General features: G+C 47.1%; 1 protein-coding gene across 3 annotated transcripts; it reads left to right on the forward strand.

The window, feature by feature from the left end:
- Positions 1–31,500: 31,500 nt before the first annotated feature.
- Pnoc (prepronociceptin) lies at positions 31,501–59,040 on the forward strand. 3 transcript variants are annotated; one of them, XM_028890017.2, is made up of 4 exons: positions 31,501–31,653; positions 44,629–44,778; positions 55,591–55,981; positions 58,678–59,040. In XM_028890017.2, the coding sequence occupies exons 2-4, from the start codon at positions 44,653–44,655 to the stop codon at positions 58,761–58,763; spliced, it is 603 nt and encodes a 200-aa protein (XP_028745850.1). In that variant the 5' UTR covers positions 31,501–31,653; positions 44,629–44,652; the 3' UTR covers positions 58,764–59,040. The 3 variants fall into 3 exon arrangements, with proteins under 3 accessions (XP_028745850.1, XP_028745849.1, XP_028745852.1); XM_028890016.2 differs by lacking the exon at positions 31,501–31,653 and adding an exon at positions 31,826–31,911; XM_028890019.2 differs by lacking the exon at positions 31,501–31,653 and adding an exon at positions 31,826–31,911 and having other exon boundaries at positions 55,591–56,037; positions 58,678–58,760.
- The last annotated feature ends 1,908 nt before the right edge of the window (positions 59,041–60,948 follow it).

Raw genomic sequence — 60,948 nt, forward strand, 5'->3', positions numbered from 1 at the left:
CTAGTCTAAGGGAGTCCTTCCATGACACTATAGTGTTCTTTCCTCTTCACAATATAAGGACTCAGTTGGGAATTCTCTATTGTTACTTGACTGTGGGAGAATTGATTAGAAGCCTCCTGTGGTGGTTTGGAAGAAAATGGCCCCCATAGGCTTGTAGGGGATGGCACTATTAGGAGGTGTGGCCTTGTTGGAGTGGGTGTGGCCTTGTTGGAGTGGGTGTGGCCTTGTTGGAGGAAGTAAGTCAATAGGGACAGGCTTTGAATTTTCAAATGCTCAAGCTAGGTCTAGTGTGGCATTCATTTCCTGCTGCCTTAGGATCCAGCTGTAGAACTCTCAGCTCCTTCTCTAGCACCATGTCTGCCCGCATGCTGCCATGCTTCCTGCTATGACAATAATGGACTAAACTCTGAACTGTAAGTCAGCCCCAATTAAATGTTTTCCTTTATAAGAGTTCCCTCAGTCATGGTGTCTCTTCACAGCAATAGAAACCCTAACTAGGACAAATTGTCAGTGGTGAGAGCTGGATTTCTCAGTGTTACAAAGGAACGTTATAATAAGCAAGAGGAAAACGCTAGAGTGAGCCTGTGGCGCTGGATTAGAACCGGGATAGACACGGGAATAATTATCAATATGTGTGCACACATGGGTGGAGGTGTGTAGATACATATGTTTTCTAGCTCCGCCTGCTAGGGGGAGACTAAAAACAGTGACTCCTGGTAGCGCCACCATCCTCAGACCCAGCTCTTATCTGCTAAGTACCATTCTACCGGACCTGGAGCCAATGCTCCTTGGAGAACCAGCTGACTCCAGGGCTGAGGCAAATGCAGGTGAGTCCGATGATCTGGAAGCAGCACATAGAAAGGCCATGGTCAGAAAAGTAAAGGGATGGATCTGTCTGAGGAACATAAGAGCTGCCAAAACAACAAATGTCCAAAGCTGGAGCAATTTGAGCAACAATCTGAATAATACAGAATTAGATTATAACCCAAGGAAACCATAAACAGAAAATAAATAAATAAACAGAAAAGAAGAAACAGACTTCCTGACAGACAGATTCCATAGTTTATATTGGCAATCCTCTGCCTGTCCTCTACAGTATGTATGTCTGCCCTCTACAGTATGTATGTCTGCCCTCTACAGCATGTCTGCCCTCTACAGTATGTATGTCTGTCCTCTACAGTATGTATGTCTGCCCTCTACAGTATGCATGCCTGCCCTCTACAGTATGTATGCCTGCCCTCTACAGTATGCCTGTCCTCTAGTGTGCCTACTCCACCCCCAGCACAGACTGGTTTTAAGACCTGCTTAAAAGAACAAAGTGTGGGGGTACAGCAGGATGAAACATCGCTTTAAAGAAACCTGGCAAATAGTCACCTGTACCAGTCCGTGCTCACAAATCACTTAATGAGCATTTAGAGCACAAATTGTAGGTCATTTCTAAAGAGGTTCATCATGGTTTTAACAATAAAAATAAAATGGGTTTGTTCTGACTCACCACTTTCAAGTCTCCGGTCCTTGGTCACTTGGCTTCATGTTTCCAGGCTTGTGGTGAAAAACCTTAAGGCAGAGGGCGCATGCTTGTCTGGTGTCAGCCAGGAGACAGGGGAGGGGAAAGGAGGAAGGGGAGGGAGGAAAAACCCAGGACAAGGATACCTTTCAAAGGCACTCTCCCAGTGGCTTCCTCCAACAAGTCTAGTCATCCGCTCAGCTATGAATTTCTCAGTGGATTAACCCACTGACCAAGTTAGAACCCACATTAGCCAATCACCTCGAAAAAGACTATTAGCTAACCAACACACCCTTAACCCACTATGCTTCAGGAGAAATCATTTAGTGTGTGTGTGTGTGTGTGTGTAGTGGTTTGTGTGTGAGGTATGTGTGTGTGTGGTGTGGGTGTGTGTGGTGTGTTCATTGTATGTAGTGTGTGTGTGGTATGATATGGTGTGTGCATGTGTGTGTAGTGTGGTATGTGTATGGTGTGTGGTATGTGATGTGTATGTATGTATGGGTGTGGGTGTATGGTGTGTGTATGTATGTGTGTGGTGTGTCGATGGTCTGGGTGGTGTGTGTAGTATGGTATGTATATGACGTGTGTGGTATGTATTATGCATATGTAGTATGTGGTGTGTGTGTGTGTGTGTGTGTGTGTGTGTGTGTGTGTGTGGTGGGGGGGCAGACACATACCACAGCATGTGTGTGGCAGTCACAGGACAACCTCGGGTGTTGATGTTACCTTCCACCTTTTTTTTTTTTAAGATTTATTTATTATGTACACAGAAGAGGGTGCCAGATCTCATTACAGATGGTTGTGAGTCACCATGTGGGTGCTGGGAATTGAACTCAGGACCTCTGGAAGAGCAGTCAGTGCTCTTAACCTCTGAGCCATCTCTCCAGCCCACCTTCCACCTTTTTTTTTAAGACATGCTCGTCTTCACTGCTGCGTGTGCCAGGCCAGCTGGTCCAAGGGCATCTGGTGATTCTTCTGCCTCTGCCTCCCATCTTGCCCCAGGAGAGCTGGGACTGAAGACACAAACTGTCACATCTGGCTTTCCCTGGTGACTGAACTCAGGGCCTCACACTTCCCAAGCAAGCTCTTGACCCACTGAGCCCTCTCCGTCGGGAATGGTTTAAAATGCAAGCAGAGGCTAAATCTGAGCTCTTTTTATTCTTTGGACTGATGACACAGTCCACGCCGCCAGAAAGTCGCCGTAGTTGATTGGCTTCAACTATTTCCATCAAGCATGAAATTTGAAGTTATTGAGTCAAGCGGCAGGAGCCGGGCTCTGTTGGACAGTGATGGATTCAGGGGTTGAGTGGGGACAGGACGGTCATGGAGAGAGCGTGACTCACCAAAAACACTCTGCCTCCTATCGGATGCTAAGTCGGTAAGTGTATCGCACCTGGGAGCTGCAAGGATGAGTCTCAGCCTGAGAATCAGTGCTGAGTGGATTTCCACTTCACTCTATGGAAAGCGGCTTCTCCTGCTCCTTCGCTGCTCTTCGGGGTAATCCTAAGATATGGCCAATCATCATTGATTTCTTTCTCTCCAAGAAGAAAAATAATCAGATGCTGGAGGAAAGACCAACTTTCTCTAACTGAGCTATTTTGCACCCCCAGAGAGATACTGTTGTCTCATCTTCAGTATTAAAATTCATGACTGTTCAGCCTCAAGGCAATAGGTTATAAAGACAAGGAACGATAAAGACAAGGAACACATGGCTGGATACATGAGTCAAGGAAAATGCACAGAGTCTCAGAAGTGGAGTTATAACACGACCAGAGTCGTGAGAAATGCTATTATTGCATCCTGATTCAAAATCTCTTGATCGCTGCTTGCTTTTTCACAGCTGGATTGCCTCCATGTGAAGAAGTCTTGGAAAGAGGCCCCCGTTTCTTGACTTAGCCTATTAAAATGATATGCCATCCGTGGATACATTTGTATGGCTTCAGTTTTCACACTGAACTTGAATCGAAATCCAGATGCCTGGTCATTCTCAGCACACAGTCAAAGCTACCAGTCAAAGCGACCCTGTGACTGTTCATCAGGAAAGCCCTAGGATCCTCATGAGGCACACCTTTGGGTATGTCAGTGAGAGTATTCCCAAAGAGGGTTGACTGGAAGGGAGACTGTCCTGGTGGTACACAGCACCATCTCATAGGCTGGAAACTCAGACTAACTCAGTTAGAAAAAGGGAGAAGGAGGAAGTCAGCCAAGTGTCAGCATCCCCCTCTCTACTTCCTGCTCCATGGAGATCTTAGGAAGCCACAAGGCCAGTTCCAACCAATCCAATCCCAGCTTCTGTCCCTTCTCTGCCATGACAGACCGTGTCCCCTTAAACCATGAGCCAATATAAAGCCTTCTTGCCTTAAGTTGCTTTGTCAGTCTGTCTCAGCACTGAGAAGAGTAACTGATAGAACCCCAACATCTCTCCATATACACAGAGACAGAAAGGACAATGTCCCTAACACCCTCCTGGATATCACACACATCTCACTGGGTCATTCACACTCTGAGCATGATGCCTGTTGCTAACTGTGCCTTTGTGTTGCCTAGGATGTCCACCATGTTTTAACATCATTTTTCCAGTGCCCCCTTAACACTGTTTTTTCTTTAGCTTTCCTTCAGCACATTTCTCTTCGGCGATTGGCTGATTTGCTAAGCTTCCCGCTCTGCAGTATACCTAGCGCTTCTTTTTCCTACAGCAGCTGCAATCCTACATGGCATCTCTGTCATTCTGGTGCCTCTTCTACCTATAGCATTAAAATTGGCATGCTGGGAGTTTACTAGGCCGGCGGCTGGGCTAGATGCAGAAATAACGCAAGAACTTGGGCGAATCCATACGGGACTTAGAATCCAGCATATCAGTAACCAGAGAGAAACGATGGCCCGCCATAAAATCCAATTTCTAACTCATTATCAGACTCACTTGCATCGCTCTCTTAATAAACTGTGCGCTTCCTCTTGTCCCACACGGTCGCATTCCTCATGTGCACATTCTGTATTCCAGCTGCAGCATTTATTTGTCTTTCTGTTCTTACTTCAGAGCCATTGAGCTCTCTTTGTGGACTGGGAAAATAGAACAATACATTTTCAGTCATGAATATGACCATAAATGTTGCTTTCAAGTTTCCAAATGGGTTTTGATTGGGAGTATTTCCATCTCCGTGTCACTGTTTTTCTAGATGTTACGATACAAAGGTGCCGAGAATGGGTACAGATTTCAACCCCCGGGAATGGCATGTAAATGGCATATAAACGCACTCACCTGAAGAACGGAATTCAAATCACCCAAATGTTGCAGGTGGTGGCATTGTGAAGCCAAGCACAGCCTTCCTCCCAGGACAGACTCAAGAAGAACAATGAAGCTTAAATCACCATCAGGGGCCAGCAAGATGGCTCAGTGAGGAAAGGCATTCGCGGCCAAGTCTGAAGGCTTGAGTTCAGTCTTGAGAAACCCATATGGGAAGAGAGAATTCATTTCCAAAAGTTGTCCTCTGACCTCCACACACACCATGGCACACACTACATGGGTAAGTAATGGAAAAATAAGTCACAGTCGGCCTTGCACATGTGTGACCTGTACAGGAATACTGTTGTCCTTCGGGCTTGTTTATTTTCACAATGCCGGTGACTCGCTGATAGCTGAATAAGAGACCTCATGTAACCAGAGAGCTACTCACTCTGTGTCCCTCCCGATCACTGAATCAACCTTTGTTCCACTTGGTGGCTATCTCAGTTTTTGTAACTGAGACTGCTTTTAGGGACTGGAAAATAACTCAGTAGATAAGAGTTCTTGCTATGAGGGCCTGGGGCCTGAGTTCGAATTTCAGCGTGTGCCTGTAAGACCAGCGCTGTGGGGGCACAGAGGCAGGAAGATCACAGCTTTGGTCATCAGCCTAGCTTCAGGTTCAGTGAGAGACCCTGTCTCAAGGGGATAAGGCGGAGAATGACAGAGAGGGGCACCCTCCACCTCCTCTGCTCTCCCCTCATGCACATACATGCAATGCATGAGCGCTTGCATACCCACACAATAGTAATAGTAATAATAATAATTATGATTTGGTTTTGCCCCCAGATTTGTTTTGTTTTGTTCTATAACCATCCTTCGGCATAATATTCCAGTGGCCAGAGGATGGTTAGAGAACATCCTTAAGACATAAGAGTTGTAAATTTGCGTAATCTTGCTTTTCCCAAATCGAAATCAGAACTCCCAGTTCCGGTTTGATTAGGTTTCCCTCCAAGCTGCCAACTCCAGCTATGTGTATGTCTCCATGTAGGCCAGGTTGGAGGACTCTTATGGGCCCTGGGGACTGCGACTCCTGTGAGCCAGAGAGACCAACTTCAGTCAGGCGATACCTGGGCCTCCTGACTAAAGCATCTGAAGGTCCGTCCTTCTCCAGCCACATGGAAAGAGGGCCAACCAAACAGAGAAGTTCCTTAAGGGGACAGGAGTCAGTGGAGGCAGAAACCTATGCCCTGAGGAAAGTGAGCACTGGTTGACAGGAAACCTGGCTCCTCCCAGGTCTGTAGGCTTACCTGTCCTCAGCCATACAGAGAACAGGGTTTCTGCCAGCCCACACCCGTGCTTTCTCTTGCACTCAGTGCCCCGGACTCCCGCAGGGAACCACATTGTCACAGGTCCTGTTAACACAGCAGAGGGAAGGGAACAGGAAGTCACAACGGTATACTTCAGCTAACATCTTCTCAGAGTCCCCAGCATCCTGACTGGCTCCCACAGAAATCATCCTTTAGGTTTGTCCAAAACAGAAAAACATCCCATCCCAGGGGTACTCTGTGCTTCTCCCTAGCAGAAGGGAAAGCCCACGCTGTGTGACAGGTTGTCCGGCCCTCCACTCCAATCTTCCAGACACACGACAACTAAATAGACAGACTAGGGTCCAGCATCAGTGTGGCACGTAGGTATACCTTCACCCAGCTATGCCTCTCTTCCAATGTCTTCTTCCTTGGCTCAGGTTGACAGCTCCTGTAGGAAGCTGTCCCTAGACCCTCCTCAGAGTTCCCACAGCACTTTGTGAGTCCCTGTCACAGCTTCTACCATCCATGAATTGACCTGCTGGCTGTCCTGTGTGCTGTCCTCTGCCAAGCTCTCAGTGCTCATGGCTGGAAGCTTTGACTTGTTTTTTTTGAGCCCTTGGTGCCCAGCATGATGCCAGGCCACAGTCACGTGGAATTAAATCAAACCTCTGTCACAGTTTCTAACTCCATTGAAATTCCACCCTGAAAATGTTCTAAGAACGCTTAATGAGTTCAATTAAAATGTGTTATTTACACGAAGAATTTTCCATTACTTGACACGCGATACTGCATTTCAGAACCATTTGAAAAATCTTTCATCTCAGCATTAGGGAGGTTGAGACAAAAGGCTCATGAGTTTAAAGCTAGCCTGGGCTACATAATAAGACCTTGTCACACACACCATTTAAGATTAAAATATCACCTGGCCTCGGGTTTCCGCAGAAAAAAAGCCTCTGCCAAGTGATCAGAAACTCTGGCTCATCTAGGCCGGAAGAATTTGCTCACATCAAGTTCTTTGAGCTGGTCCTCGGGGTTGTAAAGTCACGTAACACACTGTGAAGTAGGCCAGTGCCCCGCCATCGGCAGAGAAGAGCGTTTATCCTGGCAGAGGACCTGGCCACTTTGCCAGCGGGATCCAGTCAACCAGACTGGTGTCACTCAGTCTCTGAGTAATGCAGACTTTCCAGCCCATTGCTGTGCATCCCTCCCCAAATCCCTTTTCACCTGGCCTGATTAACAGCTGTCGCCTACCAGTGTGAAATTGCCACCACACACTTAGCCCCAATTGTCACGGTTCACAGACACTGGGGTGAAAGAAGAAGAGGGAAAAAAAAAAAAACAAAAAACAACTTTGGAGTGTCCAAATAACTAAGTTTGGAGGAAAGGAGAAAATGGAGGGAAGACTTGCTCAGAGTAAATTTTTACCCTTAGCAGAAAGTGTATTTCATTAAGGTGACCAAAAGCCTCCAAAATTGCTCTGTTTCCTAGGTGATGAGAACTGAACTTTTGTGGGTGTCTGTCTGTCTGTCCATATAGATACCACCACTTTAGGCCATTGTCAGAGAATCTAGCTGTGACCTGCTCCCCCCAGGCTCTCTCAGGAAGCCCCTCTGATGGGAGAGATGTTCAGATGAGAGAGCCAGAGTCCTCTACTGCTGACTTCCCTTCTTAGACACCAGAGCCTTGCTTCCCCTGCTCGTCTCCTGCTCTACATGAGGGAGCCTTGTTCATGGAACTCACTAGAATCTTCAACATCAGTTGTCATTGAGCTTGGAAATATTTCCAAGAGATGTCAGTGAAAGGTGACCCCATTTCGGTTACAAATCTCATTATTTAAGGAAATTATTCACTAGGGGTAAATGTAGAACTAGGTGACTCCGTGACAGAGCACTTGCCTAGCATGTACAAGACCCTGGGTTCAATCCCCCAGCATAGCACAAAAAATTATGTAACATTTCTAATAATAATAATAATAATAATAATAATAATAATAATAATAAAAACTCCTATATGAAAGGACATCTGAGAGACCCACAAACCAAATTAAACTGGTGAGATCAGGGGTCCTAATTCAACAGGGATCTTGGGACAAAGAAGGACATTGGTGTGAAACTGGTGATACCCAAACCCAGTCTGGGGTTTAGTCAATAATTACCAGGATTGATTTCTTGGGATGGGGAAAGGTTATATAAGACACATGTAACATTGGGGAATTGGGAAAGGCGCATAGACGTCTCTATGACTATTGCAATGTTTCTGTAAATCTGAAACTACTACAAGATAAAACGTTTGTTTCCATTATAAAATGCATAAGAAGCCTGAAGTCCAGAAGAAAATGCCTCCCCTAAGAGTCTCCTGTGCATTGTCCTTTTTAACAACAAGTCCCTATGCTCACTGTCTTTTTCATTGTACTTTTGCTGCCCAGAACCAGGGGCAGCAAGATGGCTCAGCATGTGCAAGCCTGGCAGCCTGAATTTGATCCCCAGCACCCACACAAAGGTGGGAGTTGAGACCAGACTCCACAAAGTTGTCCTCTGCCCTCTACGACACCCACCGTAGCAGGCACAGCCCCATCCCACCCCCATACACACACATCATTCACACTATAATAACAATTTAAGAATTAGTATTCAAAACAAACAAAAAGAATGCTCAAAGCCAAATCCTGTGCTGGAGGGCATCAGTTCCATTATCCCGTAGTGTTGCCGTGTTTGCTGCCTTGTTTCTCGTGATCCCTGTTTCTCTTTTGCATCAGAAACAAAAACCTCACCTTGCTACGCGTCTACTGCTGTTGTCATAAACCATCTCTAATTCTTTTAGGAGGGAGACTCTGCATTAATCATAGACCTGAAAATTGTCCAAAGGAAGGAAGCGAGATCGTGAAGGCTCAGGAAACTGTGGGTCACGATGTGCGGGCTGGAGGAGTCAGGCTCCTTTAGGCAGAGAGATGACTCAGGGGAGAAACGATAGTTATCTTCAAAAGGCTGAACATTGCCCTTGAGCAGGCAGGAGCGGCTTGCTCTGTGCTGCACCAAGAGGCCCAATCGCAAGTCTGGGTGTGCAGCAAGGGACAGAAGACCTCACCTGGGGGAAGGAACCCCTGAAGAGGCCTGAGGGTCACATGAGTGGGATTCCAGGTGTACACACAGTGTCGTCCCTGCTGATCAAAAGCCTGTACTAATGGCAAACCCCAAGTCCAGACCATCTGACAGAAAGTCCTCCTTGAAAAGGTTCAAGTACAGGACCGCTGGGCTTTTCCAGCTGCAAATTCTGAGGCAGTCAAGGTACTTCGCCTGACATTCTGAGTGATGGCCATGAAATGCAATGCTTCCTCTAGTCAGGAACTGGAGGCCTTGTGCCCCTTGTAGCGATGACCTCTTCAATCTTTCAACATCTCAGGTTGATCCCACAAGGAAGTTCCTATGCCTTCCAACTGCTCTTGCCTGCAGCAGAAGGTCTGTCAGCTGATTGCAGTGTGACATCCCAGAGGGAGAGCCTAGAGCACTTCCCAAGAGAGTGATGGGTGACTGAGCCAGGTGACCCATTTAGTCAACAGCCACAGCCCTTATAACTCACTTAAGTGTGTTTAGAAGATACCAGAAGGAAACCCCCTTGCCTGAGTAGCCTAGATTCAAGACCACCCTCTCCTCTGGGTTTGGGTTAGAGCTGGGTCCTATATCAGTGCCACAGTGTGGTCCCCACTAGTTAGATGACCTAACCTTTGAGTCATCAAGTATGTCTACACTTTGCATTATCCAGGGAAATTCATGGGTATTCCTGAGGACTCTCAGTTGATGCTGTCTATTATAAATGAAGTTGAATCCATACTCTAACATCTTAAACTCAATAATGAGCCAAGGATCATTTAAATGCTTCTGAAGTGGAGAAGAGAAATAATGGAGGCATGAGGTCTAAGTGGGGGAGGGGAATGTGAAGGTGAGGAAGAGGAGAGATGATTACCACTAAAGATGTTTGAAAAGACAATACAGAAACCTACTATTGTATAAACTTCCTAAGGGGGTGTGTCTGTGAAGCTACATGAGGTACCCTACATGAGAGACAATGCTCCTCTCAGAAGCCATGGAGAGCCAAATATAAAGCCCAGTGCTCCAGTGACCGGCGTAGGGGGTCTGAGAGATCCCCAAAACTATTGCCTAGCCTCTTGGTTCCCCACTAGAGCCTGATGGTAAGAGTCTACTGCTGAAGCACTTCCTACTTTGATTACAGGACTGAAATCAAGCTACTACTAATCTGGAAGCTTCCTACCTGCTGGCTAATCTTCATAGTACCAGAAGATACGACACAGGCTGCTAGGGGAGAAAAATCACTGATAGTCTTATCCTGCTAGGAACCCTGTGAGCTGCAATAACGACTGCCCTGGGGAGACAGGCCAATGGAGGCAACAGTGGCATGATGTTATGGGAATAACCAAGTCATTTCTGATTGGCTTTAAGTCCCACAGCACAGGAAGAAACTCATTCCTGGTACTGTGAATTTGGCCAAGAAGTCATGGCTGGGAAGCTCAGAGACCTGAAGGGTGAACCTGCGACTCGGATTTTGGTAAATGGATGCTGCATCATGAGCTTCAAGCTCTCCTTTATGAAGTCTTCTGTCACCCGAGATCTTATTTTTATCCTTGATATCTCCTGAGAAGTGATTCTTGATTCCCATCTTTAACATCTGCAAAATGGTTCTATGGAATTCACCCAGTGACCTACTCTTGGGATGCTGGTGGGTCACCATGCTCAGCTACAGCAGACAGGAAAACAACCATGTGTGATCACAACTCCTGCAGCAGAAAAAGGGGTGATGTCATTGACTGTTTGAATAGGTGGAGGGGGAGAGGTCTTGATCCTATGAAGAATCAAAGAGTTTCAGAGAAATGGATGTCAGTCACCAAGAGGAGCATACACAGTAGGGAAAAGTAACTGATGTCTGCATTTCCAACAAGTGAGTGATAAGAGGTTTGGCAGTTTGTCCCAGAATGTTCAAGTACCATGTACAAGCTGTTGATGGAGAAGACAAGAAAAAAAGCAGTAAACGACACCTCAGGATTACATGTTATTATAGCATTACAAAGAAATGCATTCTGCTCACAGAACTGTGGGTAAGTTTATTGGACTAGACCTTCAAGACAGCAAGCGTTTTATCAATGAGGCCACAGGGGAAGGACGGGAAAAGGAGGAGATCTGAATCAGGATGGTGAGTTATAAATAAAGACACAGAAGCAGCAAAATTGGAACTGACTTTCTGTAGGATTAGATGCAGGAGATCAGAGTGAGAAGGAGGCCTGGAGGGCACAAGGCTTGCTAAGGAATTTCTGTCTGGCTTGGAGACTCAGAAGGGATGGGGGTAGTTCCTCATCCAGAGCAGAAGTCTCCAGGAGCACCGAGGAGGCCATAAGCACCAGAGACATGGAAAGGAAACTCTTTACAACTGAGTTCACAGTGTTAGGGATTCAATGAGCCTGGGGGCAGTAAGCTGGAAATGTCCCATTGTGGAACAGTCAGGACATTACCAGGCTCTGAGGCCCAGTGTCCTTGAATGTCATGATGACGACATTAAGAATAGATACCACTTTCCTCCATCCTTTCATACCCAGGCTACAACAGTGTCCCTGGAGTGCCAATACCATCCAGTCTCTTCCCTGCCATCAGCCATTCGCCAGCCTCCCTTTCTTCCCAGGCTCACGGACTTCGTGTAGTTCCTGCTTCAGTTCTTCAGGTTCCAGAAAGACAATGAAGAGGAAGTTCATCTGATTACTAGCCACCATTCCATTTCATCAATCCCCTTTTCCATGTGGGCTGTCTTGCCAACCATGTCCTGGTCGCCAACACAGATAAGCCCTGGCTAGATACTGGCCCTGGTGTCTCCTTGTCTTAATCTGCCCTGTTCCTCTGTAGCCTGTCAGGGCCCCTCACATTCCTCAAAATGCCTCACTATGGTTTGAAGTAGGTTCATGTTTAACTTTTGTTCCCTGACTGGTGGTGCTCTTTCAGGAGGCCATGGAACCTTGAAGTGGGGCCTATCTGGCAGAAGTATGTCCTGAAGGGTGGGCTTTTTAAAGGCTGTGAACTGGGGACTGGAGAGATGGCGCTGTAGCTAAGAGCTTGCTCTGCTGTTATATAAGACCCAAGTTCATTTCTGTTCCCAGAACCCACATCAGGCATCTCACATCTGGCTAGAACTCTAGTTCTAAGGGATCTGACACTACTCACCTCTGTGGGCACCAGTACTAATGTACACATACTCCCACATAGATACACACACACAACTGTGAATAAGAGTGGATCTTGAAGGTTGTAGATGGCCTTCTGGTCTACCACCCTGCAAACAGTTTCATCTACTGTGTACTAAGCAACTTTACCATTTGCTGTGATGGACTGCAATTCCCTGAAACGACGAGCCGAAAGCAATCTTTCCTCCATTACATCATCTGTGTCAGGTATTTTGTTGGTGCAATGCAAAAGTAATTAACAGACCTGTGGTTGATATATTGTGCATCCCAATAAACTTATCTGGGGGTCAGAGAACAGAACAGCCATAATATTAAACATAGAGGGTAGGCAGTGGTAGCACCATGCCTTTAATCCTAGCATTTCAGAGGCAGAGATCCGTCTCTGCGAGTTCAAAGCCACACTGGAAACAGCCAGGCGTGGTAACAAGAGCCTTTAATCCCAGGAAGTGATGGCAGGAAGCAGAAAGGTATAGAAGGCATGAGGATGAGGAACTAGAGCTGGTTAAGCTTTTAGGCTTTTAGCAACAGTTCAGCTGAGATTCATTCTGGATGAGGACTCAGAGGTTTCCAGTCTGAGGAAACAGGATCAGCTGAGGAATTGGTGAGGTGAGGCTGTGGCTTGTTCTGCTTCTCCGATCTTCCAGCATTCACCCCAATAACTGGCATTGGGTTTGTTTTTATTAATAAGACCTTTTAAGATTCATGCTACACAGACCCACCTTGAAGCTCACCTCTGGGAACAGCATGTTGGGGGTGGCCGCAACTCTAGCACACAGATGATACGAATGACCTAGATGTAAGCTCCCAGTTTGGACTCCTTAGCCCCCTTCTCACTGCTGAAAACTAACAGCCCTAGGGTTGGTCCTACTTCCCCAGAGGCTTCCTTCTAGCTGGTACCATCACAGCTCTGTCAATCATTTGCCCTGCAGATGGTGGAAGATGAAACTCTGCCTACTAAAGCAGAGGTTTCCACCTCCCCAAGTCTCTGACTCCATCTTCCTACCCATCCTCCAATCAACTAGCAGAATGATCAGAGATGCAGCCTGACTGCCTGGGGGCCCCAGAGTAACCCGCTGTCCTTAATAGCCACAGACTGACAGAAACAGTGAAGGCCCAGATTTCACCAGCAATGCAGAGCAAGATAAATCCTGCCGATAAGTGAAGCCTTGAAACTCCTCGGTGGCAGCCGCTGTTAATGACCTTGGGACCAGGAGATAAGAGGAATCAAAGCTACAGATAACCCTTAGTTTAATGATTTTTTAAGAAGACTTTGCACATCAAATCTGCCACTCCAAGCTGGCAAGACACAAAGCAGGCCAGCAAAGGGTTTTCAGGAAGAAAGTAAAATTCAAAGGCTAGGAAAGACACAATAGATTCTTGGCAAATGCTAAGGGTGGCCCAAGGCAGTTATTAGCCATAGTTCTGTACATATTTGCTCCCATTAGTGGTATGGCTCAACTGACATCCCATCTCTCCTCAGACAGTCTCTTCCTTAGCCACTTAACAGTCATAATATATTTTTCTTCAGTTCCCTTTAAAACATTATCCCCCAGGGGGTATTCTAATTTACTTTGAGCACATGCTATAACGAATATTCTCAGCCAAGAGCTGAAATGGCAGAGAGAAGAGTCTGCCCAGCCTGAGAAACTCGAGACACAATGGTGGGGTTGGGGCGGGGAGCCAGGCAGGCTCCAGCTCTAACCCCCTCACACTTTTAAGATGAGCACAGAGATTTCCAAGTTCTCACACCCCCTCAATTTGCCAGACTGGGTTCCTTAAGTCTCAGACCACACCTAATGTAAACGATATTCTCTTCCTGTTTTCCACGTGCTTCTAGAATAGCCTGAGTAGTTGGAGGATGTGGCTTCTCCACCCCCTGCGTCAAGGAAGGGTTTATATTCATCTGTGGGCAGCATGGCTGGCTTTGGCTGCCAGTGATCAGCTGTTTTGTGTTCCGTCTGAACAAGAGGAGTCTGTCACTAAGGCCACACCTTTCCCACACACCCCACAGCCACAGGCAGTGAAGCATGGGTACAGGGTAAATCCTTTCTTCCCACCAAGGGCTACCGAGATCCCTCTGCCCCATCTCTAGGGAGTAGCTTCCTATCTCCTTAGCCCATGATGCAATCCACCGTGGAAGGAGGATGGGATGCCTAGGACAGTAGAACATCTTCTCAGTCTTCTACCCATTTGTTCATAACTGTACACAGTCCCCAGACAATGAGCTGAGTTCCAGAAGTCACTAGGCAATTGCCTGTGAGAACACTGGGAAGCAATGGTCTGCTCTTATCCCAAGGTGTAGTGAACACTTTGATTAAAGAAGTGGGAAGGGGCCATATGTATGTATGTATGTATGTATGTATGTGTGTGTGTGTGTGTGTGTGTGTGTAGCAAGATAGAGCACCTGTGTAGCATATGCAAGGCCTGGGTCTCATTCCCAACCCAGCAAAACATATACATTCATACAAACCAGAGAGGGGACAGGTTTGAAAATTAAGAAGCTGGTATACTGGAAAGTTAGAAGATAATTGGGTTCCAGACAAGTCTGGCTACCCGTGGGGAAGATGACCACAGGTCGAGAGTGCCTGTAACAGTCTTGACTGGTTCCTGTCACCCCCAGGTCAAGATTAACAGTGTTGCCTTTTGCCATGGCTGTCTGTCTGTCCATCACCCTCCATCTCACATACACTAAGAGTGAGATGGCGGCTCTTGGTGATGAGTGGGAGACCCACTGTCCCAGGCCAGCCTGGAGTGTGACTGACCTCTGGGCCAGCCACCAGCATGGGGCCTGTGGATGAAGTTCCGGGACTTTTATTACTTCAACTGAAAGGTGGAAGTGATAAAGCACACCCAGCCCCTCATGTGTGGTTGTTGAGAATACCGATTAAAATAATGGAAAAGCATTCACTGGCTCCCCTTGGTTCAGGCTGCCTCCCAAGGGTGTAGGAAGGTAAGCCTGCATCCCCAGGCACCTGGGAATAAATGGCCCTGACCACAGCCTCTGCAGGCAGGCCACCAACAGCACGCAGGTTCTTTTTATGGCCAATTATAACTGTCATTTCTACCTGCATCTTAATCTGAGAACTTCATTTTGCCGATTCTGTCACCTCTTGGGATAATGGTTCTGTCAGCTTCCTCCTATGAAAGTCCTTCCAGGATTTGCAAAACAAACGTGCGTCCTCTTGATCCCCTGTGCTTACCAGTTCAACACGATGACCACATCGCTGCTTCCACTTCAGTTTGCAGCCTAAGGCATCTTGCCCCTAATGGCAAACCAGCATGGTCCTAAACCATCAAGCTCTGCTCAGTCAGTGCTAATGTCCAGTGATAGAGTTTAACCAAGTCGCTTATGTATTGAATGTGAGCAGGTTTTATCCAGCATTGAAGACAGAATGTGGGTTTTAATTTGTGTTGTTGAATGCAAGGCCCACTGAAGTACTTTTAAATAAATGTGTACCGTTCTGACTGAATGTTGAAGTTATTGCACCTGATTTCTGTTACACATTCTAAACTAACTTTTCACCTGTGGGAGTAAGTATCATAATTGTAGCAGAAAGATGCCAGAAAATATCTGCATAAATCAATGCACCATGCAACCCCTGCTTAAGACCCTTCAGGAGTGCTATAGAGTACCTGCACAGTAGTGTTTATGGCATTGTATTGACATGTGACCCTTCATCAGACCCCAGACCTGATGTCCCCACTCTCTGCAAAGCACCAGTTATGAGGACTCCGAGTCACCTGCTCACTCCCATCCAAGCATGCCACATTGCATGTCCCTGCTGCATGCATTTGCCAGCCCCACCCACCACAACTGTGTGCTCATCTGTCCACTCACTCTGGCAAGTCTCCCAGTTGTGTCTCTCGCTTTGAATTCTAACTCTTCATAAGAAGTGGTATTTATGATTTTTTTGTGGGAGAGCTTCCAAAGAAAACAGTATTTGCACACATTTTCATTGAATCAAACTTTCATCTTGCAATGACCCTACCAATCCACTGAAACCCATTTTTTTTTATGTATATGAGTGCCCTATGATTTTATGCCAGAAGAGGGCATCAGTTCACACTAGAGATGATAGTGAGCCATCATGTGGTTGCTGGGAATTGAACTCGGGACCTTTGGAAGAGCAGCCAGTGCTCTTAACCTCTGAGCCATCTCTCCAGCCCCCACTGAAACCCATTTCACCCAAGGACAATACAGCTAAGAAATAATAGGCTCACACTGGTCCCTCTTCTCCTGTGTCTTGAAACATCTTACTACTTGGTTATCCTGGAGATTATCATCTTTTACTGTTACAGCTATGCCAGATGTGGCAAAAGTAACTTTTTAATGGAAGAATGATGGCATCACTTGGAAATATGGCAACATGAGGAAAGAGAACATACCTTGCATTTTTCCAAGTGTGTGTGTGTGTGTGTGTGTGTTCATGTATGTGAAGGTACACGTTTGCAAACACATGAAGACCAGAGGACAATGTCAGGTGTCTTCCCTCAGGTGACATCTACCATATTTTCTTTTGAGACAGAATTCTCACTGGCCCAGAACTGACCAAATAGGCTAAGTACAATGGCCAGTGAGCACCAGGGATCTGCCCATCTGTATCTCTCCAGTGCTGAGATCAAATTCAGGTCCTCATGCTTGCCCTGTAAAAGCTTTAGCAACTGAGCTACCTCCCCAGCTCGCCTTCCTGCTTTCCTATTGCCAAAAGAATGACATCATCTTTCATGGAGGTGTGAGAGAAGGCAGGAGATACTATCTTTGTGGTCTACTTTTAGCCTTCATGGAACACAATTAACAATTCAGAATTTTTCATTTTCTACCTTGAAAGGCCAAAAAAAAAAGAAAATGGACAGAGAAAGACTTCTCAAATTATTAGATGAGCCAGAAGATAAGAGGAACAGCACTCTCAATTCTAATAATGGAGGTAAAATGTACTTTGTAAGTGAAACCCCAAGCGTTGACTATCAGGTGACTCTACCCTGAGTGAATTTCTCAAGCAAAAGAATTAGTGCATGAATAATACATATTTGTGGAGAAGGAGAGAATATAGGATATTTTACCCTGCTAGACAACAGGAAGGGCTTCATCATGCTATAATTTGGGACAATAACATGGACCATCTCATCTTGCTGAAAGTCCACGTGACCATTTCACTTTGTATGCTTTTTGCACATGGAAGTTCACTTGATGCGAAGAAGCCTGGACACTTGAATTCCTACCAACGTTTCTAATGGGGTTGTGTTCAATACCCTCTGTTCTCAGTTCTGTGTGACAGTCATAGAATGAGTTGAAATATAAAAATGAGGAAATTATTCAGTGGTCTCTGATGGTAGAATAAATAGCGGTGCTCTGAGGGTTGAAGTCCTGGTATAGTACCACCTACCTTCTGGAACTTTCTGTTGGTGTTCCAGTCCACCTAGAACTTTAGTTCTTGGAACAATAGTTCCAAGAACCTCCGCCAAAACAAAGGCTTAGGGTGAGCTATATTCTCTCTCCATCTCCTGTGCTCACTATCTCTCTCTCTTGCTCTTAGTCTAGCTTCCTCTCGTGTGTATGTGTGTGTGTGTGTGTGTGTGTGTGTGTGTGTGTGTGTATGTGTGTTGTACATGCAGAAGCCACGGGAGGATATTGGGTTTCATACTCTCTTTTTCTCTAGCTTATTCCCTTGAGACAGTGTCTCAGACTGGCAGCTCTTGGCCTGTCTCTATTCCACTCTAGCACTGGGGGCAAAGGCCTGTGTCATGGGTTCTGGAGATTTGAACTCAAGTCCTTATGCTTACATAGTAAATGTTCTTACCCACTGAGCCTCTTCCCAGCCTTTAACAACTTGGTTTCTTAATCTAAGCCAAATCATAAGGCTCTCTAGAGCAAAGATACTCATTCAACAAACATTTAGGGCTGTGACCATCCATAGAGACACGATGGTGGGAAAATTAAATTCATCTTCACCCTTGAACCTCTTTCAAAAAAAAAAAAATCTCCGCCTCAGTGTGACAGACTTATTTCCACACTCTGCCCTCCCACTTCCCCTCTGCAAGATCTAGGAAATTTTCTTCAACTCTCTGAGCTGTGTTCTCTTCTCTGACCAGTGGGGGTCCTGCTCGATTTTTTTTGGAGGATGTGTGCTACTTTGCAAGGTCTGCCATAGCAGACCACTACAGATGTGGGGAGCGAAACAGCAGGCCTTTGCTCTCACAGTTTCGGGGTCTGAAAGTCCAAGATCAAGGGGTCAGCAGAGCGCAGCAGCCCTCCTCCAGGCTCGCGGACTCTTGGTGTGTCCTCGTGGCCTTTCCACAGCGTGTGTCCCTTCCTCTTTGTATAAACACAGCATGCACTAGGTCACACCTACATGACTTCTTTTTTTTTTAATTTGCCTTAATCACAATTTAAAATAACTATCTCCAATTACAGCCATATCAGAAGCTAAGACTTCAGTGTGCATGAATTGACACATGGACCAGGGTGGGGGGATGGGGGGGGAAGAGGGGGGGGTGCTAAACTCAGTGCACAATAGAGCATATATATTACATATTTACATATATTAATATATATTACATTCATTATACCTTATATAATGTTTTTTAGTGCACCACAGATGCTCAATCTGAAAGTATCTAATTATCACTTGTGTTGATGTCCAAACCAACATTCCTGTTGTAAAATTCTTTGCACAAACGGAAAGAACAGAACGTATTCTATTGCCACGCTTGTAAAACCTCCTCGCGTTCTCCAAGCTAACTGCAGCCATTTCTTCACTTACATCTTTTCCTCTTGCCCCTCACTCACAAATGAGACCATAAAGTTCTGAAACAAGGTAAAGTTTGTCTTTCATTCATTGGCTAGATCACCAAATATATCATTATTGGCTCATGGTCAGTGCTTGCCAACTACATCTTCGAATTCCTCATACAGCAGTGAACACATAGTAGGTACTTAAGGATGTCTGGTGATGGACTCAGGAAAGTAGGTTGTTTTTACACCCAAACATGCAAAAAAATAGGAGAGAAATTGACAGATTTGGAGTCTGGCAAGTTGGATTCAAATAAGAACTCGGCTGCTTACCTGCCTGTGGCTATCTATGAACAGGTTATCCAGTCTGAAACCCCTTTTTCTATCCTTGTAGACAAATAGCAGCACCTGTCTAGCATAGCTGTTTCAAAGCCCCTGTCTTTGAAATCCACTATTCTGGCATGGAGCAGGAGGTCAGTTTTGACCAAATGTTAAGCTTTATCCAAATATGCAACTCTTGGGAGGTAAAGGCCAAGAGAAATAAGATTGTGCTGTGCTCTGACTGGATTCAAATGAACAGTAGATGCAAACTTGAAATGGGAAGATGAGGTGTTCTGAAGGAGTGGTATGATAATGGGTTGGACTAGAGACACTTTGTCCTTGTCTTGGTGTCCTGGGGTACTAAAGCCTGCAGATTTTTCTAGCACCCATGGAGTGCGCGCACACACACATAAACACACACAAGCAGGAATATGTATTCTGTGAGGCCCTTTTCCTGACCCATCCTTCACCACATCCTTTGGAATAATGTGAGTGATGGGGGAATAGAGTCCTGTTGAATCATTCAGGTCCTCTCTTGCGGTTGCCCTCTGATCTGTGGCACTAAAGGTCATGGTAATTCTGGGATATCTTGTGCCAGAAAAACACAGCCTTACATCTAAGACTAATAGAGTCAGTCTGAGGCACAGGAGTAACTGTAAAATTTGGGGCAATTTGAACATCAAAAATTAATATTACACTAAGTGTGTATGACCCATGAAGGATCTAAGGGTGGGGTTCATCGCTAGACATCAAACCCAGGGCTTCATGCACTCTTCCACTGAACTACATCCTTAGACCGTTGTTGTAAGATCTGTACATCTACAGGGACCATAAAAGTCTGGATATCATAGCTTGCCTCTAATATGCACATAATCTTGGGCTAGATCCACAGCATTGTATCAAATAAACAAAGACAAACCAACAAATAAATGTACTTATAGAGAGAGAAAAAAAGAAAGAAGAAATTGGGCTGGAGAGATGGCTCAGAGGTTAAGAGCACTGACTGCTCTTCCAGAGGTCCTGAGTTCAATTTCCAGCAACCACATGGTGGCTCACAACCATCTGTAATGAGATCTGAGGCCTTCTTCTAGTGCTCAGGCGTACGTGCAAGCAGAATACTGTATACATAATAAATAAATACATATTTAAAAAAAAAGAAAGAAGAAATGAAAACCAGAAGAGAAACCATTAAGAAACAAGAAAGGAACCAGAAAAATTATCATTTTGCAAATCTCAAGAAAAACCTCTGATTCAGGTGAAGATCTTCCACCTTTTTTTTTAATGCCGAAAAAAATGTTATACAATAAGAGATGGCTCTGCAGTTAAGACCACATACTCCTCAGATCCCAACACCCATGTCATGTGGCTCACAACTGCCTGTGACTCCAGCTCCAAGGGCTCTGAAGCCTCCTTCTAGAAAAAGAACCCTTTGAAAGTTATACAGAAACAAAAGATGTTTGCGATCTCCAAGTTATCATCTCACGGTCTCTAAATGACTAGAGAGACATTGTGTTCCATCACATTGGCCGGTCAGCTGCTCCCTCCACTAAAGAATCCTAACAGCAGTTGCTCACTGCACAACGATGCAAGAAATACACAGTGTACGTGTACGTAACTGTTTTCGCAAGGGAAGAGTTTAATGTGAATCGAATCAAAATGGGGAAGCACCAGGAAAATCCATAGTGATGAGCGTGCAATAAGACAGCTGAGCAGAGAACTTCAGAAGGTCACTGTCAAGCACCAAGTCAGACATGACGACCGCTCTAGAGTTTGATGATTTAAAAAGTGGTCTCCAAATGCAATATTTAACAATTGGGTCCTGGATTTTCTTTTAAGTCGTGAAAGAAATATTGGAGACTCTTGGGAAGCTTTGAATATATATATCGGATCTTAGATGACGTTGAATTGCGATTGATGAGGGTGTGGGGTTGAGAAATAGAGTGTGTTAATCTTAGTTGGTACCTGACAGGGAAATCCCATAAGAAATGTGAAAATGCATGATTCAACCGTCAAATGGTTCCACTAGCAGTGAGTAGAGGGGGAGGGGAAGTTGGGAGCAGCTGTGATCAAGTTACATCGTATATGTGAATGGATTGTCAAAGAATAACTTTAAAATATTAATAATAGTAATTATGCAGTGACCACGGGGTTTAAAGATGTTTACATTGTTTTAAGATTAAAATTGATACTACCAATAGCAATCGACTGCCTCTGAGGAAGTCCAAATGATTTTTTTTTTCATTTTATAATTGTGTGTAGTTTGAACTTCTTCTCAAAATAAGTATGTATTGGTTGTATAGTTGGAGATAGGGGGACATTCTTATTTGGGAAGAAAATACCATTTTCCGTTCCGTAAGTGATCTTTCCAGCTGAGGGTGCTCCTGGGGCAGTTGTTCTGTGGTGGAATGCTTATTCACTCAGCAAATATTTCAGCACAAGGGAACATCATATTGCTTACAAAGACTAGCTATATTTTTTAAGTCCTTGTTTCCCCTTAGCGTGTTCCAGTTTTAGTGCATAAGTATCACTCTAATCACGTCAAACAAAATTTTGCAAAAAGAGACCACCACACACACACACGCTTGTATGCACATCTCCTACCAGTCCACATCTGTAACTCCTTCTCCAGCCCTTTTCTGAGTCTATGGCTCATTAATTTAAAACCATCTGGATACTGCTCACATTGGGATGTGTCCTGCTTTGTGTCCCTACAAACTGCATTTGACAAGCTCAGAGGGGTCCAGGACGTCATCAGATGGCTCGTGTCTCAGTTTATGTGCACAGCCCTGGGCCCAGAGCCTGGCACCTGGAAGCCTTGCTGCATATGTATTGATGAACAAAGAAGAATACACAGAATCATGCTGGCAGAGGAGGCTTGCTTGTAGCCTTGTGGAAAGTATACACAGGCAAGAAGCTATGGAATACAAATCAGAATGCTCCCATGCCACCCCTGAGCCCCACACAGAGCCCTCTAGTGCCTTTTGTCTCCAGGCAGCAGGGAATTCAAGCAGAAAATTCACTATTAATGGTTCCATAAAACATTCAGGTCCCAGATGCAGCCCCATGGAGGCCGTGTGACAGCCTAGAATACAGATGTGTTTCCTCAGTGGGGAGCCTGTTCTCAGTCAGTCCTCTGTGTGTTATGGTAGGAGTCTGGCTTCCCAGAGCTGGGCCTGGGGAACTGGACCTCTTTAGTGGGCAATAGATATGAAGAGACGGAGCCAAGGGACTCTGGAAAAGTTCTTGTCCTGGAGCAGGTGCTGGGCGGTATGACATTCAACACAAGAGATTAATCAGCTTCCTTCCCTTTGATAAACAACCCTGTCATCTTACAGGACCATTCGGCTCTGTGTGGATCTTTGGCGGTGTGCTTATGTGTTTCCACGAGTAAATTCTAAAGATGTCAGCTTGTGTGCATGAGCGGTAAATGCCTTGGAATAATGTGGCCATGTGCCCGTGTAGGCAAGTCCATCTAAGGCCTGCAGTGTCCCACAGCGAGAAGAGAACCATGGAGGACCAAGAAGGTTGCTATCAGATGCTTAAACCATTGACTTTCATTAAAACAGAAAGAAAAAAAAAATGGACTTCAAACCCTGTTGTTTTATATTACAAAGGACTGAAACTACTTTGTCTCTTCTTCCCCCCAAAATTGTATCTTGTATTTTCCTCTTCAGAACCAGGAAACCGCTTGGGGAAGATAGTTATCTCACATAAGAACACAATTTTGTGAAATGGCACCGTCCCAGCTTTAAGACAAGCACTGTCTGATGTGAGGCAGGGGGAAGGAGGGTGAGGGCTCTTCCCCACTGAAGCGCGGGTGGGTGACGTCACACCTCGGATGAGGGGAAGGGTACGTTGGAGATGTAGAAATAGGAAATGTCAAGAGAGTCAGAGATTTTTTTTTTTCCTTCATGTCAAACTGTTTTCAGGAGGCATAGGTAGCTTTGCATGCAGTCCTTGACTATTTGTTTATTCTAGGGAAACTCTGAAACCGCAGGCAGCCCCTCAGAGCCAGCCACAAACACAGGCACACCCCCCCCCACACTCTCTCTCCTGCTCTTTCCAGTCGGTAAGTAGTGTGTGCCCAGCTGAAGGCTCTAATATGTAGAGCCACCTTTTCTACGGCCCAGGAGAAGCCTGAGCTCCCGAGGCCACTCCTCCAGAGTCTGCTGCCTTATCAACACTCAGTGGAATCCACACCTGCCTGCTGAGGTCTGACCTTGCTCTTTCAGACCCTCTTCACTTCCTCCCTATCCACGATCCCTACGAGAAGGGATCCAAGTCCTTCCAGGGCCCAAGTATCTCTGCAGACACGTTAACTGCCTTGCATTCCTCTGTTACTTCCAGGCCCTCTTCCAAGCCAGACCCTGAGCTCTATACCGCATTATACTGGGCCCCCACCCCATCGATCCACTTTTCGTGTATCAAGAAATATTAGGTGGGGCTGAGGGTGTAGCTCAGTTGGAAAAGCACGTGTCTAGCACCTGTGAAGCCCTATTCAGAATCCCCGACTCCACACAAACCAGGTGTGGTGGTGCGGGCTCGTGATCCCAGCACTCAAGTAAAAATGGGAAGGTGGGAAATTCAAGACCACCCTTCATCACATAATAGGTTCTAGGAGAGAATGGGATACTAGAAGCGCCTGCAAATGACAATAAAGGTGAATTAATTGCACCAGATAATACCTGGAAGCAAGGATGAAGGAAAGTGATATATATATATATAAAATATATATATAGATATAGATATAAAATATATATATATATTAAAGACCATATGAGGCTGGAGCGATTGTTGACTGGTTAAGAGCACTTACTGCTCTTGCAAAGAACCTAGGTCCCATGCCCAACACCCACACAGCAGGTCACAACTATCCGTAACTGCAATTCCAGGGGACCTGATACCTCTTCTGGCTGCCACAGGTATAAGGCTCACACACAGTGCACATACACATACTCAGGCAAAATACTCAGACACGTGAAACCAACCTTTTTAAACCTGCTATAAACTAAGGCTGTGAGGACGTGACTGTGGCACAGAAAATTTGGACAGGGGCTCACAGGGGTGTGACGTCATTGTGAATGTCAACACTGAGAGCGTCCTGAAGGCACGGGGAAATTTGTGAGGAAGAGACTTGGGATGCCAGAAGAATGCAAAAGTGGGTGCTGTATAAAACTTTCTACTAACAAAGGAACAGGAGGAAGTGGGGCCCCTGTGAACAAGGGGAACATGTGGATATTTCTGGAAATATATAAAACCCAAGGATATCTGAAACTCCTCCCTGCCTTCCAACCAACAACATTCCACAGAGTTTTCCCGTGACCATGCTCAGGCTCTGACATGGCCAGATGCCGTCTTATTCTAGACGCCACCAATTCTAATGTTTTCATGGTCTTAGCAGTCAAGGTTCAGTGTAGGGAGTGAGGATGCAGACTGAGCTTAGTACTGCAAAGTTCAGGGTACAGCTCTTGTAGTGACAAGACCACTAATCCAGAGCCACAAGAACTATATGAAGGGCTCCAGGCACACTCTGAAAGAGCCAAGCAGGGGACCATTGGCATTGTCATCTTAGGGCCGGCAGCCCCCAGCTCCTGTGGACAGCAGTGTGGGAGGCGTGGCGGGGCAAGCAATAGGAACGTCACTCTGATCATTATTCAGCCCGTGTCCCACTGTGGACTTCCGTTTCCTCCCAGTAATCGTATCACCATTCTCTGGTGGGCGTGGTTTCATTTTTCCCCATTACAGGATGAACTATATACCCTCCCTCCAAATTCCTGCATTGATCTAGCCCCAGTGTTCAGAATGTCTTCGAAGTCAGGACCTTTGAAGATGTGCTTAAGAGCAAATGCTATCTTTAAAATAGACCTTAGGACGATATAAACTGGGGTCCTTGTGAGGAGATTAGGACAGACAAAAAGGGCAAACGTGCGAAGAGTCAGGGAGAAGAAGGTGGCCGTCAACTCCAGAGCAAACCAACCTGACCTCTAGAACAGTAGGATACTAAATACCTATGGTGGAATCCACTCAGTCAGCAGGTCTCTGCTACAGCAGCCCAAACAAGCGACTACACCCCCTGATCCTGAGCCTTGGCTGTGTTGAAGGCAAGCTGACACTTTTCGGCCCACTGAGAACCTGTGATTTATCTTTAGTATCTTAACATTTGGTTCAGAAATGATAAACATCATGTCATTTCTCTCCTGACTTGAACCTCTGTGTCACCCCCATCCTGAGTTACAATCAGAGCCCATTGTGGGCCTTGTAACTCTCGACATCTGAGCCACGGTGGCACAGGCTGTGTGGATCGGCACTCATTAGTGGAATTGGTGTAGCCCAGGTGAGCCTCTCGGGGTAGGATCCCTTCTGCTCTCCCAGCACTGAGCACTGCACTGAGTCCCATGGTCAATTCCACACTTTCAAAGGCAATCACTGGCTCTTTGCATGAAAGTTCTACTCACTTAAAATCTAGCGTTTATGTGTTCTATCCCAGTTAAAAGGTCACCAAAAGAGGCGGGGAGTAGAGGGGAGGGGTATGGATAAAGGAGAATTCACCTGACACTATTGGTAGGAGTATAGATTAGTAAAGCCCTTATAGAAAACAGTATTGAGTTTCCTCAACAAAAAAACAAAACTGAAAAATAGAATGAATGTGTGATCCAGCTATCCATCCCTGGACATACATCAATGACACTAGAATCAGTATGTCAAAGAGATAAGGAGACTTCGGCATTCAGTGTTCGCTGTTCACAGTAGCTAAGATGTGGGATACGTGTAAATGCTGGTGGACCCATGAATTTGTTTTTTTTAAAGTGATCTATCTCTAGAAGAAAGCAATGGAATCCTGTTGATGCAGCAATGTGTATAGGACCGCAGGTCATTATGTTAAGTGAAACAAGTTAAGCACCAAAAAACAAGCTCCAAATGTTCTCCTTCACATAAAGGAGCTGTAAGCATTGAACCTAAGGACTGCCAGAGGCTCAGGGGATGAAAGCATCGGCAATGCAGACCTAACCGCCTAAGCCTGACCCCTGATTCCATGGTGGAAGAAGAGAACCAGCTCCCGAAAGTAGTCCTATGACTTCCACTTGCACACACGTACTACTAATAAATAATAAAGAAACACTTTAGAAAACTGCTAAGTGGAGCTTAGCCTGCTGTGGTGGTACATGTCCCCAGTCCTTGATACTTGGCCAACTGATGCAGGAAGGTAACTGAAGCCTGAGAGTTTGCGACCAGCCTCAGCAGCATAGCAAGACCCCATCTCCACAGCAGAATTGACATCCCAGTAGTAGAAAGCAGAATAGCGATTACCCAAGAGTGAGGAAGGAAGTGGAGGGGACTCAGAAGTTGGTTAAGAGGTACAAAAACACAGATAAGAGGACTATGTTCCAGCGTTCTGTGACACCATTGGCAATGATTTAGTGTGTGTTTTAAAATAGCTAGAGCAGAGGATTGGGGTGTCCACCACAGAGTAACGACAAATCTTTGAAGTAGCAAAGATGATAGCGTCGTTCCACATCATAGACATGAATCATGATCACATGATGCTGTGATGAAGTTGCTAACTACCCTGGCTTGGTCATTCCATGTTGTAGACATGAATCTCAACCACTCAGAAATCAGTTGTTTTCTTGTTTGTTTGTTTGTTTGTTTTTGTTTTTTAGTTTTTCGAGACAGGGTTTCTCTGTGTAGTTTTGGTGCCTGTCCTGGATCTCACTCTGTAGACCAGGCTGGCCTCGAACTCACAGAGATCCACCTGCCTCTGCCTCCCAAGTGCTGGGATTAAAGGCATGTGCCACTGCCACCTGGCACCAGAAATCTTAAATATGGACAATTCTTATGTATCAATTAAAAAAAAAAAAACATTTGGGGCTAGAGATGTGGTTCAATAGTACAGCACCTTTCCTTCATGTGCAAGGCCCTGGGTCCCATTCTTAGCACCTGCATTAATAAACAAACAAACAAGCAAATGAATGAATCCAATGGGGGGAGACCTATTTCTTAGACATCTCTGGCATCCACCTTGCCCTCAATACTTCAAAAGCCCATCCTTATTTTGACACAGAGTTGTGGAAAGATGTGTCTATTTTTAATGTCCTCTTATGTTGTAACTTGAAAGAGTCTTAAAATGAGAAGCCGGGTTGCCCTCTTTGGAAAAACAGAAGCAGCTTTTCCAGCCGGGACCCTGCTGCTGTGGTTACTAAGGAGACCAATTGGCTGGAGGCGCCTTAATCCATCAGTAACTCCCAGGCGGCCACGTACCTGGGAGGAAGGTGATTTTGGCCTTGAGAGGGGAAAACGGCTGGGTGGGTGGAGGTTAGTGGAGTGGTCCATAAGAATCAGCAAGGTTCTGAGCTCTTTCTTCCCCCAGTGGATCCTCTCTAGGGTGGGTCCGATGCCTGTTCTAGAAGTTTTCTCCATCTGCCTCCAGACATACCTGTGGGAACCGCTGGAGTCCGCTCCCTAGTTACCACCTCCTACAGCCCTCAGCTTGGGTCCCTTCTCCTGTAAGAGGAAAATCAGCTGCAGAGGCAGGAGAGATGAGGTGAGGTGACCTCCCTCACCAGCTGCATTGGTTGCTTTCTCATTGCTGCAATAAACAGCTGGCGGAACCGCCTTAAGGGAAGATGGGCTGGCTCTTCAGAGGGCAGCAGTCCATCATGGTGGAGCTCATGTCAGCAGGAGCATGTGGTGAGCATTCCTCACAAAGATGGTCAAGAACCAGCCCCACCTCCCAAAATCTCCACAGCTTTTTAAATAGCAGGGGACTGAATATTCAAAATAGCCTATGGGGGACATTTCAGACTCAAAACTAGAATATGAATGTGTGTGCGTGTGTGCACAGACGTGTGTAGAAGAAAGGACAACCACCGCATCAACCCTCGGTTGCCGACCACCTTGTTTTTGAGACACAGTCTCTCATTGGCCTGGCATTGGTGCTTGCCAAGTAAGTCAAGCTGACTGGCTGACCAGCCCCCCAGGATCTACCTGACTCTACTCCCCAAGGCTGGTATTATAAGTGTACACCACCATGCCTAGCTTTTTTTCTTTTTAAATATAGGTTCTGGGGTGTCAAATCCAAGTCATCATGCTTACAAGGTAAGCACTTTACTGGGTGATCCTCCCAGGGCGTCTGTTCAGTCAGGAAAACAAAGGACGGCTTGTGACTCTCTAACCAGTCACCGTGTTTGTGCAACAGGAAAGACAAGGACCTCACAGCGTGATGAGTCTGTTACCAGGAACACAGGAGGAAGCCATCGTGGGGTGACAAACTCTGCTTTCTGAGGGGCGTGTTCCCTCCCCAGGCTCACTCTCTCCCTCCGCTCTGTCTTAGAAATAGCCTGATGTGATGCGTATCTTCATTGACTCCCAGAGAACCTCTAGGCCCTGGCTCCACCTCTCCCATGTGATAAACTAAAAAGAAAGCATCAGAGGTGGTGACTCTCCACTCTTGCTTTTCCTTTCCTTGGCTGTGGGGTAGGAAAGTATTTAGAGCTCACAACATTCTTTTTTGTTTGGTTTGCTTTGGTTTTCTGAGACAGAGTTTCTCTGTGTAGCCTCTGGCTGTCTTGGAACTAACTCACTCTGTAGACCAGGCTAGCCTTGAACTCAGAGATCGACCTGCTTCTGCTTCTGCTGGGATTAAAGGAGTGCACCACCACCGACCAGCATCTCTCAACATTCTAAGAATGAATGGCAGGTATGTTATTCAAGACTTTCCCCTGGGTATAACATGAAATCCAAATCAATGGCTTAAACAAAAGTGTTGGCTGGCTCTATACAGCTGTCCTCTTTGTGTCTTGTGACTGTAGTGTCTAGCCTACCCGGCCCTGGACAGCCAAGACATATGGCAAAATCCATGGAATGCCAGTTCCTCAGTGAGGCCGCCCTTATCTGGTTGGTTTTCCTTACAATGGCATTTCAGTCTGGCTGTGAGATGGTGTGTGCCGGGCCGATGGAGGGTACAGTAAAGAAAGAATTCAGCAGGAGAACTGAGACAATCTCTGAACGGCCGCCACCGCCACCTTGCAGCTGAGAGCGCCACGCTGAGACCGGAAGAACTTCCCTGCTGAGCCAAGCCTGAATCCCTAGTCTGCAGAATTGTGGGACAAGGACAGGTTCTGTTGTGTTAAGCCTCCACCCTTGGCATTAAACGTAATGCAGCAACGCATAACTGAACTCTGGATGACATTGGAAATGAAGGTTTCAGGGGTTTTTCCCTTTCAAAAAAAAAAAAAAACAGCAGTCTGATGGTTGGAAGTCTAGGATCGTGACGGCAGGTTCACGGTTATGGGGAACCCAGAACCTTCTAGATTACGTTGAATCGCCTTTAGCCTATGAATTTTGTGATGGATAGATAATATTGATTGTCAACTTAATGGGCTTTGGGGTCACCATAGAAACAAACCTCTGGGTATGTCTGTGAGTGTTTCCCAACTAGGTGAACTGAGGCCAAAAAAAGACCCATCCCAAGTGTGGGTAACAACATTCCTTTGGCTGGGATCCCAGACTGAACCAAAAGGAGAAACTGAGCTGAGTACCAGCATGCATGGTTCCCTGCTTGCTGACTGTGGCTGCAATATGACCAGCTGCATCAGACTCCACCCAATCGCTTCCCACACGGAAGACTGTACCCTCCAACTGTGAGCCAAAATATACCCTTCCCCCTTGGGTTGTTTTTGTTGGGTATTTGTTTCCCAGCAACAAGAAAAATAGCCAGGCAGCTTTCAACTCCCAAGTTACCTCAAGATCCAGGATGGCGGCTAACGCTCCAGCGATTGGATTTGTGTTCCAGGAAAGGAGGAACAGGGGAGAGAGAAAGCCTTAAAAAGAACTTCCTCAAAATTCCACCTAAAAACCAGTGCTTTGACTTTCACCTGCTACCTCAGCTGCACCAAAAGCCAGGAAAATGCAGGGTTTTCGCCTAGCAGGCTGTCACTATGAATAAAATCAAAGCCCCTGCTCAATAAGGAATAACAAGGGGATGGGAACATATTGGGCAGGCATCCAGCAACATCTGCCACAGCACATACGAGATGAGGCTGCATATCCAGGACCCCAAGGTACAGCACCATGCAAAACTGCCCCCCCACCCCATTGCCCTATGTCATACGGAGGGCATGCTGATTTCCCAAAGAGTTTGTACTGGCTGCTTTGACCTGTGGCGAGCAAGTGGACTTCGGAGATCTCGGTGCCGAGTGGGCATGCTGGTTCCCTGGACCTTTTCACTGGGAACATGCATGAGTGGGAATTTTATTCTCAGGACTTGTCTTAACCTGGGCAAGTAATGGCCGTTTGCTCTTTGTTCAGATATAATTTCAGTAGGACAAAATTCAACCATTCTAAAGCACGTTTCCATCACACTTAAAAGAAACTCTGTGCCCATGAATGGTCAGGGCAGGCGCTTCCCTCAACTCTCGTCTGCCAGGCTCCCAGTCCACCAAGAGCTGGACTTGAAACTTGAGAGGGTGCTTGCTCTCACTGGCTGATGGAAGTCCTGCATCCTGGGATATTTTAAATCTTCTTGGGAAAATGATGAACGGGGTCTCGGGGCAGTCCTCCCGGAGCAAGGAAAGGGAATCCATGGGGTTAGGGTAGACTCTGAGCTGCCTGCGAGCCACCTGTCTGCAGGCTGCTCCTGCCTGAGCTAAGAGAAAAAAACCGGGGCTCTGCAACAAGGGCTAGGGTGTCTTCAGCAGCCTCCCATACCCTAAGGTGCAGCAGGAGCTTGGAAAGCCCCTGGACGCTGATGTCAGACTTCAGATCATACCCATTAGCGTGAAAAGACAGCGAGACGGGCGAGAACAGGGCACTAGCATTTACTAAAGGCCTGCATGCCCCCAGATTGCAAACAGAATCTCATCACTCTACTCCCGTCTTGCAAGTCGGTGCTCCCATTCTACAGAAGGGAACCTGAGGCTCACAGGAGACGCCCCTGCTCCGAGGGAGAAAACGGAGCTTGTGCTCTGTGATGTGTACTGTGTCATGCTGTGGGCACCTGTGGAAAAATGCCTCCAGAATCACCCTGGTGTGGCCTAGAGCTTGCCAGCCCAGTGGGGCCAGGACGTTAGGAGGGGGTTTGGCTCAGCCCTTCTCTGAGCCAGTGGGAGGTGGGCATGAGCTCCCCCTACCCCACGCTGCCTGAGCCTCACTCCTCAGGCAGAGAGGTGACGAAAGAAGACTCCAGGATTTGGGGTCTGCCTCATCCCTTGTCACCGGGAGTCTGTTTTTCTGAGTGACTTGCCAGTTCTCCCCGGCTGGCCATCCTCACAGTGGCTCTGACAGCAACCGGAGAGGCAGCTGAGGGATCCTGGCTGATCCGCAGTCCAGGTGAAGCAGGCTAGAGGCTGGATGGATGGGGAGGTTGGCATGTCACCAGTCTGGATGCAGAGCAGGGGAGGGGGCCAGCCAGGCAGGACTGTAGTTGGGTTGTTTGGTTGATGAAGGGGGTCAGCGTAGGCATGTGTCATCGTCGAGGTAGGCAGGGAAGGGGAGGGCTGTGCGTGGGGAGAGGATATATAGGCTGGTGTGGCTGACACAGAGGAACAAGCCTCACATCTGAGAGAACCCTGTGACAGACAGCGTCAGGTAGGCAATGCATGTGGCCCCGGCACCAGCTGGCCGGCACTATCTGTCCGGAGCCTCTCGGGAAAGCAGGGCAGCCTGGCCGGCTCCTCCAGCTCTGTCTTTTGTCCACTGTGGCTGCTTGCCGGCCTCTTGCGAGATTATGGTTTCATTCATCTTATTCTCAGTGTTCCGATGGCAGAGAAGGGGGAGGGCCGAGGGCTGGCTAATCTCAAAGAGAAATGCGAAGGAAAGCTGAACTTGGAAATGAGGAAAAGTTTTGCTTTCCCAGTTGTGGCCCTTACTGGGTGACAGATACACACGGAAGAGGTGGCTGCAGGAGAGAGGGCAGACCCCGGGAAGGGGCTTGCCATTCAGAGGAGCCCTAGGAAGCCCCTGGCACACCTTATGGGGATTTTTCGATCTGTGGCTTCCTGCCCTTTGTGCAAGCTGCTGCTCTGGTATCATTGAATCTGATGTCATTCTGGTCTGAGTTCTCTTACACCTTCATGGAAATTGCTAACAATACGGGGGGGAAAGACAGACTCGAGGTTTGAGCTTCACCTGTGTGCATGGCTGAACGCAGTCAGTCGCTGGCTGGGTGGATTTCACGGGCGTTTCTGAAGGCATGACCTTGGTCCTCCGGATCCTGGGGTGTCTCGAGGTGTCCTTTCTTTCTTGACGTCTTTCTCTCCACTACCCACCCGGAGGTCTCTCTGCCCAGGTCGCATGGAACTCTCTCTCACACGTCAGAGCATCTGAACTCTCTCTGCCCTCTCTCAGCCTTCTCTTTCTCCTCCTCCTCCTCTCTTTGTGAGTCTCTCCCCCTCCCTTCTCTCCCCAGCCTCTCCTCTCCCCCAGCTCCCTTTGAACACGGGCAAGTTCAGAGGGGAATTTCAAGTAAGGCAGGATGATTCGGAAAGGGGGCTATTTAAAGCATGCTGCTTTGGACTTGAATACCCCAAGCCTGGGCTTAAACATCTGTGTTTAGCTTCCTCCAGCAGCTCATAATTGCCCCAATTATAACCAATAACATTGTTCAGCAGACTAACAAAAGCTGAGCTCCACACGGCATTTGCCAGCAAGCCCAAACGAGAGTTTTCATCACAGGGAGAGAAAAGTAGCTGCCCGGCTTCGTATCCAAACCTCCCAAAGAGAATGCTGTGGTTCCTCGCTGCCTGTGGGTGGATGCCGCGCACACCCTCCTTTTTCTCATTTATGCAGCCTAGCAGGAAAATATTCCACAAGCTTCCATCAGTGCCATGATACCTTAACAGAAAGGATTCGCTTTCCTTGGGCTTCGCTGAGTCTTCTGCAGGGGCAACTGCCCCCAGACGTCACCTGAGTAAAAGGAACAGCCGCACTTTTTCCAGGTGACACCCCGCGCTGTCCGTGGAAGGTGCTCTGTGCAGCTGAGGGTCGTCTTCTCCAGGTGCAGCAGCCCTGCCTTATCAGCTGAAGTCTGAGGGCACTTAGGGCTGCAGAAAACTCAGCAGGTCTTGCATCGCCAGTGAAGGGAGTAATTGCAGGATTAGACGTTAGTGGAGCCTGAGAACGGAGCTATCACCAAGCAATCCCATCTTCAATCAATCAGGTATTTATCAGCTACACCCCGCCAGGCAAAGGAGGCATGGGGCTCTATAGATTCAGCAGAGGTGCTAATAACAGCACTTTACTTTGTGCAATGATTTACGCGCTTCGCACCCATTATCTCCAGCAACAACCCTGGAAGGCAAAAAATCATTATCTCCGAGTTGCAGGAACAAGACCCTGTGCAGCAAGCAAGCACAGCCCAGGGCAGCCCGTCCTAGGGCTGGTGCTGGCTCCCCTTGAGGTCTGTGGTGCTGGTAAATGAGTAGCAGGCACACAGCACAGACAGACAGGAAGCAATTCGAGATAATGGGATGATACCGGGCTGGGTGTGATCAGTCCTACCCTTGTGGTCCAGAGTGTCGGATGCTGGAGGGACTTGAGGAAGGGTACCTCCTCCAGGGATTGAGGAGAGTGGGAAGAGGGCTAGAATCAGGATGGATCGGAGGTTTGAAGGGAGCCAGGACAATAGTACAAAAGAAAGGCAAAGGAATTAATATTTTTTGAAGTCACGAATGGCAGGTAGTAAGCTAAATTGGCTATGTGCTTATTCACACACACACACATACACACACACACACACACACACACACACACACACACACACACACGGTGATAATGAGAGAGAGGTTTGGTCCCGTTTTGTGTACCTGCAATGATATGGTTCAAAGACCCTCCCCTCCCTTCCCCCAACTCCTCGGGTCACCCAAACCATAAGAAAAAATTTTAAGTCTCCTGTGCTCTGGGTTACCAGGTATTTAAGGGAAGGATGAACACATCTCAGAAAATGAGAGCCATCATAACCTCAGCTTTTGGGGGGGGGGGTTGAGTTCTTGGGATCCCACTAAACAAATGGAATCTCTGAAACACTTCTCTTTCAGTGCCTGTCATCACTCCCACCATCTCATGGAGACCTTGCATTCTAACCACAAACTCTAGTTGTGAGGCTTATGGCACACCAATGGTTTTTGGTGGTGGGGGGGGGAGGGGACCACAAGTTGATTTTCGGAGCATCATCCCCCTCAATAGGCTACACCCACTTTAATCATCAACTTTCCGTGGTCCTGGGTCTGTGAAAATCCTGGCAGCCGCTTCGTTCGGCGCTGCAGTCTAGCCGAGTGGGAAACGCTGGACTTGCCGCCCTGCCCAGCAGCCAAGGCTCTGCAGCCTGCGGTGTCGCGGTCAGCCTCCTCCCTTCTCCTCGTGCTGGTCCTGTGATCTTCCCCCATCCCGTCAGTCACCCCATCCATCCTTCCATTCATCCAACCGAGGACGTGCCCGGTGTTCCTGATAGGAACCGGACAGGGCTCGTGCGGGAAGTCGCCGGCTGTCATCTGCTTTCTCCCAACTCACAGCCAAAGTCTCAAAATGTGAATGAGCCCAGACCAGCGGTCTCCAAAGGGGCTCACCTACCCAGATACCTACTAGGTTACTAGAAACTGAGATGTTAAATTATTTGTTTTTTTTTTTTAATTTTAGCACACACGATACACACATACACACACGTGTCCTTAATCACACATTCTCCTGCAGGCACATGTGTGTATAAGCCAGAGGTCAACACGAGACATCTTCCTCCATTGTTCTCCACCTTACTTATTTGAGCAGAATCTCTCACCAAACCTGGAGATCCTGGTTTAGCTAGATTGGCCGGAAGCAAGGCAGCAGGATACACCTGTCTCTGCTCCTAGCCTCGGCACTGGGGTTACAGGCACGCAATACCACTCCTGGCTTTTTATATGGGTTCTGGGGACCTGAACTCAGGTCTTTGTGGTTGTGCAACAAGCATTTTATATACTGAGTCATCTCCCCACACCTCAATCTTACCTTTCTTAATTTGCATGTTAGTGGAGTTTACATAATGTATGTAACATTCATAAAGAGGTTGGGAATGTATATTCAAAACTGATTCCTAGGTTAATGACAATTAATTATTTATTTCAAAATAACTAGTGTAGAGGATTTAGGATGTTTGCTACACAAAGGAATGGTAAATGTTCGAGGCAATAGATGTACCAACTACCCCAATCTGATAGTCACACATGCATGCATGTGTGGAAAAAACACACTGTACCTCCATAAATATGTGTAATTATGTCAATTAAAACTTTCTTTAGAGCTGGTTGCTAGAGATGCAAAATTAAAGAAGTTGAAAGAGTATGTGAGTCTAGATTTGCCATTCTCTTCCTATCTGGGTTTTCTGATCATTTTAAAAAGAACACAGAGTGATTTTATTAAAGTAAATAAAAGCTTTTAAAAGTCCATTTAAGCTATCTTGACAGTGTATGCGGCAGCATTTGCCAGAATCAGGGAGGTGAACATTAAGAGCATTCCCTGGCGATGTGCCACAGCCAAAAGGACCTGTGTCTGGCTTCCCTCGTGGCCCTTTGTGAAACCCAGATGCATCTTCATGGCTTCATCTGGGGCTGTCTGAAGCCACTGCTCTGTGGTCTCCTCCCCTTTCCTCCTTTCTTCTCTTCCTGGTAGAGAGCAATCCTGGCCATTCACAAAATCAAAGGATACTATCAACCATCTCTCGCAACTGCCTATTTTATAGAAAGAGAAACTGAGGGCCAGGAAAAGACAGTATCAGGCCCATAAGTAACAACAGAACCAGATCTAGAACCCAGGACCTTGTCTCCAAGCACAGGGCTCCTTCTCATTCACAGCTCTGCCTGGGCACCCTTGGTCCACACAGGGTAGGCAGGTGCCTTGGTCCACACAGGGTAGGCAGGTGCCTTGGTCCACACAGGGTAGGCAGGTGCTTTGTGCCCTAGCCCCCTAGCCCTTCCCCTTCTCTCTGACTGGAAATTGAGAGCAGGAGAGAGACCTTTAAAGAGCAAATGTATCCATCAAAGGAAAGAAAGCGAGCAGTCTCCCTGGGTAAGAGCAAGCCATACTCTATGTGGAAGTTTTAGCTGTTGCTATTTCAGAGTTGAGTTCCCTGGGCTATGGGAAAGCCTGTGACTCTTTGATGCTTCTATCAGAGGATGAAGATGAGACTCCTTCCTCCTAGAGGCATGTATGGCCACTTGCTTTTCATCAGCGCCATATAAAGAATACCTTTCTTTACAGGTTATAGATGACCTTTATATTCATCTATAACCCTGTACTCTGAAGGTAACGATCTACCTTTCTAAGGTAAATACAAGTTCATGGGGGTTAAGCAGCTTGCCTGGTTAATCAATAGCAGAGTCCTGCCTGTGATGGATCAGAGAACCAGGATGTGAGGAACACCCTGCACCCCTGATGATGCAGAGCCGGTAGTCTGTGGGTGGCGCTTGCTGAACCAAGGAAAGGGACTGAGCCAGTCCTCCAAACGAATTCACATGAAGACAGATCATCAGAGCTTAGGCTTGAGGGTCCCGTCCCAGCTCTGCTCCTCCACAGGGCATCCCTCCCTGCCTCAGTCTCCTCAACTGTAAAGTGAAGTGGGCAGCACAGGGTAGAACCTCACAAAGCCGTTGGCTCTCAATGGCTTTCAGCCATCGGGATTCCTTCTCAACAAGATCCCATCACAGTTTGCTACCCTTTCCAAAGAGCAAACCTTGTATAGAGTGTATGGGCGGTCAGAACACAGGTTCAAATACCCAACTTTAAGTCCTAACTCTGCTACTTATCATCTGGATCGTTTTTAGGCAAATTGCTTAACCTTCGTGATTTGATGTTTATGTATCCCGGAAAGGAGGGTAAAATTACCCCCCAAATGATAGAGTTGTAGATGAAAATAAGTATCATCTATAGCCTGGAAGGAACAATGTTCCCTGTGTGTCACTGATGGAGAGAGAGCCCCCTCCCTTCTTCACCGATAGCATCTGGGTCACAGGCTTTCTCCTCGGTCAGGAAACGAAGCAGGAGTCTCTCCTCAGCCCCTATTGCACATGTTCTCATCCAACAGAAAAGCAGCTCATTACGTTGCCCTTGGAGGCAAGAGTACATGCAAGTAGATTAAGACTAAATCACAGTGGTATCTTATCTTTATACACAGCAAGATGCAATCAAATTTATAAGGTGCCATCCCCTAAATAAAAGGTAATTAAACCTTTCTTTATTCAATACAAAGCGGCCTGATTATAGAATTGCCACTGTGAATGGCTGATAGCGGCTGGGCTCCTTTATGAAATGGAAGCCATTAAAAACTCAAACATCCTCAGGTACATTGTGCTTACTGACGGACGGTCAGTCGCTATTTCTGGGTAATAAACAAATGGGGGGGGGGGGAGAGGTGCATCATCTTCAAATGAGGGCCTATTCGTCATCTTCACCCTGCAGTTGAGAAGACCAAGGCTCTGGGGAATAAATTAAGTTGCCCCAAATCACACAGTTACAAAGTGTACAGTTGAAGCATAACTATGACCCCAGAATTGTCTAAGTACTTGGTTCCCTTCTACTGAACACCTGTGTGTGTGCACAGCTCCAAGCCGCACACAGGTAATGTTCAGGCTTCCAGGCTTCTTTTAGTTGTTGTTGTGGTTGTGGTTGTGGTTGTGGTTGTGGTTGTGGTTATTGCTGCTGCTGCTGGTGGTGGTGGTAGTGGTGTGTGTGTGGGGGGGGTACTTTTTGGAATAGAGTCTTATCTGTAACCCAGACTGGCCTCAGACTTGCAGCAATCCTCCTGCTTCAGCCCCTGCTCCAAAGTGCTAGGGGTTATAGGCATGTGCCACCATGCCAGACATGTTGTTCAGACTTCTTAAAAACTAAAAAAACTTTCAGAGTTGGGGATGTGGTTCAGGTGGTGGGGTGCTTGCCTACCATGCACAAAGCCCTGGGTTAGGTCCCCAGTACCACATAAACTGGGTATAGTGGCACATGCCTGTAATGCCAGCACTTGAGAGGTAGGGGTAGAAGGGTCAAAAGGTCAAGGTCATTCTCATAATAAGCTCAAGGGCAAACTGAACTATATTACATGCTATCTCAAAAATAAAATAAATCATTACTTTAAAATTTAAAACTTCTACTAGGCTTTCTATTTTTTAATGTAATTTTATAAAGCACATAACTGGACTTGGTATCATGAGGAGTACAAAAGGACAAGATGTCTACTTCAAGATGTATTTCCATAGTTCTTTGCACGTTTGTTTATGTTGATCTGACTTACAACTGGCAAACCACCTGTGAGATGGGATTCTGCTGTCATCCGTATCTCATGGCTTCTTGGACTTGCAAAAAGGAATAGGTACCGTCCAGCATGGAAGAATTTCATTTAGTAGCTGGAGCTGCTTTGTTAAAGGGGGAGGTACGGGGGGAGGTGGCACCCATCTGTGATCCCAGATGATGAGACTGAAGCAGGGAGAATGTGAGTTGGAAACCAGCAGGGCTACACAGCGAGACCGTCTCAAAAAGGAGGTGCTGCACGCCTTTCATCCCCGTACTCAAGATGCAGAGGCAGGAAGATTTCTGTGAATTTGAGGCCAGCCTGGTCTCCAAAGTGAGCTCCGAGCCAGCCAAAGCTACATAGTAAGACCTTGTCTCAAAAAAAAAAAAAGAAAAAGAAAAAAAGGAAGAAAAAGGAAGTGAAGGAAAAGAAGAATGAAGGAGGAGGAGGAAGAAGAAGAAGGGGAGGAGGAGGAGGAAATTGAGGGCGGGAGCAAGGCCATCAAGTACAGACAGGGGGAGAGCCTGACTAAAGCCAGGTAGATAGATCTGAGACGTCCTCACCAGATGCCAACCCAAAGGGCTTGTGTTTCCCATGCAGCCAGCAGCAGAGGCTAATTGTTCCAGGACTGTGCCCCTAAATTCCATTTGCCACAAACTGTAAATGGCAAATGTCAGCCAAACCGCCAACACTTCCTGCACATGGAGTTGCTGATGAAGTCCGTGAATAGCTTCAGCAAGGGCTTCTCATTAATAATATCTGTCACCACTTATCAACTGGGCAAAGACTTGTATCAAACATTCTAGGCAGGAACTAAAGGAAACGGCACGGACCCTTTCTTCCGTGGCATATATGGCCACTGCCATCGTGTGGCGAGAAAGGAAACAGCTGTGCTGTTCTGAATAGATCCAAAAAAAAAAAAAAAGTGTCCTAACTAGAAATGCAAAAGCTGAGTTTCTTATGAAACACAGAAGCAACTATCATATGACAAGAGAGTCATAGAGGCATGAGTAAGACTGCCTTGTGTTCTGGAATATTTATTGTGTATAATAGCTAATGAGCTTCATTTTCACTTCAGAGAAGCATTCTTGTTACTGGTCTACCAACTCCTATTTAAACCTCGCAGACCTAGCGTGGGACACAAGCCCAGCTGTGACCCTTTATGACCAGTAATCTAGCAGACACGCATCAGGATGTCTGATTAGGAGAACGTCTTACCATACTAGAATGGCATAAAACTAACCTCCTCTTCTCCCTGCTCAAACAGGACGATTTGCTAACAGAGCCTCTGCGGGAGGTTCGGGTCCTGAGGCAGCTCCTGTGCGGTGAGCATACTGGCCCCCCCAGGGAGGTGGTGGCTCCAGAATATTCCTCAGCCTGGAGTTTGCAGAGAAAAAGGAAGGGGGCCCCTGAAATCTTCCACTGTTTTTTTTTTTTTTTTGGTTGTTTGTTTTAAGGGGGGGTTGTCAATTTTTCACTAAGCAGATCCTAAAGTTTGTGTCTTAGCCTGGGTACCTGGCAGACAGAGAGAATGATGGGATTGGATCTCTGTCCCCCAGGCCAGTGGGAGAAACAGACACAGAAGTGCAAGGATACAATCGATTGATTCCCAAGTGCAGAGATGAGGCGGTGAGGATAGAGTGACATTTCAAGGTGAGGGCTATGCTCTCGCTGGGTTGTATAAAGTGCTTGCCATATGCTGGGCACTGTTTTAACTGTTTACAAACATAAATCCACTGATGCTAGTATGATCTGGTTCCTAAGATGGTCTTCTTTTCACAATGAGGAACTCCGAGATTGAGTACAGCCAGCAAGTTACAGAACCAATGATCTGAACCCAGGACTCCTCTTCCAAGATGATCAGATAAGAAAACTCACATTACACAACTCTACAGGACCATTCTGGTTAGTCCGTGTGACGTATGGAGCCCTGGGGCCCACTTATTTCACATGGTAGCACATTGCCTTGGGATGCCACAGTAGTAGCCAAGACTGGTCTAGCTCAGGCCAGTCCAGTGATGGCTTTCTGGAGGGGGACCTTCCTGACATGGGGATGGGTATTCTGACGGAGGCAACAGTCGGTGACAAGGCATAAAAACACCTGACACGGGTGAGAGTTGTGCTCGCTGGGTCTGGATGTGACACCAGGATGAGTGACAGGGGATGAGGCAAGAGCCAGGGGCCAGCTAAGTCCTTGGAACATCTGACAGCCATGGGCATTATAGAATTATTTTAAGAATGAAGTTGTATCATCCAATGCCTTGGAGGGAGGCCAGATCATTAGGTGGACTAATTAGGAGACGATTAAAATAATAAGGCAATAAATCTCAACTAGACACTGGCTGTTGGGATAAAGAAGGGAAAAAATTGCATTTGAGAGACGCTCATGGATACAGATGACTGGGTGCTTTATTTATTAGTCCAAGACATCCCATCATCTGAAGATAAAGCACAAGCCTCCTAGGAGAGCAGATAAGACCTGCTCCATCTGGACCCAGTCCCCTTTCAGCAGGTGCTAACCTTGAAGAATGTGGACAGATTCCCTAGGCTACCTGTCTGCTCTCCACACTCACAGGCTGTGATCCTATGATCCTGGGTCTCTTGGGGTCCATGTTACCAAACACTCTTTTGTTTGTCTGTTTGTTTGTTTGTTTGGTTGGTTGGTTGGTTGGTTGTTTTTCAAGACAAGGTTTCTCTGTGTAGTTTTGGTGACTGTCCTGGATCTCACTCTGTAGACCAGGCTGGCCTCGAACTCACAGAGATCCGCCTGGCTCTGCCTTTCAAGTGCTGGGATTAAAGATGTGCGCCACTACTGCCCACTCATTTTTGACATGCACTTCAAATGTTAGCTCACTGACTTAAACATCTACAAAGTGCTGGTAATATAGATCAGTTGGTAGAATGCTTGCCTAGTGTGAATGAAGCCCTGAGTTACAGCCTGGGCTACATGAGACTCTACTTCAAAAAAAAAAAAAAACAATAACAACAACAACAAAAAAAAAAAAAAACGAGCAAACAGAAAAATCTACTGGACACCCTTCTTACCATCATTCCCTAGGTCTGAAATGCTTCCCTTGGCACACGAGAACCCAGTGGTCTTCCAATGTGGCTCCTTGGTAGCTTCTGTTGCATGTGTCCCCCTTATCCTATGGACTGGCTCCTTCTCACCCACACCTCTCAAACTTGGTTGTGCAGACAAGTCACCTAGGAATATTGATAACAACACAGATCCTGAGGTGATGGTTGTGGGTAGGGCCCAAGACTATGTACTTCTCAGAAGACCCCAGCAGACAGCATTAGAAAGGCAAACACATAGATTCCTCAGAATCATCCAACAAAAAAGCAATGAAAACTGCTGGTTTTTATTCTCCATGCAGAAAATTCACATATAGTAAAATGCACAGACCCCAAATCTATAATTTGATGGATTTTGGAAAATATATACACCCCTTGCTGGGTGGGGTAAGCACACCTTTAATCCCAACACTTGGAAGGCAGAGGCAGATGGATCTCTGTGAATTCAAGGCTAGCCTGGTCTACAGAGTGAGTTCCAGGACAGCCAAGGCTACACAGAGAAATTCTGGAATGTCAATATTTCTAGAAAGTTTCCACTTGACCTTCATTTCTGTATGTGTGTGTATATATGTATATGTATATATTATGTATGTGTAAGCATATATGCATATATAATATATATACACACACATATACACATCCCTATGGTCCCAATAAAGAATGTCAACATTTCTAGAAAGTTTCCATTCAACCTTCAATTCTCTGTACACACACACACACACACACACACACACACACACACACACACGGCCCCAGTAAAGAATATCAATATCAATATTTCTAGAAAGTTTCCATTCAACCTTCATTTCTATTACTATGACAAAATACCCTGACAAAAAATCTTTAGAGGGTTGGAGAGTTAGCTCAGTGCTTAAGATCACTTGCTACTCTGCTTCTTAGCACCCATGCCAGGGAGCTCACAGCTGCCTGTAATTCTGGCTCCAGGAGATCCATTGCCCTCCTCTGGTCTCCGAAGGCACCACCGTACATGTGGAATACACACACATAGATGAAAAAAAATGTTTTAAAAGCAACTTCTTTAAGCTTACAATTCCAGGTCACAATCTATCACAGCGGAAGAAGCCGCAGTGACAGGGTCTTGCAGCAGCTAGCCACATCCCATTCACATCTAGAGGGGAGGGAGACACGCACAACTTGCTACTTGCTTGCTCTCAGCCGACTCTCCTTTCTCTATTGTTCAAGACCTCTTGCCCAGGGAGTGGTGCCGCCCACAGTGGGCTGGGTCTTCCTACATCGATTATCAATCAAGGCCATCCCACAGACATGCCCCTGGACCAACCTGATCTAGACAATCCCTCGTTAAGACTCTCTTCCCAGGTGACTCTAGGTGTCAAGTTAACTGCTAAAACTAGTTTCCTATTCCTCTTTCCATTCAATCCCAAGTAAAGATGATCTAACCCAAAATGGCATAGTCCAAGAAAGAAGTTTTCTGATTCAAGAGTTTTGATCTAAGGATGTTGTGTTAGTCAAGTTCTCTAGAGGAACAGAACTGATAGGATGAATATATATATAGGAATTATTAAAGTGGCTTACAGGCTGTGGTCCAGCTAGTCCAATAATGGCTATCTACCAATGACACGTCCAAGAATCCAATAGTTGTTCAGTCCATGAGGATGGATATCTTATTTGGTCTTCAGTATAAACCAGGGGGCATATGACACACTTCTTCCAAGTAGACCCTCATCTTATACCCTTCACTAGCTCCCAATAATGTTATCATCTTATGCATTTACCAAGGGTTTAGCCTATTCACTATGTCAGCACCCTCAGGACCTCAATGTTTCTAGAGATGTCGTCACACATGAGCCAGAGGAGTAATTTACTAATATTCTACATGAAGTGTGTGTGTGTGTGTGTGTGTGTGTGTGTGTGTGTGTGTAGTGTGTGTGTGTGTGTGTGTGTGTGTGTGTGTGTGGTGTGTGGATGTTTGCATAGTGTGGGGGTGTGCTGATAGTATGTATGGAGGCCTAAGGTTGCCTTCAGATATATTCCTTAATTATTAACTAGACTATTTATGGAAAAGCAGGTTCTCTCATGTAGACCTGGGGTTCACTTATTTGCCCACCTTTTTCTGGTGACTCCCTGTCTCCACCTCCCGCTGCACTGGCATTGCAGGTGATCCACCAACCCCACTCAGCTGAGTGGGACCCGAACACCAGTCCTCACTTGCACACCAAGCACTTTGCCCCCTGAGCCATTTCCCCACCTCCTCCTACTCGATTTTAATCTGTCCAAGCTGTCTGCCAAGATTTACCATCATAGATTTCAACGTACAGACTCTGAGAAGACACAAATACTCAGACCATAGCAGTAGCTCAGTTCTGAGGTGACAGACAGGAAACACATGGAAGCCTCCTGGAAGAGAGAATTGAGGGACAAGCGTTCCTAGCCAGGCCAGAGAGGATAAGAGGAAGCATTTTAGTTTTTCATCCACCTGCCTCTGCCTCCCAAGAAATGGGATGAGAGGCGTATACCGCCACACTCGGGTACTCATCTGCTCCTTGAAAACCTTGGCCCTAACAGTCTCAGCTTATCTTCCAAACAGGCCTATGGTAAGGCACGCGCCATGCTTTCTCTTTCACGGCCATGGAAACTGAGGTTTGAAGAGGTTGACTTAAAGGCACACATTGGTCAGCTAGGAAGCAATGCCTCTGGCCTCCAGAAAAGCTGTTGCCCACCCCACAGCTCTTCCTGGAAGGGCAGAGGCCAGCCAAGTGACAGGAATCACAAGGGCTCTCCAGAGATCCAGACTACACGCAGCCTGCGAATGAAAGCAGTCCTGGATGGCAGGACGGAGCCACCAGGGCTCTCTACAATCTGTTCCTTTGCAGGTGAACCTCAGACCTGAGGAATCTCCTCACTGAGGAATGACGCTCACCTCCCTAGGTCATGGTCCCCCGGGGCTGACTAACCTTCTCTCCACACCGTACTAATTGGCTTGTGTCCCCTGTGTGTTTCAGCCTCTTGCTTCGCACTGCTGCACCATGAAAATCCTGTTTAGTGACGTTCTGCTGCTCAGCCTGCTCTCCAGCGTGTTCAGCAGCTGTCCCAGGGACTGTCTCACCTGCCAGCAGAAGCTCCGCCTGGACCCAGACAGCTTCAACTTGAAGGTATGTCCGGACTATCCTCTTCCTTGCCATCTCTTCCCCCTGACTTCAAAGCAGATGCTAAATGAGGCGTTCAAGTCTCTCCCAGGACTTGTACAGTGTCGTGTGACTAGGATGAAACAGGTGGAGCTGAGCTGCATCTTCCTACTATGAACCCTGTGGTCCTCCCTCTTTCCAGCCAGACCCCTATAGTCCTCCCTCTCTACCACCAGACTCCTGTGGTCCTCCCTCTCTACCACTAGACTCCTGTGGTCCTCCCTCTCTACCACCAGACTCCTGTGGTCCTCCCTCTCTACCACCAGACTCCTGTGGTCCTCCCTCTCTACCACCAGACTCCTGTGGTCCTCCCTCTCTACCACCAGACTCCTGTGATCCTCCCTCTCTACCACCAGACTCCTGTGGTCCTCCCTCTCTACCACCAGACTCCTGTGGTCCTCCCTCTCTACCACCAGACTCCTGTGGTCCTCCTCTCTACCACCAGACTCCTGTGATCCTCCCTCTCTACCACCAGACTCCTGTGATCCTCCCTCTCTACCACCAGACTCCTGTGGTCCTCCTCTCTACCACCAGACTCCTGTGGTCCTCCCTCTCTACCACCAGACTCCTGTGGTCCTCCCTCTCTACCACCAGACTCCTGTGGTCCTCCCTCTCTACCACCAGACTCCTGTGGTCCTCCCTCTCTACCACCCCCACCAGACTCCTGTGGTCCTCCCTCTCTACCACTAGACTCCTGTGGTCCTCCCTCTCTACCACCAGACTCCTGTGGTCCTCCCTCTCTACCACCAGACTCCTGTGGTCCTCCCTCTCTACCACCAGACTCCTGTGGTCCTCCCTCTCTACCACCAGACTCCTGTGGTCCTCCCTCTCTACCACTAGACTCCTGTGGTCCTCCCTCTCTACCACCAGACTCCTGTGGTCCTCCCTCTTAATTTTCCGATAAATATCTGTTCACGATGCCCTTGTCCCAGTGTTATGCATAATACATGTATTATATGTAAACACAAGTAAAGTCTTCTTCAACCCCATGAATTAATTACTTTTAGCTGTGACAAAAACCCTTGAAACTTAAGAAAGGGTTTGTTTTGGCTGACAGTTTCAGAGCACAGTCCATCATGGGAGAGACAGCCTGGAGGCGAGAACTTGAGGCAGGCTGGGCGGTGGTAGTGCATGCCTTTAATCCCAGCACTGGGGAGGCAGAGCCAAGCGAATCTCTGTGAGTTCAAGGCCAACCTGGCCTACAGAGCGAGTTCCAGGACAGGCTTCAAAGCTACAGAGAAACCCTGTCTCAAAAAACCAAAAAAAAGAGCTTGAGGCAGCTGGTCCCATTGTGTCCACAGTCGGGAAGCATAGAGAGATGAACACTGGTGCTCAGCTCACATCTTCTTTACTCAGTCTTGAACTCCAGCTCTTGGGGTGGAGCTACCCCACACTCAGGGTGGGGTTCTCATCTTTAACAAATCCTCTTGAAACACCCTCATCAACTGTGTCTCCTACACAATCCTCACCCCCTCAAGTTGACAGTGAAGATCGACTATTATACTCCAAGAATCAGAGAGAATCTCCCCTTTCTTACTTCCCGTGGTATCACAGGATTAATATTCTCACGTTATTGCACACTATTTCAAGTGATTTCCCTTTCTATGAATATATAACTTATTCTCCATTTCCCCATCTGCTGAACATGGATATTGTCATCCATTTTTTATATTGCAAATAATTCTACAATGAGCCTCCAAAACGCTCTCTTGTGTTTTAAATTTCCAACTTGAAGTACAAAACATTAAATTATTATTCATTAAACGAACTGCTTTCTTACTCCTTTAATTTCAGCTTAGATAGCTATTCTCTCCTATATAATTCAATTATTTATTTTTTCCTTTGAAGTCAATAAAGCTGCTTTCAAGGCACTATGCTTCAAACCCTCTGCCTTTCAAGCGAGTAATGGCTGTTCCCTAAGGCAAATAAATATGCAGACACAAAACCCAGTGTAGCTGGTGCCCAGTACACCTTGCTCTCTCCCTGCTCCAGGTAGAACTGTGACCTCAGCCCCAGGAGACAAGCACTACACTCTTGCAGGCCTGGACACACCTGTCTTCTGGGCAGGAAGGCACAGTCATGCAATCAGGAAGGGCAGCCCAGATGACCCCTCGAAGGGATGTGTTTCTGATGCTTATCCATCCTATTTTCCTCTAGGAATCTGTCTGCCTAGAGGATATCTCATCCCTCAAGAAGCATCTCTCGCTTCTCTTGCCTGGCTAATGGGTCTCTTCCCTTCCCTCTCTGTCTACCCTTTCCCAGCCTTTTATATTGACCTCTCTTCCTCTGCCCAGTCCCTAAACAGGGATGGCAAGATGCCTGCTTCTTGCCCCTCTGTCCCTCTCCTTCTGAGATGCCACTACATACCCTGGCTTTCCTCTCCCAGGCTGCAGGTAACTGGTCAAAGGGACCCCTGACCTTCTCTCTTGGGCTCAAGCCCAGATCCAAGGCACTCTTTACAGCTCCCAGGGGAACCCTGAAGACATTTGCTGTCCTGCCCCCTTCTACCTGCCTCTCTCTCCCTCTACCCACTAACACCACTCATACTTCAGGGCCAAAGTTAAGCTTCACCTCCTAACAAAAAAACACACTGTTCCCTCACAAAGGCAAAAAAACTCGAGTGGAGTTTTGATCTGAAAAGTCACAGGAGAATCAGAGGTAAAGCTAAGCAGTACACAGGAAAAAGGAAATAAGAGGCTTCTAGGAGACCCAAACCAAGACAGGAAATCAGGAGGGTGAGGCCAAGTTCAGGACCAGCCGGGAAGAGCTAGAGAGATGGTGTGGTCAGGTTGATGGTCTCCACTAGACACCGTGGTGCTTGGGGAAACGGAGCAACCACAGAGAGTTTGTGGCACTCTGGGGTCTGGTTTGGGGATGAGAACGAGCTCCCACGGGGTAGATGACACGTTTAGCCCCACGTGCCCAACCTGCCTGTGTTCCAGGCCATTGCTGTAGACCACACACAGATAGGAACGGCCACTGTACGTAGGAAGAAAATTACCACCCAGGTTTGTTCTCTTCACAGTGACCTTTATTTTCAATATACACGCAGACTTAACCACCTACTCTCCCACCCCCAGTTCCTTTAACCAATCTGACCTTGAACTTCATGAGGAAATGAAATAAAATTCTTTTTCCTGGGTGATACTCATGGGTTGCACTTATTCTGGCTCTTGGTGCCATGGCTACCTCTCCCCCTCCCTCCTCTCTCTCTCCTTTCCTCCCTCCTCCTCCCTCCCCCCCCCCTTCTCTCTTTCTGGCTAAGGTCTGGGTTCCTTTGCTGACCTATCCAGGTATCCCAGCATGGGGCCCAGTGTGTGGCCCATAACAGGGCTCAGGTAGCCTGCCTTATGGAAATGGTAAGACTCTCAGAACATTAGGCTCCTTGCTGCGCACATCCTGGGCAGCCACTGTAAGGTCTTACATTTGGTTCTTTCTGGGGTGGTGAAGAACTGAAATCGAGCTTCTATCTCTCCATTAGCATCTCAAATCTTTGGGGTCCAGACAACACTCACTTTACTTCCTAGAAACAAGTCAGAACATAGATTAGTAAAAGCCTCACAGTCAGAGATAAACACTTTGCAGTGCTGGCCGCCCCTCCATTCCCTCCCCCCCAGCCCCCTGTTGCTTGCTTGTTTTTCTGTTTCTAGTTCCTGTTTTCCCTTTTAACCCATTTTAAATAGAACGAAATGCCAAGGACGTAAGCAATTATGTCTCATTTTCTGAGACTGCAAATCTTGCCCAGGTCTGTTTTGATGAGGGGAATGGTGGAGGGACTCAAATTTCAGCCAGGGGCACCTACCAGTCTCTCTCCCGGATTATGTAATCCTGACTTGTTCCCAGGATCCTCAGGACACTTGGCTCCATCAGAAATTTTTCTATTTCTACTCCTGGTAGGTGGCCCAAGTGTTAGACTGTAATTTTGGTCAGCAAATGACTCACCCATTGCAGCGTCCTCTGGTTCTTCAACTAATTGTCAGCGGCACTTATTCCGTCGGTCCAAGTAGAAGAATCTAAATTCGCAGAGTTATTTCAGAGTCCAAGATGAAGACAACACACTCTCCAAAAACGTTTCAGGGAAATGCATTTAAAAGTCCTAAAACTCTTGCAATGGGAGCTGCCTCCTGGCATCTCTACCTGCAGCTAGTGAAAATTCTTTACAGGTGATTGGCCACAGAAGCTCTTCTAATGGATTTTTCCCATGCTATTTATTCATCTGCTGCCCTGGATAGTGTCTGCCTTTGAACACACACACACACACACACACACACACACACACACACACATCCAATATATTATGTATATTCAATGTATATATACATATATATGTATATGTATATGTATACATATATATGGGGAGTATATATACATGAGTGCATTTGCCCATAGAGGCTGAAAGAGGGTGTCAGATTCCCTGCAGCTGGAGGTACAGGTAGCTAGCTGTGAGCCACCCATAAGTGCTCGGAACTGAAGTTGGGTCGGCTATGAGAGCAGGATGTATGCTCTTAACCCACTGTACCATCTCTCCAGCCTCCGAATTCATTTTCATAAATTTTGCAGTGGTTAGGATTGAACCTACGGCTCTGTGAATGCCCAGGCAGGTGTGTTATAGCTGAGTTATATCTCTAGCCATGCCTTCAAATGTTGTGGTGAGACCTCCTAGAACAAATAGCTCCTAAGCATAACTCTACCTGGAACAGGAACCAAACCACGCAGTGGCTGTCTTCACTCCCCTCAAAGGACTCATGTGTTTGTTTGATAGACAGAAAGAGGCTAGAAGGCAGGCCTGACCTCTATGGCTAGGTCACACCCTCCGCCTGTACCCTCATCTTTGATCCAGACATCCAAACGGCCTTTTGCGCAGTCTCCTCAGAAGCCCGGCTTGACAAATCAATTTGGCACCATTCTGGAGTCCAGATGCTCTGGCTTAATATAGCGATGTCATCGTCATGACTGAGAAAATGTGTCCAGCTCACTTAATAAGCCACTAGCCCATCCCTGTGAAGCAGCTGATGAGGACCCCAGACCAGAGGCTTAAGCATTAGGCTTGTATGCCCATATGCCTCTAAAAATGTGGTTGTACATTTGGAAGCCCCAGATTTGCCTCAAACCTTATTCTAAAACAACCATTGGTGATGATTTGGTCAGTATCTAATTTATCTGGCAGTGTGTTGAATCTCAGTAAAGACTGTGGCATCTGGTTTGATCACAAAATTTCATTTGCTCTCGCTGACACAAAATCCAATTACCATCTGGCATTAGAAGCCCAGGAGTGCGCAGTTCTAGTAGCTTCTAGATGTGTCTCTTCCACCTGTAAACCAAAGGAGCAGAAAGTTCAGCAAGCGTTGAGGGAAGGAAACAAGGGTACCCGAAGGCTGAGCTGCTCCCAGCCCCACGGATCTAGTGACCTTACCAGTATTCCCATACCTCCATGTGCCCCTGTTGGCTCTGGAAAATGCTATTTAATGACTCTGCCACCACGGACATGAGGAGCTGGACAACTATTTGTTGCTGGCATCTGTTCTGTGTACCAAAGAGCTTTCACTAACATCTTCAGCTTCCACAGAGCATCAGAAGATACACACGGACTCAGTTGGTTAAGGAATCCACCTTGCAAGAGTAAGGCCTGAGTTCACACTCCAGAATCCAGGTTGGACCAATGCACATATACATGTTACGGAAATTATTTTCATGCTAAATTATCAGAATGAAAACTTACAATGTTTTGTTTAACATTCATTAACAAATACTTATGATATAAGAATTGCAATACATTTTATAATTAATTATTTTGGAATGCAGGGGAAAAAAAGCAGGGCATGGTGGCCTGTGCTTATACTCCCAGCACTGGGACTGTGGAGACAGGAGACTCCCTGGGATTCAAAGCCAGTCTAGCCTAATTGATAAGCTCCAAGCCAATGAGAGACCTTGCCTCAAAGGAAATGGATAGCATTCCTGAGGATGACACCCAAGACTGTTCTCTGGCCTTCACACACACATTCATATACACACACATACATGCACATTAAAAAAAATACATGTTATGACAACCAAATGTGTCCGTGCACTAGAGTGTCCAGAACTTGAGAGAATTTCATTGACTGCCTACTAGTCACTATAAAGAGAAGATATTTATTTACCCAGGACTCAACTATGAACAAGATATGACCCTAACTTTTTAGACTATGCTTTATAAAGTATTGTGAATATCTGTATCTCTCATTAAAATCCCCTTGGGAGGAATGCAAAGTTGGGTGGGAACACAGGGGCAAGACAGAGCACTTCCTTCCAAGGGACCAAAAGAAGATGATAAGATACAGAGGTAAAATTAGAACGTGGCCATGTCCACAAGATTGGGTGCAAAAACGGTCATTCCATCAGAGGGCACACGGTGACAAAAGGCAGGGAGTTTCATGAGGTATTAGAAGAGCCCTGTGTGCCCGGGGGCGGGGGGGGGGGGGGCTGTGGGGAGGAGTTAGAAGTAAGACGTAAAGGTAGGCTGGGCCACATGGTACAAGTACTTCTGTGCCCTGCTCAGGAGTCTGGAGATGTTTCCAAGGCAAGACAAAGTACCAGGCAGTTGTGGGCAGGGCGTGATGGAATTAGAGTAATTCTCCTGGACCTGCCAGGGGCCTCACACGGATTTGAATGCAAAAGAGAGATGGGAAGATGGGTGGGAGGCTTCTGTCTTCTGAGACGCACTGAGGCAGTGACAGCAGGCGGGAAAAACGGGCAAATGCCCTAGATGGGGGGTAAGGGGAGAAGGAAGGCAAAAATGTACCCAGAGTATAGAATCTCACTTAGAGCTAAAGACATGGTTCCCTGGCTAAGGGCGCTTCCTAACTCTTCCAGAGGACCCGAGTTCGGGTCCCAACACCCATACCTACCAGCTTACAAATGGCTATAACTCCAGCTTCAGGGGGTTCTCTGCTGGCCTCCACTGGCACCCACACCCATATGTGCATACACACAAAAATAAATAAATCTTTTTTTAAAAAAATTCAACTTTGGAGCCGGGCGGCGGTGGCGCACACCTTTAATCCCAGCACTTGGGAGGCAGAGCCAGGTGGATCTCTGTGAGTTCAAGGGCAGCCTGGGCTACAGAGTGAGTTCCAGGAAAGGCGCAAAGCTACACAGAGAAACCCTGTCTCACAAAACCAAAAAATTCAACTTTGGGATAACAAACCACACCCAGAGAGAGCCAGAGAAGGCAAGCAAAACGGTGGACTAAAGTGGTGTGATGGTTAACTTGATTTGCCGACTTAACACAAGCTAGGATCACATAGCCCAAGGATCTCAATAAAGGATAGGCTGTATTGGGTTGGCCTGTGAGCGTGTCTGTGGGGGATTGCCTTAACTGATGTGAGAAGACCCAGCCTACTGTGGGCAGCACCATTCCCTAGGCAGGGGCTCCTGAACTATGCAAGAGCTGAGCACAAGCAAGCATGTAAGCCTGCAAGCATTCATGTCTCTTTGCCTTTGGCTGTGGATGTGATATGACCAGTTGTCTCTCAAGTTCCTGATGCTCTGATGTCCCTGCAATAATGGACGGTAACCTGGAATCGTACATAAACGCTTTCTTCCCTAAGTTGCTTTTGGTCAGGATGTTTTATCACAGCAGCAGAAACAAAAGTACAGCAAGTGGGGAGAATATAATACATGAGAATTAAACTCACTTGCTGGTATCAAAGACCTAGAGGTAACAGGGAGCCATTGAAACAGAGATTTGGTGATCCACAAGTGAGTTCGGGGCTGGTGTCCGTCCCAGCTCGAGGGTCTTCTGTCTTTATACTCTGCCAGCATATTGTCGCCATGCTCATTTGGTTTCCAGCACAGGACACCACCTCGTGGTTTCAGGACGGCAACAAAAGGACAGCCCAAAGTGCCCACCTTGTAAACCAGACGCTGAAGGAAAGTGAGAAAGGAGGGGAAGGGTGCCCCTTCCTGCCAAGTCAGCCCCAAGCTCAGTGCAGGCCCCAACTGGTCACTTTCTGGCTTGCCAGCCACCTCTGACTACAGGGAGGTGGGGAGATGCACTATCGCCTTCGGGAAGGAATCCAGCGTTATGTTCTAGGGAAGAGAGATGGCTCTGGGTGGGCAGTGGACAGCCTGTGTACCGCAAGGAGTTCAGGGAGCCAGGCAAGAGTGCCACAGTTTGATGGGGGGCTCTTGAAACACCCTTCACCACAATGGCAAGGTCAAGGAGAAGGGAGACTTTCTCCTGAGTAAGGCTGGGAACATGACAGGAACCAAGTGTAGCCAGAAATTTCTCCAGTCCTGCCTCGCCCAGCAGTCCAGACGAATCTCTCCCACCTGCGGTCCCACAGCCGCTTATAAAATAACCACTCAGAGGCTTATATTAATTACAAACTGTATGGCCTATGGCTTCAGCTTCTTGCTAGCTAGCTCTTTCATCTTAAATTAACTCATTTCTATAAATCCATAAGTTGCCATGTGGCCGTGGCATTACCAGTCTGCTGACATCCTGTTGCTCCTTGGGCGGTGGATCCAAGTCTCCCCCGACTCCACTCTTCTTAGTCTCGTCTTCAGTTTAGATGTACCACCTAACCTTATCCTGCCCTGCCCTAGGCCAATGCAGCTTTATTTATGGGAGCCACACATATTCACAGCAGACAGAAAGATATCTCACAGCAGTCAGGGGTGAAGCCAAAATGCACATAGTAAGAAAAGTCAGTAGAGACTTCCAGGAAACCCAAACAGAAATAGAAGGGCAGGACCAAGGTCAGGACCAGCAAGAGGGTGCTGGTAAGATGGCATGGATCCAACTGCTGGTCTTCACTAGAGGATGTGGTGCTTGGGGAGGCTGGCCAGCAACAGAGAGTTCCTGGGGCACTGCCTGGCTTGTATCTAAGAAGATACAGATCCAGTAGATTGCAGGGTTAGCTCCACATGCCCAGCCTGCCTACATCCGGAGTCTCTTGGATATTACTTGCTATAAAGGATGTACAAATAGGAGTAACTAGAATAAATAGAATGAAAATCAGTCACCCTAGGGTTAGTCTTTACATGGTGGCTTTGGTTTAGTTCCCATTTGGTTGTGTGCACAGCTGTGTGGTCTATGTGGATGTCTGTGCACCTGTGTGCATCTGTGTCTTCCTCTGTCACTCTCTACCTAGTTTCTTGAGACAGTCTCTCTCAGGGCATCCAGAGCTCATCAACTGATTAGAATGGCTGACTGTAGAGCTCCAGGGAGCTGCCTGTCTCCACCCTCTCACCCCTCACTCCAGGGTTATGAACAAGTACCACCATGCCCAGCTTTCACATGGGTGCTGGGGAACTGAACTCAGGTCCTCAGGCATTTTGCCAACCAAGCCATCTCCCCAGTTAAAGAATGACCTTAAAATGCGCCTGCAGATATAATCCCGTGCTTCCCCCGTTTCTGTAACCAGTCTGTCCTTCCCTGGCCCAATGGGAGAGATAGAATTCTTCTACCTGAGTGACACTCATGAGCTATGCCAGGCTCCAAAAGCCCAAGGCTATAGCAGGGTATCATTTGGAAAGCCTCCATTCTGTGTCAACTTGCAGGATTGCCTGAAGATAAATGAACCACAGCTCTGACCCCTGGTTTCTTTGTTGGATAGATAATGGAACAGAGTCAGGGGGTTCTCTGTTTCCAACTCTGAAACTGTGCAAATTTGGAGGAGGGAGTAACTGTACGTAAAACTGGGGCACAAAGGTTGAGGGAATGGCTCATCAGTGGGTACTGGATAGTTTTATGTCAACTTGGCACAAGCTAAAGTCGTCTTGAGAGGAGGGAGCCTCAATTAAGAAAATGCCTCCGTAAGATCAGGCTGTAGGCGAGCCTGTGGGCCATTTTCTTAATTAGTGATTGTTGTGGAAGGGCCCAGCCCATTATGGGTGGTGTCATCCCTGGGCTGATGGTCCTGAGTTCTTTAAGAAAGCAGGCTGAGCAAGCCATGAGGAACAAGCCAGTAAGCAGCACTCCTCCATGGCCTCTGCATCAGCGCCTGCATCCATGTTCCTGGCCTGTTTGAGTTCCTGTCCTGACTTCCTTCCATGATAGACTGTGATGTGGAAGTGTAAACCAAATAAACCCTTTCCTCTCCAGGTTGCTTTGGTCATGGTGTTTCATCGCAGCAATAGTAACCCTAACCAAGACATCAGTAAAATGCTTGCTGCACAGTCATGAGGATCTGTGTTCGATTCCCAGCACCCACGTAAAAGTCAAGCATGGAGGCACGTACTCGTGGTCCCAGCACTAGGGAAGCAGAAACAGGAGGATCCCTGAGGCTTGCCGGCCAGCCAGTATAGCCCAACTGACTCAGGTCATCCAGGTCAATAAGAGATCCTATCTCAAAAAAAATAAAGTGGAGGGGCCAGTGAGATGATGGTTCATTGGATAAAGGTGCTTCTATTCAAATCCAGTGACCTGAATTTGATTCCTGGAAGCCACATAAAGGTAGAAGGAGACTCCACATAAGTGTCCCCTGGCCTCCACGCTCGCACACAATAATATTATAATAATTATGACTAATTAATAATAATATTATATTATTATAAAAGAAAATTATATTGAAAATCAAGCGGAGAGTGATAAAGGAAGAAAATCACTGTCGACCTCTGGTCTCTGCACACACGTGCGCATACATACATGCGCACCCCCACGCATACATAAACCGCTGCACAATATTTGAGGACTAGCACTTCAGAAGCACGTGACTCGGAATGGCTTTAGACGATTCTCTGTCCTGGCTCATCCCTGGCTTTGTCCCCTTTTCTCTCCCTGTGTCTTTGCAGGTGTGCATCCTCCAGTGTGAAGAAAAGGTCTTGCCCAGTCCTCTCTGGACTGGATGTGCCAAAGTCATGACCAGCGGCTCTGGGCAGCTCAGCCCTGCTGACCCAGAGCTCGTGTCGGCGGCTCTTTACCAGCCAAAAGCCTCGGAGATGCAGCATCTGAAGCGAATGCCCCGGGTCAGGAGCTTGGTGCAAGCGACAGAGACCGAGCCCGGCACAGATGATGCCGAGCAGGTGGAGCAGAAGCAGCTGCAGAAGAGGTTTGGGGGCTTCACTGGGGCCCGGAAGTCAGCCCGGAAGTTGGCCAACCAGAAGCGGTTCAGTGAGTTTATGAGGCAGTACCTGGTCCTGAGCATGCAATCGAGCCAGCGCCGGCGCACTCTGCACCAGAATGGTAATGTGTAGCCAGAAGGAGCCCCTCCCAGCTGCACCGGCCACTGCAACCCATGAGTGAGTTGGGCGCCAATTAGCAGGGGGCAAGAAGTGACCTCATATACCCAGCTGTCCCAGACCTAAAAACATATTGGCCAGCCCCAAACACACACACACACACACACACACACACACACCACCCAATCCCTCTCCCTCCCCCCCACCCCATCTCAAGGACTCCAGCCCTCAGGAGGCTTGGTTGGTGAAGAAATTCACATCTCTGCCTCCTACCCATTTCTCCAGGGAGAAAGATTTTTCCCACCATTCTCCTTGAGGCTGACCACTCCCATTCAGAGACTGGTTACCATGGGGATAATAGTAGTATGTTAAGATAACTAATTCCTCTATAGCTCTCCAGGAGCTTAGTTACTATGGGGACAGTTAAGTGGACCAATTCTAACAGCCAGTTACCATAGCAACCATTCAGCTCACCTTTCCTCAGAGACTTTATCTGCAAAAAAACCAATAGCCAGCCCTCCTCTTAGCCATTTGCAAAAGGCTGATTACTGCTCTACTTCAAAGACAGTTTATCCATTTCACCCTACATCTCAAGGTGGCTAAACTCCATGGAAACCATTAATATTTCCCATTTCCCCCTGCCAAAGACTTTTTGTTGGGACCCCGAGTTCTGCTTTTTGCTCTTATTTTTCTTCCACTAACAATTAGGTCATCCTCACACTTTTCCAAGGAAAGACCAATTCTTTATCATTAATGGCATCCTTGCTGAACCAGGCCTTCAGAATCTGATCCAATGGAGCTAGTAGGTTTTAGAATATGTACTAAGGAAGAATGAGTCCTTTTTCCTCAGTTTCTTTTTTCTTCATCTCTTCCCAGGATGCCACTTGTGATCTCTTCCTTTTCTTCATTCCCATCCCCCGGGTACACACTTACACAGTCATATAAAGCCTCAGAAAACACACAGCAAAGACCAAGTTACTGCCGGCTGGTTCCAAATCCAGCTCTCTCCAGCCATCACCAGCACATAACTAGGGAGCGGCATTAGGAATTAGCACAGTGGATTTAAGAGAAAGTCCAACCGTTGAATCTGTGTCCTTTCATCCATACACGCCAATGAGCAGAGTCCCACACATCTCCCGAGACAGCTTGGAAACACAGCCTCAGACAAAGCACAAGTTAGTCTGACCATATTATGTTGCCCCAACAGAAGCCGCTTCCCAACTCTGACGCAGAAAAGAAAAATGCATGCATCCTCTCTTTTTGCTTCCCACACATCCAAGGTAGCCATGTCGTTCATGATCCTCTTTCGAGATGGAGTCATCACATGCTAATCTTTGGTGCCCACACTCTGGCACGGGCCCAGCCCACAGGGCCCAAGCTGATAGGCCACTTGTTTGCAGCAAGTTTATCCCCAAAGATAAATATATTTATGGGGGGGGGGTGCATTTGTCTTAACAGAATGGTTCGTCTCCAAAGGTCCTGAGTGAACTTGCACTCTGCTCTTGACAAGCATTCGATTTCTTTCTAAGCCAGACCTTTCTGATATCCAGTAGTAAATCTTCCAGAAGTGGCAGGAACTCTTCGAAGTCTTAATGGCATTCTTTACAGGGGCCCTTAAGGGACACCAAAGCCCATATCTAATTTTAAACCACAACAATATTCTTTACCTAAAGACAGTTTAAGATCAGTCCCATTAGCAAGAATCAATTTATTTGGGAAAAAAAAAAAAACTATTTGAGCCAAACAATTGGCTTTTCTGATTTTCTATTATACTTCCAGCTGAGAGGTGCTGTAACAGGGCTGATAACTGGTTTCTGTCTGCTGCTTTGCTCAACGTGCCGAGTTCTTGATGGAAACATTAGCCAGCTCATTTGTGTATTATTAATAGCTGTCCTGTCGCCATGTAACCCGCTCCCGCCCTCCCTCCCTCCCTCCCTCCCCCCTCATCTGTACATGCATGGTGGTGAGTTCCAGAGAGGATGTGTGTTAATGAGCCAGTCATAGCCAGCTGAGACCTTGTGCTTATCTGCATGCACACAACCCAGCTTGCCTCGTGCCATTACAGAAATCCTTCCACTCTGGCCAGTGCCCATTGCTGAAGTTGTTCCTGAATTCTTAAGATGTCGATGCCAATCTATACTCAGAAGATTGGAGTCGGGAGAGGGGGCCACCCAACACTGGAGTGGAATAAAGAACCTGTTCAAAAGTGTAGTGGCAGCCTAGGAAGACAGAGTACTGCAATGCAGACCCTGCCCTAGACAGCGCTGTGGTCCTGGGGCCAGCCTCTCCTGCTCTGACCTATGCTTCCGATACTTTCTGCTGTGTCCAGCCTTGAGACACCAGCAGCAGCACATTCACGATCCCGTATTCCCAGCATCTAGCTTAGAGAGCCTGTGTCAGATGAGAGACCTGTAAGGATACTGTTTTAACATAGATGCTGAGAGCTGGGGAGGGGAGGAGTGTTACCAGGAAAAGGCTTGTCTGGGAGCCTTTTATGTCACAGCCCATCAGCCTCCCTTTTCTGCATCACCCCTGCCCGTAGTAGGCAAAAGCAGCAGGTAAGTGGTCACTTGGGAAATTCTTCCTTTCACTTGCTGTGGTGGCCCACTTTGGGTTGCTTTAGTCGCCTGGGCAAACAGGATGGACGGCTGCTCCGCAGACCTATTGGATCTGACATTGTAATCCTTTCTGTCTCCCCAGGCATCCAGGTGATCCCCCGAACAGCATGTGTCCACGCCCAGCCCTGCCGGCCGGGAGTCAGGATTCCTTCTTCCCTGAGGCACTGAGTACCCACAGCACCTCCCTGCCCAGTCGTTACCCTCTTCCCCACGGCATGTTTCACCACAACCCTGTTGCTACATCAGAGTGTATTTTTGTAACTCCTCCAGCTAACATTTTAACGGCCCCACCTCCTCGGGCATCTTCTGCCCTCTCGCAGGGCCAGGTGAGAGGAACATGAAGTCAGACCTGGGGTTTTGCCTCGTCACTGCCATAATCTGTTTGTAAAAGAGCTGTTCTTTTTGACCGGTCGTTTGAACACAGCTCTCTCCATTAAACTTCTACTGAGCAAATGGTTAATAAACGCGTCGGCTGTTTTTAAGTGATACGAGGAAGCATGGGCTCTGCGCGCGCGCGCGCGCGCACACACACACACACACACACACACACACACACTGTGAGAGCTGCCTCTTCCAGAGGCACGGGCTGGAAACTCACAGCTATGTGGGCCATAAATCTAGCGCAAGGAGATGCTGGGACATGACCACACCAAGGGCAACAGGCAAGGGCACGGTGACGCCAGATGTAAACAGCTGTGTGAATGTGTGAGCAGGGGTCGGAGAGGGAGACAGGAGTTCTCAACGTTTGAGTCTCTCCAGCTGCTCTCGGGCCCCACTTCCAGCTCTGGACCCAGCGGAAACTATTTTTTAACAGCTTCCAGGTGATGCAAAGAGCCTGTTGGGTTGGTGCCCATGGGTTGTGACAGAAGCCAGGGAGTGGCACACTGGCCCACCTACTTTTTTTCTCATGTAACACTAAACATGGTAAGGTGTGTGACGGTCGAAGTCCAGGCAGGAAACATATGGAGAACCGAACTGGAGTAACTGACCAGTTCAATGTCTATGCGGTAGACAGCGGTCACAGTCCATTTGCCCCCGCTGAAATGACAGAGTACAACTGTTTTTCTATAACCTCGGGGAACTAGTTCCGGGACCCCCTGTGAGCTGCAAAATCATCCATTGCACAAAATAGCACATTTGTATATAACCTACATACAAGCCTCTGTATATCAAAATTATTTCTATCTATGCTATCTAATACAGCATAAATAGCATGCACACATGTTTTATTGTACTGCTTAGGGAATAATGAGAAAGGTCTGTATTTGGTTGGGACAGATGCAATTTGTGTTTTTAAGATTCTCAGTCTGCCGTTGGTTTAATCTGCTGACCAGTGGACAATTGTACCACAGAATGGGTAAATTATGAGCAATGGTTCATTTACTCTGCTCATACTTCTTGAGGTCAAAAATCAAAAGATCAAGAGGCCTTCAGTGTCCAGTCATGTCAGGGAGCCTTAGAACCCACCCCAGGAGACAGCTGCTAGGCTCAGAAGCAGCTCTCCACTCCTCTGGGTCTCTCTCTCAGCAGCCACTCACTCCAGCTCCTGCCTTTCCCGAATGGGATGTCAGCTTAATGCAAAAAAAGATCCCAGGTCTCCTTCCTGCACTCCATTCACTCCCATAAAGTCTTCTAAGAGCAGTGCAGGGTGGTGCACATCTGGAATCTCAGCCGCAAGAGGCAGCCATAATGGACTGCGTAGAGAAAACCTGGGGTGGGGAGGATGGGGGCAGATAATTCTTACAAGGGCAACACAATCCCCTTCATGCTCCAAATGTCCTTTAAAAGGTTAAAAACATCCCCTGACAACTTCCTGCAGCCTGGTTTGACAGGCTCTTGTGATGATTCAAGTTGAATAAGCCAATGGCAGGGGTGGGGTGGGGGGATGGGAGGTGCTTTCTGCTTCTAGGACCCTGCCCACAGAGGCCAGCTCAGCTATCATCTGTCTACAACCTGTGAAACCTACAATCAAAGCTCTCAGGAGCAGACGATACTGAGAACCCCTTCTGTAGACACCACACTATGGTTTGAACATGTTTCAGGAGGTCCCCAACCTTCATGTGCTTGAGGCAGAGTGGCAGTGGAAGGTGGTGCCTGAGGAAGGGACCCCAGCCTCTCGGGCTTCCTATTTTCACACTGTGACCCCTCCCTTGGTATGAGTTGGAGGTGATGTGTACAAGAAGTCCCTTGCAAGAGTCTGAAAACCATGTTGTTTGGTCTTTCAGCCTCTAAATCTCTTTCTTTAAAAGTCAGCCCGCCACAGGTTATTTTATTATAGCTACGAAAAGCTGATGAATATACAGGATGTGATTTATTTTCTCTTAACTTCCCAGCCCATTCCCCATCAGTATGC

This window comes from Peromyscus leucopus, chromosome 9 (genome assembly GCF_004664715.2).
Source record: "Peromyscus leucopus breed LL Stock chromosome 9, UCI_PerLeu_2.1, whole genome shotgun sequence".
NCBI classification, from domain to species: Eukaryota; Metazoa; Chordata; class Mammalia; order Rodentia; family Cricetidae; genus Peromyscus; species Peromyscus leucopus.

What these genes read in the sequence shown, in the direction of transcription:
- Pnoc (XM_028890017.2), top strand. Translation starts at nt 44,653, where the DNA reads ATGAAAATCCTGTTTAGTGACGTTCTGCTGCTCAGCCTGCTCTCCAGC. An exon ending in CAGACAGCTTCAACTTGAAG is followed by an intron (nt 44,779 to 55,590) that starts GTATGTCCGGAC and finishes GTGTCTTTGCAG; the next exon opens with GTGTGCATCCTCCAGTGTGA. An exon ending in GCGCACTCTGCACCAGAATG is followed by an intron (nt 55,982 to 58,677) that starts GTAATGTGTAGC and finishes CTGTCTCCCCAG; the next exon opens with GCATCCAGGTGATCCCCCGA.